Here is a 72,089-nt window from a genome sequence, read left to right on the forward strand (position 1 = left end):
ACATTTAAAAAAGTAAAAATCTACTTACAGTACATCAGTATGGTCGTACCAGCAACCTGAGGGTTCCTGGTTCGATCCCCAGCTTCTACCAACCTAGAGCAAGACACTTCACCCTTGCTCCTGATGGGTCGTGGTTAGCGCCTTGCATGGCAGCGCCCGCCATCAGTATGTGAATGTTTGTGTGAATGTGTGTGTGAATGGGTGAACGTGGAAATAGTGTCAAAGCGCTTTGAGTACCTTGAAGGTAGAAAAGCGCTATATAAGTATAACCCATAACTAGAGATGTCCGATAATGGCTTTTTCTGCCGATATCCGATATTGTCCAACTCTTAATTACCGATTCCGATATCAACCGATACCGATATATACAGTCATGGAATTAACACATTATTATGCCTAATTTTGTTGTGATACCCCGCTGGATGCATTAAACAATGTAACAAGGTTTTCCAAAATAAATCAACTCAAGTTATGGAAAAAAAAATGCCAACATGGCACTGCCATATTTATTATTGAAGTCACAAAAGTGCATTTTTTTTTTAACATGCCTCAAAACAGCAGCTTGGAATTTGGGACATGCTCTCCCTGAGAGAGCATGAGGAGGTTGAGGTGGGCGGGGTTAGGGGTAGCGGTGGGTGTATATTGTATCGTCCCAGAAGAGTTAGTGCTGCAAGGGGTTCTGGGTATTTGTTCTGTTGTGTTTATGTTGTGTTACGGTGCGGATGTTCTCCTGAAATGTGTTTGTCATTCTTGTTTGGTGTGGGTTCACAGTGTGGCGCATGTTTGTAACAGTGTTAAAGTTGTTTATACGGCCACCCTCAGTGTGACCTGTATGGCTGTTGACCAAGTATGCCTTGCATTCACTTGTGTGTGTGAAAAGCCGTAGATATTATATGAATGGGCCGGCACCCAATATTGTTGACTGGGTGGAAATCGGGAGAAATTCGGGAGAATGGTTGCCCCGGGAGATTTTCAGGAGGGGCACTGAAATTCGGGAGTCTCCCGGGAAAATCGGGAGGGTTGGCAAGTATGACTGGGAGACGCAACTGCTCTGTACTTCTCCCTACGTCCGTGTACCACTCCGTACAGTGGCGTTTTAAAAAGTCATAAATTTTACTTTTTGAAACCGATAATTTCCAATATTACATTGTGGGGGGGGCGTGGCCTGCGGACCTGCAGCGAAGCGGGGTGTGCCAGGACCGGCTTCGAGATCAGCGGCAGGTGCGTGTACGACACGTCTGAGAGTGTTTGTCTGATCACCTGTCGCTCTGTTAAAAGGCAGCAGTCGGGAAGCAGAGGGGGTGGTTGATGGTGGAGAATGAGAACGAGCGTGAGCGAGAGCGAGAGAAAAATTTGACATGGCTGAAATGGACAAAAAGGACAATTTATCGAAAAATAAAACACTGTTCAAAACCCTGAACGCAGCTGTCATGTCCGTGGTTGGTGGTCCAAAGAACCCGGAGGAGCAAGACCTCCACATACATTTTAAAGCATTTATCGGCCGATAACATCGGCAGTCCGATATTATCGGACATCTCTAGTGACGTGTGTGTGTGTGTGTGTGTGTGTGCTCTTGGAAGAGGGAGATAGTCTTCTCCGCGGTAAAATAAGTCCGCTTTGGCATCTTTTCCAAAGAAAAGTCCATTCTCATCACAATTAAAAACTTGCTTCCCCAATCTCTTCAATACGAGCGAGCACAAAACGGCTGCCAGCGAGACACAAAATGAATGAATGAACAAAGCGTTTGCACACAGAGGCGTGATCTTAAAAGATTGTAAAGTTGGCAAATAGAGGGGTTTGTAAATCGAGGTTCCACTGTAAGTGCAATGGCGGAAGACATACACAGTCATCCATCATTATTTAATTAATGTAGCGTTTATTCACGGCATGAGCACACACTGTATATTCACCAGCCGCGCGTCGGCGTCCACTTGCCCAGAAGAATGCCCTGACTGTGTACGTGATAGACAGGATGCATCGCCGCCGTAGCACACGCCTGCAACACACGGACACCGAGGGTGAGACAAGAGGACCGCATCAAGAAACACACACGGCGCCACTTACATGGTACGGGACCAGCGTGAGCAGAGAGCCCAGAGGGTGCTTGCTGTAATCCAGCTTCCCCACGATGGACTCCACTCTTCCGTGCTCCTGGGTCATAGACAGAAGCCTGCATGGAAAACGTCTCACGTCAGCTTTGCTCCTATTTTCAATGCAGACTCAAATAGACACTATGTTGGAGTGCAGTACTTGAGGTCGGGATGCCCTTCAATCACGGCATATCCGGTCGGAAGTTTGCCAGGACCATCCAAACTGATGAACAACAACAGAGAAATAGTTATTTCCACTTTAAAAGCATCAAGACGCAGGCCTCTGTCATGTCTGTGATCATGTTTTGTTTAAGTTATGTCCTGTTTGGTTTTTGGACTCTTTTTAGTTCCTGGTTGGTCACCATAGCAAACCATTAGTTCCACCTGTTTCACGTTTGCACTCACGCACCTGTTGCTAATCATGTTCACGACTATTTAAGCCGATAGTTGCCAGGAAGTCAGCCTGGCGACATTAACTCTGATACCTCTGTTACGTCTACTACCCACGCTACCTCATGTTGATCATAGTTCATGCTGTTCGTTCTGGTCACAGTTAAGTGTTATTTATTTCATGTCCATAGTTTTTGCCTTTGCGCTAGTTTTTGTTTTCATAGCTAAGTTTGATCTCCGCCTTGAGCGCGCCTTTTGTTTGTTCTTTAAAGGGGAACATTATCACAATTTCAGAAGGGTTAAAACCATTAAAAATCAGTTCCCAGTGGCTTATTATATTTTTCGAAGTTTTTTTCAAAATTTTACCCATCACGCAATATCCCTAAAAAAAGCTTCAAGGTGCCTGATTTAAACCATCGTTATATACACCCGTCCATTTTCCTGTGACGTCACACAGTGATGCCAACACAAACAAACATGGCGCATAGAACAGCAAGCTATAGCGACATTAGCTCGGATTCTGACTCGGATTTCAGCGGCTTAAGCGATTCAACAGATTACGCATGTATTGAAACGGATGGTTGTAGTGTGGAGGCAGGTAGCGAAAACGAAATTGAAGAAGAAACTGAAGCTATTGAGCCATATCGGTTTGAACCGTATGCAATCGAAACCGACGAAAACGACACGACAGCCAGCGACACGGGAGAAAGCGAGGACGAATTCGGCGATCGCCTTCTAACCAACGATTGGTATGTGTTTGTTTGGCATTAAAGGAAACTAACAACTATGAACTAGGTTTATAGCATATGAAATACATTTGGCAACAACATGCACTTTGAGAGTGCAGACAGCCCAGTTTTCATCAATTAATATATTCTGTAGACATACCCTCATCTGCGCTCTTTTCCTGAAAGCTGATCTGTCCAGTTTTGGAGTTGATGTCAGCAGGCCAGGGAAGCTAGGGTCGATATTCTTATCTTGATCAGCTTCGGTGGCATAAGGGACGGTGTGAGCCAAGACATCCAGGGGGTTTAGCTCGCTCGTCTGCGGGAACAAACTGCCGCCATTGCTTGCCGTGCTACCGAGGTCCTTTGTCCCTGAATTGCTCACACACTCCTGCAGATTCAATGGGGGTCTGGCGGCAGATTTCTTTGACTTTATCGTTGGAAATGCATCTGCTTTGAGTGTCGCAGGATATCCACACATTCTTGCCATCTCTGTCGTAGCATAGCTTTCGTCGGTAAAATGTGCGGAACAAACGTCCAATTTCTTGCCACTTTCGCATCTTTGGGCCACTGGTGCAACTTGAATCCGTCCCTGTTCGTGTTGTTACACCCTCCGACAACACACCGACGAGGCATGATGTCTCCAAGGTACGGAAAACAGTCGAAAAAACGGAAAATAACAGAGCTGATTTGACTCGGTGTTTGAGAAAATGGCGGATTGCTTCTTGATGTGACGTCACGTTGTGACGTCATCGCTCCGAGAGCGAAAAATAGAAAGGCGTTTAATTCGCCAAAATTCACCCATTTAGAGTTCGGAAATCGGTTAAAAAAAAAAAGGTCTTTTTTCTGCAACATCAAGGTATATATTGACGCTTACATAGGTCTGGTGATAATGTTCCCCTTTAAAATAAATTATGTATTTACCGTCACGCCACGTCCGCTCCATTTCCTTTGCATTCCGGTAAAACAAACCATCCCATAGTCCACGTTATGACAGCCTCAAATTTTAACTTTTTAAGGTGTGGAGAATGCATATATGTTTTAAGAGTTCTTTCTTTATTCATAGTCATGTTTAAATCAGCTAGTGTTTTTCCATTTGTACTCTTTCTATTTTTTCATTTTTATGTCCGCAAGAAAACTGTTTGTGTTACCTTGAAGGCTTGCACTGTAGGAGTTTGAGTACTCCCTTATATCTTATCTGTAGTAGAACAATGAGGCTGTATTCCTTTCTGGACAGGAGGGGGCTTTCAAGGTATGCAAGGAGTTGTCTCTTCCGTTTTGTCAGGACTGGGACTGTGGCGTGGTTTGTTCTCCCGAGGTGCAAAAGATTTGGACAGTACGTGGCGTGAAGGGGAGTACATGATTTATTTAAACACTATAACTACAAAAAGGAACAAACGAAAAGCGCGCACAATGGCGGAGGTACAAAACTAGACTATAAACACAGAACTTGCACATTGGCAGAAACTATGAACAATTAAACAAAACTTGCAAACTATGGCATGAATAAAGAAAACTTACTTGGATGAAAAAAACGGCATGAAAAAGCGCAGCAAGGGTCATAAGGGTGTGTGGAGAGTGTGTCAGGGGTATGAAGAGCATAAATGCGGGATGTCGCCAGAAAGACAAACTGAAAACAATTAACTTAAATACTACAGAGATGATTAACGAAAACAGGTGCGTGACTCAAAACGTGAAACAGGTGCGTGACTTGACAGGTGAAAACTAATGGGTTGCTATGGTGACAAACAAGAGTGCACAATGAGTCCAAACGTGAAACAGGTGAAAATAATGGGTAACCATGGAAACAAGACAAGGGAGTGAAAAGCCAGAAACTAAAGAGTCCAATAACTAAACAAAACAAAACATGACTAATACAAAACATGGTCACACAGACATGACACATTTGAAGGTTAGACCAATTCGAGAAGCCAATATGAATGTATTGGGGTGGGCTGGTCTCCTGAAGCTTTAGTAAAACTTGATAATATTCCTATTCTGTCTTGATGGTCCTTCTTACTCTGCATATACAGTATGTCATCTGAAAGAACTTGGGATTGACCAGTGACTTTAATTCCCTGAGAGGGAATACTATGCAGATGCAACAATTGTCAAGGCAAGTGTTGCCTTAAAGGAGGGCTCATACTTTAGGGCAGTGTTTTTCAACCTTTTCTGAGCCATGGCACATTTTTTTTCATTGAAAAAATCTTGAGGCACACCACCAGCAGAAAATGTTTATTTATATAGCCCTAAATCACAAGTGTCTCAAAGGGCTGCACAAGCCACAACGACATCCTCGGTACAGAGCCCACATAAGGGCAAGGAAAACTCACCCCAGTGGGACGTCGGTGTGAATGACTATGAGAAACCTTGGAGAGGACCGCATATGTGGGAAACCCCCCCCCCTCTAGGGGAGACCGAAAGCAATAGATGTCGAGTGGGTCTGACATAATATTGTGAAAGTCCAGTCCATAGTGGATCTAACACAATAGTGAGAGTCCAGTCCATAGTGGATCTAACACAATAGTGAGAGTCCAGTCCATAGTGGATCTAACATAATAGTGTGAGAGTCCAGTCCATAGTGGATCTAACACAATAGTGAGAGTCCAGTCCATAGTGGATCTAACATAATAGTGAGAGTCCAGTCCATAGTGGATCTAACACAAGAGTGAGAATCCAGTCCATAGTGGATCTAACATAATAGTGTGAGAGTCCAGTCCATAGTGGATCTAACATAATAGTGAGAGTCCAGTCCATAGTGGATCTAACATAATAGTGAGAGTCCAGTGCATAGTGGATCTAACACAATAGTGAGAGTCCAGTCCATAGTGGATCTAACATAATAGTGAGAGTCCAGTCCATAGTGGATCTAACACAATAGTGAGATTCCAGTCCATAGTGGATTTAACATAATAGTGTGAGAGTCCAGTCCATAGTGGATCTAACATAATAGTGAGAGTCCAGTCCATAGTGGATCTAACATAATAGTGAGAGTCCAGTCCATAGTGGATCTAACATAATAGTGAGAGTCCAGTCCATAGTGGATCTAACACAATAGTGAGAGTCCAGTCCATAGTGGGGCCAGCAGGAAACCATCCCGAGCGGAGACGGGTCAAAGTAGGTGTACGGTCATGACCTGTCACATCACGCCGTGACTTATTTTGGGTTTTTTGGTGTTTTCCTGTGGGTAGTGTTTTAGTACTTGTCTTGCGCTCCTATTTTTGTTGTTGATTATCATGTAATTTGTGGACGCCGTCTGCCGCTCCACACAAACTGTAATTAGAGATGTCCGATAATAATCGGACTGCCGATATAATCAGCCGATAAATGCTTTAAAATGTAATATTGGAAATTATCGGTATCGGTTTCAAAAAATAAAATGTATGACTTTTTAAAACGCCGCTGTACGGAGCGGTACACGGACGTAGGGAGAAGTACAGAGCAGTTGCGTCTCCCAGTCATACTTGCCAACCCTCCCGATTTTACCATGAGACTCCCGAATTTCAGTGCCCCTCCCGAAAATCTCCCGGGGCAACCGTTCTCCCGAATTTCTCCCTTTTTCCACCCAGACAACAATATTGGGGGCGTGCCTTAAAGGCACTGCATTTGCGTGCCGGCCCAATCACATAATATCTACGGCTTTTCACACACACAAGTGAATGCAATTCATACTTGGTCAACAGCCATACAGGTCACACTGAGGGTGGCCGTATAAACAACTTTAACACTGTTACAAATATGCGCCACACTGTGAACCCACACCAAACAAGAATGACAAACACATTTCGGGAGAACATCCGCACCGTAACACAACATAAACACAACAGAACAAATACCCAGAACCCCTTGCAGCACTAACTCTTCCGGGACGCTACAATATATAGATATAATTGTTGGCACGGCCACTCTACCAACAGAGCTACACCGCCCCTTTTATATTACATAGTTATATTGTAAAACTTACAAACGTTGCTTAGAGCGATGAATGAAAATACTTCCAGTTGTTGAAAGCACTAAATGGAAGGACACTGCAGCACCTGCAGTGAGCGAATTCGTCCAAAAGATGGCACCATGTGGCCTAGTGATTAGACTGTGCGCACTGAGATCGGTAAGTCGTGAGTTCAAACCCCGGCCGAGTCATACCAAAGACTATAAAAATGGGACCCATTACCTCCCTGCTTGGCACTCAGCATCAAGGGTTGGAATTGGGGGTTAAATCACCAAAAATGATTCCCGGGCGCGGCTACCGCTGCTGCCCACTGCTCCCCTCACCTCCCAGGGGGTGATCAAGGTTGATGGGTCAAATGCAGAGAATAATTTCGCCACACCTAGTGTGTGTGTGACAATCATTGGTACTTCAACTTCAATTTCAACAATAGCACAAACAATAAAAAAAAACTTTTTTAAAAATATTTTTCAATATTTTTATTATGGGTGTCAGCGAAGAAAAATCCATAAATTAGCCGCTCCCTCTTAAAAGCCTCAGGGTTCAAAGTGTAGTCTGGTATTTACAATATTTTATATTTTTTCCCCCTGTAACATTACACACAGTTAGAACAGTAACATTGTGTTTGAATATGGGAAAATTAAACACCCTACTTTAATCAAGTGACTCTTTTTACCACAGTTTAAGAATCACTGGACTATACAAATACAAAACTAAATTACACATTAAGTACATTATTAAAAGGAATTGTCTGTGGAGCGACCCCTGAAAATTAACATAATAAATTGTCATCTGTATTTAATTGTTTAAACTTTTGTGGTGGAATTTCTGACCTTTGTACCATATTTTGTGTCTGTCAAAGTCCGGAAAGAGAGTGAGGTCGAAAAGCGTTAAGGAGGACACGACAGTAACGTTTCTCTTTTTTCTATTCTCTACCATTGGAAGAGCATATGTGGGTTAGAGTTGAACGTATGGTCGGCCTGACCATTGTACAAAATGTTTTGATTGTTTATTATGGCTAAAGGATTCAAGGATGTTGCAGACCAAACAGGTCCAAAACAACCGGACCTTGACACACGAGGGAAACACATAAATAACCAAGTGTCATGACTTGGTCCTGGGTGTTTGCTTTTCCGGAATGCAACGGAAAGTTGGCTCGGGCGAGCCAACTTAAATTTATTTAATATATCAAAATAAAGTACAAACGAAAAGCGCGCAAAGTGGCGGAGAACAAACTATGAAACCAAAAGACTATAGCATTAATAAACAAAACTTACTTGGCATGGACTAAAAGGAGCAGCATGATCGATGGACATGAAATCAAGTGTCAGAAATGTGCCGAGCATAATTGTGGGATGTCACCAGAAAGACAAACTGAAAAAAATGAACTTAAATACTACAGACATGATTAACGAAAACAGGTGCGTGACTCAAAACGTGAAACAGGTGCGTGACGTGACAGGTGAAAACTAATGGTTGCTATGGTGACAAAACAAAAGTGCACAAAAAGTCCAAAAACAAAACCGAACATGACCAAAACAAAAACATGATCACACAGACATGACACCAAGTAGACCAAGTCTATGCATGAGTCGCATGATTCTCGATTCATCTCCGGAGACGTTGTCTGTTTGCATGGCAATTCAATCCAACCTTGTACCATTTGATTATGGGTAAATAAAACTTTTGTACTAAATTCACTTTTGTTGCTGTTTAAGATTCGGACATTCCACCACACTTTTCATTCAAATTTCCATTGAAATAAAGGATTGTTTCTTTCAAAGGCATTTGTATGCTTTAACCGAGCGCTTGATGCACGCTGTACCTTAAACCGGTCCATCCACAGTCAATCAATAGCTGGTTCCTGTGGGGACAATGTCCAATGACTCTGGTCAAAACGCGCACGGCCACGTCGTCCAAACTGCACGAGCCAATCAAAGACTGCTGCACGTCTACAAGCAGAGACAATGTCATGTGTTTTGGTTTAGGGTGCGCAGCAACAGTGCATGCACGCACCGTAGAAGACGTAGTTTCCTGGGTGCACCTCACTCAGCTGCGCCATGTCTCGGACCGGGTGACTACAGGAAGGCGTGGAGCCGATGCTTGATTTGCAGCTTATGCCGACAGCCTTCAATCTGCCAGTAGCGAAACCGGTGTCATACACACATACAGTAAACATGATACTTTCCCCCCAAAAAATGTGAGCTTCGAGTTAGAAAGTTGCATATCTATGAACGGAATTTACCTTTCCATGAACTGAAGAGTGAGGTCGGTGGTTTCCTTGGCGACAGCCTGGATTTCCTTCACTCCCGTGCAGTTGTAGGTGTTCCCACAGTGAGCGTACACCCCTGTAAGGTCTACGCCGGGCGTCCCGGCAATGGCCTGCGCGAGTTTGAGCGCGTCGGGTTCTGAATGGAGGATGCCGGCTGCAAAAAAAATAAAAATAATAAAAGCATACAAATGGAGAACAGACTGTCTGCCCTGCAGGAGGAATTTGAGGACCAGTCATTGACAATTTAGAGTGAATCAAATCAAATCAAATCAACTTTATTTATAGAAAAGCAAATTGTATTTTCACTCGCGTACAAAACATTCTAACTTGGATTGTGTGGAGGGCGGCGTGGTCGGCGCGCCTGTTGCGGAATGGGGTGTGTAAGAATCGGTAATTAAGAGTTGGACATTATCGGAATATCGGATATCGGCAAAAAAGCCATTATCCGACATCTCTATTAAATATACATAGACAATAAAGCTGATTTTGATAATAGCGCATCACAGTTCTGGAGCTCTCTGGCGACGGGTTGGAGACCCCTGATTTAAAGCCCCCCCCCCCACTCACCTCTCCCGTTGCCACAGTCCAACTTTAACCACACACGCCACAGTCGACCGTCTGTCAAAGGTCGCTTTTTGAGCTGCTCCAGAGCTTCGGGGTGGTCCAGCAAAACCTGGAAGAGCTCCAGCCTCTCGGACAAGATGGCACACCGCTCCACCTAGACAACATGCGAAGGGATACTGTAAATATACTGTAAGTCATGTTCTGGAATGCAGGGCTGTAATAAAGTGGAACCCCGCTTATGTTGACAACCCATTTAACTTATTAAGGTCTGAACCACTGTGTTATTACTAAAAAGTGCCCGTTAGATCTGAGAGCCTATAACAGGGGTTTGCAAGCTTTTTGACTCAGGGCCACATTGGCTATGAAGAATTTTGCCGCGGGCCAGGCTATCTATTTGTGGGTTGTGTGTGTGTATGTATATATATATATATATATATATATATATATATATATATATATATATATATATATATATATATATATATATATATATATATATAAATAATTGTATGTGTATATATATAGATATATATATATATATCTATATATATACACAAATATATATTTGTGTATGTATGTATATATATATCAGTGACGTGCAGTCACTAGAGGCAGTTGAGGCGGGGCCTCACCTGCCATCATGGAAAGAAAAAAAATGTAAAAAGAAAAAAAAAAATTAAATTGTTATATGTATTCAGTGATTATACTATAAAGTTATTTTCCATTTAACTTCACCAGTTTTAGATTATTTTTATTCAAAATCGCTGAATTTTCACATTTGCCGTTCAAATACTGAGAAGAGACGGTGCGGTGAACAGCAGCCAGTTGAGGCACGTCACTCAGTGCCGCAACATGGATTGCGCAATGACTCGGCTAACTGCTGGCCTGCTGTGCAGTGAGACTGTATTGCTATAAGAATTATATTATACATTTCCATAGTTTAGTTAGCTGAGGTATATAATGTACAGTGTATTTTGTCAACAACTGTATGTGTGTAAAGTATTTCTTGTGCTGAGCGATCATAAAACGGCTGCAAAAGACGCACTGGCTGAGGCTCGCCTCCTGCACCCCCGCCGTAGAATTGTTATATCAACTAAAGCCCACACTTAAACTTTCCACGTGCAAGATTGAATCTATTTAAAAAAATTATTTCATAAGAAGCCAAAAAGTGCAAAAACAATAATGTTGGTGTTGGAGGAGTTGTGAATGACTGCAGGGACACAACATTAGATACACCTGCAAACTGCAGGTGTACCTAATTCACAACTCCTCCAACACGAACATTATTGTTTTTGCACTTTTTGGCTTCTTATTAAATAACTTTTGTAACCTATTTTCATGGGCTTTCCTCTTTGTGATGTTAAGTTCCTGTTATGCGCTGTTATACAATATATGCCTTGAGCTCTTATTTTGAAGGCGCTAAGAGCGGAAGTGATGTCACGTTGCGGAGGTTTTTGAAAGAAGATAAATAAAGTGGTCCTCGTGTAAACTGGAGCCTCCGTGTTTGTTATTTTGTAGTTTCATACAGTATAGGCGACATTTATAAACCCTCGGTTACACTTTTTTAAATAGATTCAATCTTGCACGTGGAAAGTTTAAGTGAGGGCTTTAGTTGCGGCGCATGGACTTAATTTCTAAGTAAAGGTAACACCATAATAACGTTTTTTTTATTAAATGTGCTTTTTTGTGTGCTACAGTTTGTATGTGTAAAGTTAAAGTTAAGTTAAAGTACCAATGATTGTCACACACACACTAGGTGTAATGAAATTTGTCCTCTGCATTTGACCCATCCCCTTGATCACCCCCTGGGAGGTGAGGAGAGCAGTGGGCAGCAGCGGCGCCGCGCCTGGGAATCATTTTTGGTGATTTAACCCCCAATTCCAACCCTTGATGCTGAGTGCCAAGCAGGGAAGAATGCTGGTATGAGCTTTTAAACATAACCCGTTAACTGCTGCCAATCAAATGGTATTTAAGATACTCTTTAGGGTTCATATGTTTGTAAATCTGACTGTGATGAAGTCAGTGCCTCACCAGCCATCAACCTCACCGCACGTCACTGATATATATATATACTAGGGGTGTAACGATACACAAAATTTTCAGTTCGGTACGTACCTCGGTTTAGAGATCACGGTTCGGTTCATTTTCGGGACAGTAAGTAAACAACAAAATATAAATTTTTGGGTTATTTATTTACCAAATTTGCTAAATCTTCTACCAAAAATATTTTTCTTAGTGGAATATTTGATGTGAAGTAATGGGAACCTTGGATAGGTCAATAATTCATAATAACATTGATTTTGATTCAATATTATGTTTTGAGCAATGACAGTTTGAAAGAAAAAAAAAAACAGCTTTGTTTTATTAGTCAACATTGCAACTTTTTCTAAATTACATTTAACCTTTAAGCTTTTTTATTTCACTTTTTTATGTTTTTGTTTATTTTAATAGTATTTTTAGAATGTGCCGTGGGCCTTTTAAAACATTAGCTGTGGGCCGCAAATGGCCTCCGGGGCACACTTTTGACACCCCTGCTATAGATAGTAAAAAATTAAACCTGATAAATCTATGGATAAAAAGCAGAGCCTGGCGACGCATGCGCGTTTATCATAACTCTCTCTCTCTCTCTGTCTCTGCCCCTCCCTCACCAATGCTGCTACGTGCACAATTTGTTTTGTTTTTAACCCCTTCTTAACCCTGAACGTACATTGAAAATACACGCAACCCTAACTCAAAATGCCGGACATTCGAGGCATTTAAGAAACTCCGCCGTGACAGCGCCGCAAAAGAGGACATGTCCGGTGAAAAGAGGATAGACAAGAGGAACAACACAACATGCCGTGTGTTGTGCCTCGGTGTGCATTGTTTACACAACGTGCGTTACGCTACTTAATATGTCCGTGTGGAAACTCGTTCGGTACACCTCCGAACCGAACCGGAACCCCCGTACCGAAACGGTTCAATACAAATACACGTACCGTTACACCCCTAATATTTTGTAATTGTGTGTACAATGTGGTGGATAGAGTGGACAGGGGGAACCTTATCGAAAGGAAGGGAATACGCGTAGAGGATGTCATCAAATCCATGGTCGGCATAGAAACCGGCCTCTGCCAGAGTGGAAACCACAATGCACCGCCGTGACCCTCCTGTCATTATGTCAGCACACTCACTGTGAACGAAGGGAAACACACAAAGAAGTCAGCATCATGGCCGAAAATACCAAATGTGTGTGTGTGTGTGTGTGTGTTCATACAGGGTTTTGTGGGTCTTCATGTGTGGGCGAAGCTGAACTCCCAGCTTCTCACACCGTTCCCTCATAGATTGGGCATTTTTCTTTACTTTCTCCACATCGATCATCAGAGCAGGGGTACACAAGGCTGAAAGAGGCTCCTCGTCCATGCTGGCAGTACTGGAGGACACACACACAGACAAATATACACAACACAATTATTATGCATGAATGACTTGAAATCTCATACCCAAGTGGTGGCCTAGTTTTTTTTGCAACACAAAAATTTGATATTTGCTTTAAAGGGGAACATTATCACCAGACCTATGTAAGCGTCAATATATACCTTGATGTTGCAGAAAAAAGACCATATTTTTTTAACCGATTTCCGAACTCTAAATGGGTGAATTTCGGCGAATTAAACGCCTTTCTAATATTCGCTCTTGGAGCGACGTGACGTCACATCGGGAAGCAATCCGCCATTTTCTCAAACATCGAGTCAAATCAGCTCTGTTTTTTTCCGTTTTTTCGACTGTTTTCCGTACCTTGGAGACATCATGCCTCGTCGGTGTGTTGTCGGAGGGTGTAACAACACGAACGGGGACGGATTCAAGTTGCACCAGTGGCCCAAAGATGCGAAAGTGGCAAGAAATTGGACGTTTGTTCCGCACACTTTACCGACGAAAGCTATGCTACGACAGAGATGGCAAGAATGTGTGGATATCCTGCGACACTCAAAGCAGATGCATTTCCAACGATAAAGTCAAAGAAATCTGCCGCCAGACCCCCACTGAATCTGCCGGAGTGTGTGAGCAATTCAGAGACAAAGGACCTCGGTAGCACAGCAAGCAATGGCGGCAGTTTGTTCCCGCAGACGAGCGAGCTAAACCCCCTGGATGTCTTGGTTCACATCGGCCCTAGCTTCCCTGGCCTGCTGACATCAACTCCAAAACTGGACAGATCAGCTTTCAGGAAAAGAGCGCGGATAAGGGTATGTCTACAGAATATATTAATTGATGAAAATTGGGCTGTCTGCACTCTCAAAGTGCATGTTGTTGCCAAATGTATTTCATATGCTGTAAACCTAGTTCATAGTTGTTAGTTTCCTTTAATGCCAAACAAACACATATCAATCGTTGGTTAGAAGGCGATCGCCGAATTCGTCCTCGCTTTCTCCCGTGTCGCTGGCTGTCGTGTCGTTTTCGTCGGTTTCGCTTGCATACGGTTCAAACCGATATGGCTCAATAGCTTCAGTTTCTTCTTCAATTTCGTTTTCGCTATCTGCCTCCACACTACAACCATCCGTTTCAATACATCCGTAATCTGTTGAATCGCTTAAACCGCTGAAATCCGAGTTTGAATCCGAGCTAATGTCGCTATAGCTTGCTGTTCTTTCCGCCATGTTTGTTTGTGTTGGCTTCACTATGTGACGTCACAGGAAAATGGCCGGGTGTATATAACGATGGTTAAAATCAGGCACTTTGAAGCTTTTTTTTAGGGATATTGCGTGATGGGTAAAATTTTGAAAAAAACTTCGAAAAATATAATAAGCCACTGGGAACTGATTTTTAATGGTTTTAACCATTCTGAAATTGTGATAATGTTCCCCTTAAAGTACATTTGTAAAAAAAAAAATGTTTTAAAAATAACTAACATTAAAAAAAAACAATAATAGATCACATAAACAATTGATTTGTCCGTTTTTAAATCAGCCCTGCTCTCTACACATGGTGTTTGTTTTGCACTGTTTGAGATGCGGCGCTGGAGTATAAAGCCCTCGGATGGTGGTTGTCAACAGGTGAGTGTCCTATAATCACCAAACAGAGGCAGGTGGAACAATCTCACACACACACACACACACACACACACACACACACACACACACACACACACACACACACACACACACACACACACACACACACACACACACACACACACACACACACACACACACACACATTATTGTGTTTGTTACCTTCTAGAGACCTCTGAAAAATGCCTCCCTCTTTAGGACCACCCTTTCTAGACATATAAAGATTTGTACTTACAACATTACTAATACATACATACTTTGCAAATATAAAAATGCTTGTTGTGAAAAGAATAGTTGGAATATCACAAGAAAAAGGTCACAATTTCACAAGAAAAATTTAGAATTTTGGCAGTATTATAATAAAAAACGTCATTTTACTCAACGCAAGTCAAAATTTTACGAGAAAAACTGAATATGTGTGAAATATTATGATAAAAGTTGGAATTTTACTCAAACAGTCGCAATTTTACAAGAAAAAGCTTAACATTTTGGCAATTTTATGAAAAGAGTCTTAATGTTACTGTACAAAAGTCACAATTTTATAAGAAAACTTTAAAATGTTGGCAATATTATAATAATAATCTGAATTTTACTCAGCAAAAACTAGGACAAAAGTCATAACTTTACTCAAAAAATCTCACTATTTTACAAGAACGACAAAAAAATGGCAATATTGTGATATAAGTCAGAATTTTATATGACAAATGTTGCCATTTTGCATTACAAAGTAATAATGTTACGGGAAAATATTGCAACATTACAGAAATAGAAAGAATGAGAAATTGTTCCCAATTTTTTGAGAAAAAAGTTGAGGCATTGATAATTGTTTTTTTATTTTTTTAATGTTTTCTTTGTAATTGTTTTTTTAAATCTTCATTTCTCATAGTCATTCTCATCGACGTCCCACTGGGTTGGGAGTTTTCCCTTGCACTTATGTGGGCGCTGAACCGTGGATGTCATTGTGGCTTGTGCAGCCCTTTGAGACACTTGTGATTTAGGGTTATATAAATAAACATTGATTGATTGATTATTTACTTCAAGTTATTACAGTATCTCTCGATATACATATTTAATTTTATTTGTGTTATTAATTTTGGCCAAAGGGGGCACATTTTACTTTCTTACACGCACTTGTTATTTCATATGTTGACCAGAGGGGGAGCACTTCAAATTTTTACACACACTTGTTATTTCATATGTTGACCAGAGGGGGAGCACTTTTAAAACCGACACACAGTCAATTTGAAAAATCCCTCATTTTTGGGACCACCCTAATTTTGACAGATTTCACCACCAGGGCGTGCAAATGAGATCTCTATTTTTTGTTTTTTTGTAATAAAGTTAAAGTTAAAGTACCAATGATTGTCACACACACACTAGGTGTGGCGAGATTATTCTCTGCATTTGACCCATCACCCTTGATCACCCCCTGGGAGGTGAGGGGAGCAGTGGGCAGCAGCGGTGGCCGCGCCCGGGAATCATTTTGGTGATTTAACCCCCAATTCCAACCCTTGATGCTGAGTGCCAAGCAGGGAGGTAATGGGTCCCATTTTTTTTATAGTCTTTGGTATGACTCGGCCGGGGTTTGAACTCACAACCTACCGATCTCAGGGCGGACACTCTAACCACTAGGCCACTGAGTAGGTTATGTGCTTAAGGCCGATGACAAACGAGTCACGGACCACAGATGGCCCCTGTGCTGCACGTTGGGCAACTCAGCTTTAGAAGCTAACTGTTAATGGCCACATATGGGACGTGGGTTGTCTTACGTCTGCACAGGAAGTCGTAAAATCAGCTGTTCACCCGACGGGTTTTTTCAGGGATGAATAGGGAAGTCCTTCTTTAGCTGCCATCTTGTTTTATCATATATTGCTGCCTTTGCACCTGTCAATTTTTACTTTTGTAAGCACATTAAATCAACGAAAATATCCTGACTTTAGAGCAATGTTCACGGACTCTAGTATTTGGTTCTCTATTAGATGCAATGGTTTTCCGTATTGGGACCATAATTTATGTCCAACTTGTTCACCGGTCCTCATATGGACAGTACTTTTCTTTGTGGATGTCTCAAGAAGGGTAGAAATACAAGAACACACACACACACACACACACACAAATATACAACTGCAACACAATTATTATGCATGAATGACTCCGCCCGATTGTAGCTGAGATAGGCTCCAGCGCCCCCCGCGACCCCAATGGGAATAAGCGGTAGAAATGGATGGATGGATGGACTTGAAATCTCATACCCAAGTGGTGGCCTAGTTTTTTTTGCAACACAAAAATTAGATATTTGCTTTAAGTACATTTGTAAAAAAAAAAATATTTAAAAAATAACTAACATTAAAAAAAAACAATAGTAGATCACATAAACAATTGATTCGTGCGTTTTTAAATCAGCCCTGCTCTCTACACATGGTGTTTGTTTTGTATCACGTGGTTGTTCAATAAAGTTTTGTAAAAAGAATGTATGCTAATGCTAACTGCTACCCACCATTGTGAAATGGACTTTGACCACCTTCTGACTCTCAACCTAAAGTCGAACTGTTTGTTCGTTTTTATTATTTTCAAACGAGAATGAAAAGCATGTTATTTTTCAAAGTGACGTTACTCAGCAAGTTTTGTTACCCACAATTCATTGCAATGTACTGGTAAAGTTGACAAAGACCTTAATGGATGCAAACTCGCGCGAGTAATACTTATAAGAAAAGACAATATTAAAAAAACAACATTCAACATGAAACTCACGTACGACAAACCTGAGTTCGATCCGAATGAGAAGTCTTCAGAGGACCGAGGACTTAATGCAGCAAAACGAGTGCGCCTGCGCAGGGATGTACGTTGCCAAATGGGAAATGACACATTATCGTAACAGAACCCCTAAAATGTTTATAATTTAGGAAATCAAAGTACATTCCCGATTTAATGTTGATCTGTTACAGTAAAATCATTATCACAGACCGTGTATAGTGTAGCTTATACTGATGTTTACCTTAAAAAAACTAAGAGTACATTAAACAAAACTGTCACTAGTAGAACAGCGCCTCCATGTGGCGGTAAGGCGGCACAGGCACGTCTGGCAACGCTGAAATAGAGGGAACGTCAACAAATCTCACAACCGAAAATAGGTAGTGGCGGTAAAATAATGTAAGAGGACAGTGACTATAAGACTATGCAATCTAAATGTAAACAAACAAACAAACAAAAATGCACAATAAATATGTGTGTATGCGTGTGTGTTCTTGTATTTTTACCCTTCTTGAGACATCAACAAGGAAAAGTACTGTCCAGGTGAACAAGTTAGGACCCAAATACGGAAAACCATTGTATCTAATAGAGAATGTCTCATTTGCACTCCCTGGTGGTGAAATCTATCAAAATGAGGGTGGTCCCAAAAAGGAGGGTTTTTCCCAAATTGACTGTGTGTCGGTTTTAAAAGTGCTGGTCAACATATGAAATAACAAGTGTGTGTAAAAAATTTCAAGTGCTCCCCCTCTGGCCAACATATGTAATGACAGTGTGTGTAAGAAATTGAAATGCACCCCCTTTGGCCAAAATGAAAAAAACAAATAAAATAAATGTTTTTCTCACAATGTGTGGACTTTTTTCTTATAAGATTGGCAACAATTTCTCATATTCTTTCTGTTTCTCTAATATTGCAATATTTTCTCTTAAAATTATTACTTTTTTGTGTAACATTATTACTTTTTAATGCAAAATGGTGACATTTGTCATATAAAATTCTGACTTTTATCACAATATTGCCAATTTTTTTTGTTGTTCTTGTAAAATACTGACATTTTTGGAGTAAAATGATGACTTTTGTCATAATTTTACCAAGTAAAATATTATCATAATATTGCCAACATTTTAAAGTTTTGTTATACAATTGTGATTTTTGTTAAATTACGACTCTTTTCATAAAATTGCCCAAATTTTAAGCTTTTCTTGTAAAATTGCGACTGTTATTGAGTAAAATTAAAACATTTTATCGTAATATTGCATAAATGTTCAGTTTTTCTTGTAAAATTTTGACTTGCGTTGAGTAAAATGACGACTTTTATTATACGACTGCCAAAATTCTAAGTTTTTATATATATAATAAATTATTGAACATTACTGCCCCCTAGTGTCTGAGCCGTCAAATCTCTTTCTGCAAACATAACATTTTTCTTGTGAAATTGTGACCTTTTTTACTGTGAAATTCCAACTCATTTTTCACAACAACATATATAATATATTTGCATAATATGCATATATTTTAAATGTTGTAAATACAAATATTTTTATATCTAGAAAGGGTGGTCCTAAAGAAGGAGGCATTTTTCGGAGGTCTCAAGAAGGTAACAAATACAATAACCTGTGTGTGTGTGTGTGTGTGTGTGTGTGTGTGTGTGTGTGTGTGTGTGTGTGTGTGTGTGTGTGTGTGTGTGTGTGTGTGATTGTTCCACCTGCCTCTGTTTGGTGATTATAGGACACTCACCTGTTGACAACCACCATCCGAGGACTTTATACTCCAGCGCCGCATCTCAGACGGTGCTGGTGCATTACCGAGTGCGCACACACTTCTGTTAGTTACTTCACGCTGCTTCTCTTGCTAACAGTCGTCCTTTCTGCTCACACACCGCCTGCCTTCTCTGCATCCTGGGATCACGCCGACAATGCCAAGCCGCAACGGGAGAATATTGTCTTTACAGAAATGAATCAGTTAATTTTTTTCTAGATTGTATTTTTATCAATTTGTAGTTTTATTCAAGTATTTATTGTACTTTTTAAATACAATTTTCCTAAATTAATTGCCCTTGTCAATTAATTTCTGTTACACCGCCCCTAGGAAGAAGAAATCATTTCAGGCCCCCGACTCTCCGCCGCGACAAAAAAAAAAGTGTAATTTGTCTAAAAAATTGTTATAAGTACACCTCTGCATAAAATCGTACTCTTATTAACATAAAAAATGAATATGAAAGAAATATACATCAACTCACAGCAAATAATACATTTATTAAAAATATTTTTTAATTTAAAAAAATATATATTCTGTAAGAGGAAATATTTGAAGATGCCTAAAATAAAATAAAATATTTTATCCTTATTAAAACAATAAAAAAAAACAGTTTTGACCGACTTCCATTAAATAAAGTCAATAAATAACAATGCATTCAAATTGATCAGCAACATAAACCAAGGGGCACAATACAGTATATAAAGCACTTTAACCTACAAAACTAAAAATTATAATAATTTGTGTGGATTTTTGTATTTTTTATTTTTTTATCAAAATGAGGAAGTCAGAAGTCAAAGCTTTTCAAAGCATAATACCGCATTATACTGTATTCCTTATATTTACAATACAATATAGTATATATTGTATTGTGTATATATATGGCCTAACATTAATCATGATCATAAATTGATAAAAGTTCATTTTGAAGTTACTTTTCATAAATATATAAAAGTATTTATCATATTCTCTTCTCGTTCTCGCTCCGACTCTCCTTCAGCTCCAGCTCCAACTCCCACTCCAACAACTCTCTCCTCCCGGCTGCTGCCTTTTAACAGAGCGACAGGTGATTAGATAACCAGGCCCAGGTGGGCCATCTACGAAACCCCTCGCTGATTTCGCTGGCACACCCCGCTTTGCTGCAGGCCGGCAGGCCACGCCCCCTCCACATACTGTATATATTTTTTAGAACATATTATATAAAGCCTTTTAATGTTCCACTTTCGGCTCCTTACCTAACTTTGTTCATTGATTTAATGACAATAGATGTCACACAGAGACAAGTTGGAGTTACCACATTTGGATTTATTGGAATTTTGTGTTTACAGATGTTTTTTTTGTGTGTGTGTAAGTGTGTGTAAGTGTGTGCGCGTGATCACAGTGAATTAATATGAGTGTGTTCGAATCTCGTGGCATTTATTCAGTTTCCATCCCCCTGACAAACTATAGTCGTACAGAATAATATGGTACAAAAACCTCACAACTTAGCAAAACGGCTTTGTCCTTCTCTCTTGTTTAGCACCTTTAATGTAAATATTGACGGCGAGAAAAAAAGGATTCTCTTCTGAAAAAACAAAATAAATGTATATCATACAAATCGTTGACGAGTGTCTTTTGGCGGGTCATCTGACCGTAGAGTTAGAATGAATAGAACAATCTAGTGATTGGCCCGAGTAAAAAATGTCATAGTGAAACTGTCTGAACCTGTCAATTTAGCTGCATCAGTGCTTTGCATCCGGTTATGATTATGCTCTTAGAAGAAGACGGCGGTTGCATTCGTGTTCACGTGCACCTTCTTCCGTTCTACAAACTCTAATTCAACGGCGCGGTTCCTCACTAGCATATCCAGCGGACGAAGCGCTCGAAGAAAGAGGGCTTGCTCAACACAGCGTAGTCGCCGCCACGGAAGATGGACGACGTGTCGCCGAGCGCCACCTTGGTCAGCACCTCCTCGTCGGTGTCGGTCCCCAGGGCGATCACCGTGGTGACGCCCTCGGCGCGCTTCATGGAGGACACGCCCTCGTCCAGCTGCTCGGCGGAGGTGATGCCGTCGGTGATGAAGACGAAGGCCAGCTCGGCGTTGCGGCGAGCAAAGCGGGTTCCCTGCAACAAAACAACGTTGAGATGATCGGATTAATGACAATATTGTTTTGTGCATTTATTCATTTGTTGTCTGCATGGACAAGTGCACGTCGACATAAGACATATGTTGCCAGAACTATAGTTCTTCTTTGTTTACGCTCTTGTTGCTAGAAGCGCACCAATTTCTGTTTGTTGACCAGTGTCTCGACCTGCTGCTGCCACTAATCGCAACCCTTTATACAGTCAGGGTCAAAAGTGTACATACACTTGTACCTCCCTGCTTGGCACTCAGCATCAAGGGTTGGAATTGGGGGTTAAATCACCAAAATGATTCCCGGGCGCGGCCACCGCTGCTGCCCACTGCTCCCCTCACCTCCCAGGGGGTGATCAAGGGTGATGGGTCAAATGCAGAGAATAATCTCGCCACACCTAGTGTGTGTGTGACAATCATTGGTACTTTAACTTTAACTTTAACTTTAAATAACACAATGTCATGCTGTCTTGAGTTTCCAATCATTTCTATAACTGTTTTTTTTTGTGATAGAGTGATTGGAGCACATACTTCAATCACGACTTTTTGACATTTAGAAAAAAATCCTGACGTTTTGACAGAAACAAATCCAGATTTTTTGACAGAAAAAAAATCCAGATTTTTTGACAGAAAAAAAATCCAGATTTTTTTGACAGAAAAAAATCCAGTTTTTTTGACAGAAAAAAATCCAGATTTTTTGACAGAAAAAAATCTAGATTTTTTGACAGAAAAAAATCACGACTTTTTGACCATAAAATCCCGAATTTTTGACAGAAAAAAAATCTCAAATTTTTGACAGAAAAAACACCGTATTTTTTGAGAAAGAAATCCAGATTTTTTGACAGAAAAAAATCTAAAATTTTTGACAGAAAAAACACGATTTTTTGACAGAAAAAAATACCGAAAAACATCTTAAGCGCAAAAATTATGACTAAAGTGGTGAAGCTGTATTTTCATTTGCACTTTTTTTTAACAGAAAAAAATCCCGACTTTTTGACAGAAAAAATCCTGCATTTTTGACAGAAAAAAATCCAGATTTTTTGAGAAAAAAATCCAGATTTTTTGACTGAAAAAATCCTGATTTTTTGACAGAAAAAATCCCGAAAAATATCTTAAGCGCAAAAATTATGATTATAGTGGTGAAGCTGTATTTTCATTTGCACGTTTTTTGACAGAAAAAATCCCTAATTTTTGACAGAAAAAATCCCGCATTTTTGACAGAAAAAAAATCTGTGATTTTTGAGAAAAAAATCCCGATTTTTTTGACAGAAAAAAATCCCGATTTCTTTGACAGAAAAAAAATCCCGATTTTTTTTGACAGAAAAAAATCCCGAATTTTTGACCAAAGAAACCCCACGGATTTTTTGAGAAAAAAATCCAGATTTTTTGACAGAAAAAAATCCAGATTTCTTGACAGAAAAAAATCCAGATTTTTTGACAGAAAAAAATCCTGAAAAATATCTTAAGCGCAAAAATTATGACTAAAGTGGTGAAGCTGTATTTTCATTTGCACATTTTTTGACAGAAAAAATCCCGACTTTTTGACAGAAAAATCCCGCATTTTTGACATTAAAAAATCCGTGTTTTTTGAGAAAGAAATCCAGATTTTTTGACGGAACAAATCCTGAAAAATATCTTAAGCGCAAAAATTATGACTAAGTGGTGAAGCTGTATTTTCATTTGCAGGTTTCTTGACAGAAAAATCCCGACTTTTTGACGGAAAAAATCCCAAATTTTTGACAGACAAAAACTCAGTTTTTTTGAGAATAAAATCCTGATTTTTTGGGAAAAAAATCCTGATTTTTTTTAGAGAAATATCCTGATTTTTTGAGAAAAAAATCCTGATTTTTTTGACAGAAAAATCCCGAAAAATATCTTAAGCGCAAAAATTATGACTAAAGTGGTGAAGCTGTATTTTCATTTGCACGTTTTTTGACAAAAAAATCACAAATGTTTGACAGGAAAAACCCGGATTTTTTGAGAAAAAAATCCAGATTTTTTGACAGAAAAAAATCCAGATTTTTGGACAGAAAAAAATCCTGACCTTTTTACAGAAAAAAATCCAGATTTTTTGACAGGAAAAATCCCGAATTTATGACAGAAAAAAAATCCTGTTTTTTTGAGAAAAAAAATCCAGATTTCTTTGACAGAAAAAATCCTGATTTTTTTGACAGAAAAAATCCCGAAAAATATCTTAAGCACAAACATTATGACTATAGTGGTGAAGTTGTATTTTCATTTGCACGTTTTTTGACAGAAAAAAATCCCTAATTTTTGACAGAAAAAATCTGTTTTTTGAGAAAAAAATCCCCAAAAATATCTTAAGCGCCAAAATGATAACTTAAGTGGTGAAGCTGTATTTTCATTTGCACATTTTTTGACAGAAAAAATCCTGACTTTTTGACAGGAAAAAATCCCGACTTTTTTACAAAAAAAATCTTGACTTTTTTACAGAAAAAATCCCAAATTTTTGACCAAAGAAACCCCACGAATTTTTTTGAGAAAAAAAATCCTGATTTTTTTGACAGAAAAAAATCCAGATTTCTTGACAGAAAAAAATCCAGATTTTTTGACAGAAAAAAATCCTGAAAAATATCTTAAGCACAAAAATTATGACTAAAGTGGTGAAGCTGTATTTTCATTTGCACGTTTTTTGACAGAAAAAAATCCCGACTTTTTGAAAAAAAAGTTGGGTGTTCCAACAGGACAATGACCCCAAACACACGTCAAAAGTGGTAAAGGAATGGCTAAATCAGGCTAGAATGAAGGTTTTAGAACGGCCTTCCCAAAGTCCTGACTTAAATGTGTGGACAATGCTGAAGAAACAAGTCCATGTCAGAAAACCAACACATTTAGCTGAACTGCACCAATTTTGTCAAGAGGAGTGGTCAAAAATTCTAGCAGAAGCTTGTGGATGGCTACCAAAAGCGCCTTATTGCAGTGAAACTTGCCAAGGGACGTGTAACCAAATATAACATTGCCGTATGTATACTTTTGACCCAGCACATTTTCAGTAGATCCATAATAAATTCATAAAAGAAGCAAACTTCATGAATGTTTTTTGTGACCAACAAGTATGTGCTCCAATCACTCTATCACAAAAAAATAAGAGTTGTAGAAATGATTGGAAACTCAAGACAGCCATGACATCATGTTCTTTACAAGTGTATGTACACTTTATAAATAAAGTTTGATTAGATTAGCCCCGAGTAAGGCATCACTAACTTGAGTGTGCGTGGTCTTACCTGAGCACCTGATCGATAAACCACATTGTTGACCGCGTGGATGATGGCGTTGCCCAGAGCCGAGGAAGAGTCCATGTAGGTCACTCCCGCCAGCGAGTCGGCGATCACCGTCAGGTTGTGCGTGAGCGGGAACTCCACTCGCTGTTCTGTGGGGCTGCCGTACTGCACCAGCGCAATGCGGGCGTTGCGCTCGTCCGACTGGCCGTTGGCGAGGGTGAGGCGCCGCGCCACGTTGTCGATGAACTCCTTGGCCCGGCGGTGGTTCTCCAGACCCATCCTCTCGGAGCCGTCCAGGAGGAACACCACGTCTACGGGACGTTGCACACAGCTGGCCACAGCGGGCTCTGGAACACACACACACACACACACACACACACACACACACACATGCTTGAACATTAGTATTGCGTGAAGTTGAGAACAAACTTTATGCTCGAGAAGCAGAGTTGTGCTCTTTCCGAATGTAAACAAATACCATGGGTGGATCTACACCTGTAATGATACCAAGTATAGGAGCGTGTCTAGTCGATACTACTATGATTACGTCAATATTTTTTATCGTCAGAAAATATATATTTTTAATTTTTGGTAACACTTTAGAATGGGGAACATATTCACCATTCATTGGTTGCTTATTAAAATGCAAATTAGTAACATATTGGCTCTTAATTAGTCATTATTAAGTACTTATTAATGTTTTATTCTGCATGGCCTTATTATACAACCAATTATAAATCCTAACCCTAACCCTCTAACCCTAGAACTAACTCTCTAACCCTAACCCTATATGGGGAACATATTCACCATTAATTAGTTGCTAATTAAAATGCAAATTTGTAACATATTGGCTCTTAATTAGTCATTATTAAGTACTTATAAATGCCTTATTCTGCATGGCCTTATTATACAACCAATTATAAACCCTAACCCTAACCCTCTAACCCTAACCCTATATGGGGAACATATTCACCATTAATTAGTTGCTTATTAAAATGCAAATTAGTAACATATTGGCTCTTAATTAGTCATTATTAAGTACTTATTAATGCCTTACTCTGCATGGCCTTATTATACAACCAATTATAAACCCTAACTCTAACCCTCTAACCCTAACCCTGTATGGGGAACATATTCACCATTCACCATTAATTAGTTGCTTATTAAAATGCAAATTTGTAACATATTGGCTCTTAATTAGTCATTATTAAGTACTTATTAATGCCTTATTCTGCATGGCCTTATTATACAACCAATTATAAACCCTAACCCTAACCCTAACCCTTTAACCCTAACCCTCTAACACTAACCCCAACCCTAACCCTAACCCCAACACTAACCCTGACCCTCTAACACTAACCCCAACCCTAACCCTAACCCCGACTCCAACCCTAACCCTAACCCTTGTCCAGGGTGCACCCCGCCTTCCACCCGAATGCAGCTGACATAGGCTCCAGCACCCCCGCGGCCCCGAAAGGGACAAGCGGTAGAAAATGGATGGATGGATGGCTCTTAATTAGTCATTATTAAGTACTTATTAATGCCTTACTCTGCATGGCCTCATTATACAACCAATTATAATTCCTAACCCTAACCCTAACCCTATACGGGGAACATATTCACTATTAATTAGTTGCTTATTAAAATGCAAATTAGTAACATATTGGCTCCTAATTAGTCATTATTAAGTATTTATTAATGCCTTATTCTGCATGGCCTTATTATAAAACCAATTGTAAACCCTAACCTTAACCCTATCCATAACCCTCTAACCCTAGCCCTAACTCTAACCCTCCTTATGTTTTTATGTTATGAATTTGCACTAAACTAGTTTGCTTGCAATTTCGTTGTACAATGTACAATAACAATAAAGATGTATTCTATTCTATTCTATTATAACACTAACCCCAACCCTAACCCTAACCCCGACCCTAAACCTAACCCTAACCCTTGTCCAGGGTGTACCCCGCCTTCCACCCGAATGCAGCTGACATAGGCTCCAGCACCCCCGCGGCCCCGAAAGGGACAAGCGGTAGAAAAAAAAGGATGGATGGCTCTTAATTAGTCATTATTAAGTACTTATTAATGCCTTATTCTGCATGGCCTCATTATACAACTAATTATAAACCCTAACCCTAGTCCTAATCCTCTAACCCTAACCCCTAACCCTATATGGGGAACATATTCACCATTAATTAGTTGCTTATTAAAATGCAAATTGGTAACATATTGGCTTTTAATTAGTCATTATTAAGTACTTATTAATGCCTTATTCTGCATGGCCTTATTATACAACCAATTATAAACCCTAACCCTAACCCTAACCCTAACCCTCTAACCCTAACCCTAACCCTCTAACACTAACCCCAACCCCAACCCCAACCCTAACCCTTGTCCAGGGTGTACCCCGCCTTCCGCCCGAATGCAGCTGAGATAGGCTCCAGCACCCCCCGCGACCCAGAAAGGGACAAGCGGTAGAAAATGGATGGATGGATGGCTCTTAATTAGTCATTATTAAGTACTTATTAATGCCTTATTCTGCATGGCTTTATTATACAACCAATTATAATCCCATATCCCTAACCCTAGCCCTAATCCTCTAACCGTAGCCCTAACCCTCTAACCCTAAACCCAACCCTAAACCTAACCCTCTAACCCTAACCCTCTATGGGGAACATATTCACCATTAATTAGTTGCTTATTAACATGCAAATTAGTAACATATTGGCTCTTAATTAGTCATTATTAAGTACTTATTAATTCCTTATTCTGCATGGCCTTATTATACAACCAATTATAAACCCTAACCCTAACCCTAACCCTAACCAAATAACTCTCAATTAAGTGTTTGTTACCTAGAATATGTTCCCCATACTAAAGAGTTACGAAAAAAAAAAAAAAAAAATTCACATTATGTTTATAAACTCAGGGAATACATGAGGACTTAAATTATGACCAATGTATGATCCTGTAACTACTTGGTATCGGATCAATACCTAAGTTTGTGGTATCATCCAAAACTAATGTAAAGTATCCAAACAACAGAAGAATAAGTGATTATTACATTTGAACAGAAGCGTAGATAGATCATGTTGAAACAGAAAATAAGCAGATATTAGTGGATTATTAATCCATTTTTACAGCTTGTTCTTTAAAATTTCGACAAAATAATAGAATGATAAATGACACAATATGTTACTACTAGGAGTCTTTGTTTGTTTACTTACTACTAAAAGACAAGTTGTCTAGTATGTTCACTATTTTATTCTAGTACTAAATTGCAATAATAAACATATGTTTAATGTACCCTAAGATTTTTTGTTAAAATAAAGCCAATTATGCAATTTGTTTTAGGTCCCCCTTATTTAGAAAAGTAACAAAAATACAAAAAATTGGTATGGAGACAACCCTATACTGTACGATGCTTTGTTATTAATTTTTTTCCTTACAGTTTGGTTTTCCTTGCATTACTAACTGTACAGTAAAAAAATGATGTAATCGCACAACGCCTGGACTAGGGTTGATTTTTTTTCTTCACCTAGAAAATAAGTGCGTGTAAAACGTCAATTGTTGTATGATAGAGTGCTTCATACGAAATGGTACTAAGAAAGTATTCCTAGCCGCTTCCTGCTCTGTCACTGACACACACACACACACACACACACACACACACACACACACACACACACACACACACACACACACACACACACACACACACACACACACACACGCACACACACACATGCTTAAACATTAGTACTGCGTGAGGTTGAGAACAAATTCTATGCTAGAGAAGCAGAGTTGTGCTCTTTCTATTGCAATTTATTTTTTTCCAAAATGCAATGAACACATCCGGTTGACAAACATTCACATTTGCAACTCTCTTAGTTGCTTTGTTGGGTCTGCTCCATTCTCTGTATATGTTCTTTTGTTTTTTGTTTTACTTTTGTAGCTGTGTGTAGAAGTGGCTGGTTGCATCAGCTCTGCTCTTTTAATGTCTTTAATGTCCTTTGTGTTTTTTTATGTTTCCCTCTTACACACATGCTTATGTGTGCTATGGCTATGAGGTTTTCCCCCTTGGCCTCAGTCTGGACCCCCTCTCCAGGGGCCCAGGATTAGACTGAATTTTTTTTCTCAAACCTTCCTCCCCTTCCCAGCATTTACCTGTTTCTCACCTTTTTTGTAAGGGGCGCCGTAAATTGGCAGACCCGTCAGTGATCCTGTTCTGTCTCCCTGTAATGTTTGTCTGATCTTGAATGGGATTTTGCTGAAAATCTTAATTTCCCTTCTGGGATTATTAAAGTATTTCTGAATCTGATTCTGATTCTGACTGATTGCCAGAGTTGTTGGGCGGCCGAGGGTGGAGTCGGCTCTCTTGGTTGCTTTGTTGGGTCTGCTCCATTCTCTGTATATGTTTTTTTGTTTTTTGTTTTACTTTTGTAGCTGTGTGTAAAACTGTCTGGTTGCATCAGCTCTGCTCTTTTAATGTCTTTTCATGTCCTTTCTGTTCTTTGACATTTCCCTCTTACACACATGCTTATGTGTGCTATGGCTATGAGTTTTTTTTCCCTTGGCCTCAGTCTGGACCCCCTCTCCAGGGGCCCAGGCTTGGACTGAATTTTTTTTTTCCTCAAACCTTCCTCCCCTTCCCAGCGTTAACCTGTTTCTCACCTTTTTTGTAAGGGGCGACGGAAGTTGGCAGACCGGTCAGCGATCCTGTTCTGTCTCCCTGTAATGTTTGTCTGATCTTGAATGAGATTGTGCTGAAAATCTTAATTTCCCCTCGGGGATTGTTCAAGTATTTTTGATTCTGATTCTGATTCTGACTGATTGCGAGAGTTGGTGGGCAGCCGAGGGTGGAGTCGGCTCTCTTGGTTGCTTTGTTGGGTCTGCTCCATTCTCTGTATATGTTTTTTTTGTGTTTTTTTGTTTTTGTTTTACTGCGTAGAAGTGGCTGGTTGCATCAGCTCTGCTCTTTTTAATGTCTTTAATGTCCTTTGTGTTCTTTGATGTTTCCCTCTTACACACATGTTTATGTGTGCTATGGCTATGAGTGTTTCCCCCCCCCGTTTCTCACCTTTTTTGTAAGGGGCGCCAGAAGTTGGCAGACCCGTCAGCGATCCTGTTCTGTCTCCCTGTAATGTTTGTCTGATCTTGAATGGGATTGTGCTGATTCTGATTCTGTTTCTACATGCATTCAAAACATGCACAAATATGAACCATAAGTGGTTTTAACAAGTCATTACATCACTTTCCATACTAAATTCATTTAGACACGACATACTGGAACTTGACCACCTGTGAGTGATGATCGGCGTGAATCATTCAAATTAAAGGCCGTAACCATGGACACAGTATGTGCAAAACGCAAATAATATGAAGTCATCCAAGTAATTCCGCGAGCCGGTGATTCACAATGGAAATGAGGCTTCGTCACAAAGCCACCTTCCACGGGAGCAGCATGAACGGCTCTATAGAATTGTTTTCCAACATTCCGGGTCAAAATGTCCGTCAGTCCTTTGTTGGGTCGGAAATAAACAAATAATAAAAGTTTTGATGCTATGACATTTCACAGTTTTGGGACATAAACACCCACTAATGCTTTGTATTATATCAGATCTACCGTAAATTCCGGACTTATTAGCCGCTACTTTTTGCCTACGCTTTGAACAATGCGGCTAATAAAACGGTGCAGCTAATTTATGGATTTTTCTTCGCTGACGGCCGTAATGCAAATAGGACACTCAATTCAAATTTGGTCAAAATGAAGTATAAAAATGGTTTCGCATGATTAATGAAGTGTGAAAAAGCCTCCAAATAAAATTACATTTAGTGCCCCAGTTTAGCCTGGGGAGGCCCTACAAATACATCATAGTTTTATAAGGTATGTGTACAAAAACCAAAAAACAATGGTTCTTTTCCTCTTTTCCACGAAGTCCATAGTTTCCCAAAACAATTGGAAATGTGGACTCGTCAGACCACAGAACACTTTTCCGCTTTGCATCAGTCCATCTTAGATGAGTTCAGGCCCAGCAAAGCCGGCGGCGTTTCCGGGTGTTGTTGATAAATGGCGTTCGCTTTGCACAGTAGAGTTTTAAGTCGCGCTTACAGATGTAGCGACGAACTGTCTTTACTGACAGTCGTTTTCTGAAGTGTTCCTGAGCCCATGTGGCGATATCCTTTACACAATGATGTCGCTTTTTGATGCAGTACCCGACTGAGGGGTCGAAGGTCCGTAAAATCATTGCTTACGTGCAGTGATTTCTCCAGATTCTCTGAACTGCTACGACATTTCAGTCTCTGGACATAAACACCGACTTAAAGTCATGCATTATATTATGTCAAATCTACCGTAAATTCTGGACTTATAAGCCACAACTTTTTGCCTATGCTTTGAACCATGCGGCTTATAAAACAGTGCTGCTAATTTATGGATTTTTCTTCGCTGACCGCCATAATGTGAACAGTTAAAACATTTTTTTTTTTTATAGTTTGTGCTATGGCACCATTTTTTGGACGTTTTCAGACTGAGCTTTCAACCGGGAGTACAAGTGCCGTTCCGTCTATTTGTCCATACCGTTTCTACTCGTACAGAGTCTTCATTCAACCCGTGAAGCAGCGTTGACTTCTGTTTTGTTTGATCAGCTAATTTCTGGATTTTTCTTCGCTGACCGCTATAATGCAAATAGTTAAAAAAAAAAAACAAGCAATGGCATTGCTTGACATTATTGTTTGTGCTATGGCGCCATCTTTTGGACATTTTCACTCACTGCAGGTGCTGCAGTGCCCTTCTGTTCAGACTGAGCTTTCGACCGGAAGTACAAGTGCCGTTCCGTCTACTGTTTGTCCGTAGCGTTTCTGCTCATATAGAGTCTTCTTTCATCCCACGAAGCAACGTTTGTAAGTTTTACAATATAACTAAAACTATTCTTACTTACGAAACCGTCCCATGTGTGATTTCTGTAGGAGCGAGCTTTCAACCGGAAGTACAAGTGCCGTTCCGTCTACTAATTGTCCGTAGCGTTTCTACTCGTATAGTCTTCATTCATCACACGAAGAAACCTTTGTAACTTTTACAATAGAACTAAAACTATTCTTACTTACGAAACCGTCCCATGTGTGATTTCTGTAGGAGTGAGCTTTCAACCGGAAATACAAGTACCGTTCCGTCTACTAATTGTTCGTAGCGTGTCTACCCGTATAGTCTTCATTCATCCCAGGAAGCAACGTTTTTAAGTTTTACAATATAACTAAAACTATTCTTACTTACTAAACCGTCCCATGTGTGATTTCTGTAGAAGCAAGCTTTCAACCGGAAGTACAAGTACCGTTCCATCTATGTCCGTAGCGTTTCTACTCGTATAGTCTTCATTCATCACACGAAGAAACGTTTGTAAGTTTTACAATAGAACTAAAACTATTCTTACTTACGAAACCGTCCCATGTGTGATTTCTGTAGGAGCGAGCTTTCAACCGGAAGTACAAGTGCCGTCCCGTCTACTAATTGTCCGTAGCGTTTCTACTTGTATAGTCTTCATTCATCACACGAAGAAATGTTTGTAAGTTTTACAATATAACTAAAACTATTCTTACTTACTAAACCGTCCCATGTGTGATTTCTGTAGGAGCGAGCTTTCAACCGGAAGTACAAGTGACGTTCCCTCTACTAATTGTCCGTAGCGTTTCTACTCGTATAGAGTCTTCATTCATCCCAGGAAGCAACGTTTGTAAGTTTTACAGTATAACTAAAACTATTTTTACTTACGAAACCGTACCATGTGTGATTTCTGTAGGAGTGAGCTTTCAACCGAAAGTACAAGTGCCGTTCCATCTACTAATTGTCCGTAGCGTGTCTACTCGTATAGAGCCTTCATTCATCACACGAAGCAACGTTTGTAAGTTTTACAATATAACTAAAACTATTCTTACTTACGAAACCGTCCCATGTGTGATTTCTGTAGGAGCGAGCTTTCAATCGGAAGTACAAGTGCCGTTCCGTCTACTAATTGTCCATAGCGTGTCTACTCGTATAGAGCCTTCATTCATCCCACGAAGCAACATTTGTAAGTTTTACAATATAACTAAAACTATTCTTACTTGTGTGATGTCTGTAGGAGCGTTTTCATGCATATTTGTACGCGCTATTGCAATGTAATGAAGCTAGCGTCGTTAGCATTGGCTAATGTGCTACCGTTTTCGAGTGTCCGTTAGTATTATCAACTTACGACGGCGTTCTTTTTGTTTTGTTTCAGTTTCGCAAATTCCCTTAGTAAATTCACCGAAACGTCACAGTGGAGTTATTGAGTCTGTTTAGCTGATTGGAGAGCTGGCTTCTGCAGCTGGTGGGTCCATGACGATGACTTCTGTTTTGTTTGATCGGCCGTTTTACTGCCTTACAATTAAAGTATGTAAATAAACATTTACAAAATGTTTCTGTATAAATGACTCATTTCACAACGTATATATCTTTGGCTAATATATAGAAAATATTTTTTTCTTCTAAAATTTGGAAGTCTAAAGTCCGGAAAATACGGTATATTGCAGCATTAGGATTAAAATGTGCAGCTTGGACAAACATCTTCTTAAAGTAAGCGTACTGGCATTCATAATGAGGTAGCGGGGTTAGCATGTTAGCATTAGCAGAGGCCCAAAGCTTTGTCCGGGTCTCCCATTATGTCCCCGTAGACATATTTGAAGGACTTGATGAACAGCTGGGTCCACTCCTGTCTGTCTGCTCCGTGGGCCAGCTTGGCTCGCCGGGCTGTGTACGCCATGGTCGCCACGCCGACCCCATACTGTTGCTCGCCCAGTCGGCTCAGGAGGCCCGCCACACCCTCCAAAGAGGTAGGGACCAATGAGGGGGCGCCTTCCCCGGCCAGAGGCCTCCAGGGCGAAGGGGCTTGCCTTGAGGTGAAGCCCCCTCCTGCAACAAGGGGGCGGAACAACATTGTGGGCGGGGGTCCCACAAACTCCACGCATCAACAAAAGATTCCGAAGGATTGATGCTGATGTTGATGACTATCAAGTTGACCAACCTTTCGCAGAACAATGTACAAAGCCCAGTTCTAGTTTAGACAAACTACTACATAGTGGCCGGGAGAAGGCCATGGCACCGGTAAATACAGTATAGTAATCTACAATCTAGACGGGAACAAACTCAAGACTACTATATTGGGTGAAATGAGCATAAAAAAAGACTTTATGGGTGTTATTTCATGTTCACAGGGCTCTAATAATAGTCCGGTACGGACTACAAAGGCGGACGGGCGCAAATTTTCCGGACTTATGCAGATCCCAAATACAGATCAGCAGGTACCAGAAGGTAAGAAAAGTTGCTTCTGCATAATATTGCGAAACAAAACACCAGATAATATGTCTTACCTTATACACACACCATAATAATACTCAAGCGGTGCGGCTTCATAGCTTACCAAAGTCGTACAAAAACATTTTGATAGATTTTGTGTGAAATGTTCGATATTTTCAATGGAACACATAAAATGTTGGTGTTGTTTACTCGAGTCATATTGCAGTCTACACGTATCTCTTATGTGTGACTGCCATCTACTGGTCAGACTTATCATTTCACCATGTGCCAAATAAAATAGCTTCGAGGTCAGCAAGCACAACCAAAATTATTCCGTTTATTAGGCGCACCGGGTTATAAGGCGCACTGTCGGGTTTTGAGAAAATGAAAGGATTTTAAGTGCGCCTTACAGTCCGAAAAATATGGTATTTACATCAAATACCATATTCATAAATGCAACTAGCTTATGAGTATGAACTCACACAAACACAAACAACACTTGTTCCTCCATCGTATCAAAGGTTGAAAGTCTTACCTGTCTTACATGGGAGGTCAGGGCATATAACCACAGGGTCTGAACGAAAGACAGAAACAATGAACCTCTGAGGATGTGCTATTAAAACTTGTTGTTTCTTCCATAGCGTCTACTCTTAATACCTGGGCAGAGCACAGTTTCAATCTTGTCAATGAACTCCTCGGCCACCAGGTCGGCGAAGCGCCTCATGCCCAGAACTCTGCCGTCCCTTTGGCAGGCTATGCTCTTCAGAATCTCATTCTCCTCAATCTGGTCGAACATGTCTCCGATACCGATGGCGCTCACATCCACACTGGGATCACTGCACGCAGAGACGATCAGATACGGTATAGCAATGCCGATTTGACATCCCCGAACCCGTTCCCTGTGCCGGTTACCTGCAGAGGTAGGTGAGCAACGAGTCGTCGTCTCTGGGGTCGAAGCGTCCGTCAGTGATGACCACCACGGTGACGTTGGCTTTGGCTCTACGGCTGTCCCTGATCAGGTTGTCGTAGGCGTACTTCAAAGCAGAGGGAGTCCATGTTCCCCCAGCGATCCACTCCATGCGCTTCACAGATTCCTGAATATGACAGACATTGATTAAACATGTTGGATTTTTGTGGTAGAGTCTGCAATTAGAATAGCCGACAGCATTCCATATCATGGACAACATGAAGAAGAGTAGATACATTCATACAGTGGTACCTTAACCTAAGCACGTATTGCATACCACAACCAAGCTCTTGACTCGGAATACTTGTATCCCAGAGCCGTGTATATCCAGGAGTACGGACAACTCGGTTTCAGAGTTGGTCCCAAACACGGCGCCCTATTGTCACGTGAGGGGCTTTTGACAAATCAGAAACAGTATGGCCAGAAAATCTCTTAAATGATTGGCCAAAAGCCCTTCGCGTGAGTACAGGGTGCCATGTTTGGGACCAAATCTGAAATTGAGTTGTCCACGACTCTGTTTTGTCCTTAAAAGGGAACTGCACTTTTTTGGGGGAATTTTGCCCATAATTTACAATCATTATGAAAGACATGACGACAAATGTATTTAAAAAAAGAAATGCATTCTAACTTGTAAATAAAAGTAAATGAAAGTCTGCTGACTGCGGATCCAATAAGAGCTCCTCTATTTCTCCCATAAAACCCGATAAATAACCATTCAAAAACCGCCAACAATACTCCATTTACATTTCGTGACTTGAATATTAATCAAGAATTAGTGATACTGTTATTATAAGCGCTAAAGCAGACAAACAATTTATAGCGGCGCCGTAATCACTACCGTGTGTCCCTATGTTTACGTCATCGAGTGGTCTGCTGCTTCCTCGCTTCCCTGCTCCCTGGAAGTTTATTCTAGATAATAAATCATGCATCTCACCTGGACATAAGAAGTCTGAGTAGGTATTCCGCTGAGTTGGTACACTCATTTAGGACCCGAAACTAACGGGGACGACACGAAAAGACGCTTGCTCTCCCTCCACCGCCCAAACCCTTTTCTTCGCGAGTATTATGAGACATCCCAGCAGTCGGTATCCTAACGATAGCAGACCTTGTACAGTTTGTTGGCGTTCATGAAGTCTGCAGTGAGTAATAATCAGTGATGAATCCCAATCTAAAGCATGACCAAAATCCAAGGAACACATCAAATCGCAAAGTACTCATACTTTAAGTTGAGCTAGTACTGTATGGTTTTTTTTCTGTGTGTGTGAGACCTTGAATGAGGAAAGTGAATCAATCTTGGGGTCATCGAGTCGGATGGCCTGGAACGTTCCGCTGTGACTGTACTGAACCACTCCCACTCTTGTGCCTGAAATCAAATCAAACGTTTTCGGACAAAACTCTTGCTTGCCCAGACAGGTGTGACTCTACCTGTTTCCGACTGGGGGTCCTTGGCGAGAGATCCCAGTCGGTTGATGGTGTTGATGACAAAGTTCTTCTCCAGGGTGAAGTTGGTCAGGCCCACAGACTCTGAGCTGTCGATGACAAACACGATGTCCAAAGCGCCGCACCGCTTCTCACAATCTGCAGACAGAAACGAAGACCATGAGGACGTGACACTCGATCAGATGTTCCTCATGAGACCACGGATGGCTCACCACAGCAGCCACATGTTTCCCTGATGTAGCTCATGACATCACATTCCTGCAGGAAGAAATGGTCGTTACATAAATCACGCCTTTCATCTGATATTGTGACGAGCCATTAAGTTCATGGATAAACATTCTTACTGTGAGGCCAGGATCTCCTTCATGACCCGGATCCCCCTGAAAAAGACATGATAACTTATTGCATGCTCAGTCACGTGTTGCTTGAGCTAACCAGACACTTCTCTCAGTCTCCATTTCTTCTCTCAGTTACCGTTTCTGTCTACTTACATCGCGCCCAGCGTCTCCTCTGGGTCCTCGGGTTCCAGGCTCTCCATTAGGTCCTGGTTCACCCTTTTATTAAAAGGGGAAAAGTTAATAATGTGTAAATCCTTTAAGTTCACACAATGAGCTAGGAAGTTAAACTCACTGGCTCTCCTGAGGGTCCTTTAGTTCCAGGGTCACCCTTCGGACCACAGTCCCCTCTGCCGCCACGAGGTCCACGGTTTCCTTTCTCTCCTCTTTCACCCTATAGAAATATGTTATTAGGCGTTTCCACGTTTATGTTTAAATGCGTGCCAGTTTTTAGTACCGATGATCCTCTTGGTCCAGGATAGCTGAAACCAGGTCTTCCATGGTCTCCCTGAATAGATGTGGAGGAAACAGTCAAAACACAGCAATTGACGACATCATGAGTTAAAGATGGATAGAGATCCACCTTAGGTCCAACTGTTCCTGGATCTCCTCTTGGTCCAGCATCACCAGCATCACCTCTTGTACCCTACGATAAAAACACAGTATATCTCCAAAGGTGAGGTATATGTGATGTACCCAAAAAAGACCTTTGACTCACATTGCGTCCAGGCTCTCCTGGGGATCCTGGTGGTCCTCTTGGGCCTGGAAGACCATTGTCGCCCTGTTCGGATAATAGAAAGTTGCAAAATGTATGAAAGAAATTAAAGGAAGCTGAGAGATAATCCAGGTCCTCTCACCTTTGATCCTTTGTTTCCTGATTCGCCTGGAAGCCCCCTCAGACCTTCTGAACCCATTTCACCCTAAAGATAGAGCACAATTAATATCCAGTTTAACAATGTACTCTATTAACAATACATCACACACGGGCCCTTTGATGTCACTGGTTCAAATCAGTTTATGGGGTTTACAGCTGGACCCAGGTTCAATTTCAATGGACTCATTCATCTTATTGGTTGCAAGTATGCATACAAAAAGGAGGTTTGGGTAATGGACTGTTGAGTGGAACATTGCCAATAAACACATGAAGAAAAGTTGGCCTTGATGTGCACACCTGAATAAACAGACTGCCCCAAAGTGTAAAGTAAACAATAGTTGATTAAAATGGACACAAATGATACATGTGTGAAAGCAGCCTTAACGTCTTGTCGTTAATGTCAAACCTTTTCTCCGTTAGGCCCATCTGGTCCTTGAGCACCTTTGGTTCCATAATCTCCTCGTCTTCCCTAGAAGACAAGAACCGGTACAAACCTTTAACCGACGCAAAGACGGAGAAATAAACCAAACTAGTGGATTGGATGGTCTTACTGGCTCTCCTCTAGTCCCAGGAAGTCCAGGAGTACCCTAAAAAATATACATTGGTTTATAAGAGCAAATTAATTAGATATGTTTTGGTAGTGTTTGGTAGTCTTACAGCAGTTCCTTTCTGTCCAGGTTGGCCAGGTGCTCCAGAACTTCCCCTTTCTCCCTGTGGACGATGTGTACAAGGTTTTACCCAAAAAACGTCATATGTAATTTCCTGTACTAGCTATTTGGTTCATTACCTTTGGTCCACCTTCACCAGGAGGGCCAGAGGGACCAGATCTTCCAGGACGTCCCGGATCTCCCTAGAGACAAACAAATAATCACAATAAGTAGTCGGAACGGTGATTCAATTCCCGCCGTTGTATTACCTTATCTCCAGCAGTTCCAGGAAAACCATATTCACCAACGTCTCCAGGGTGACCATCCGAACCCTGCAGGTGTCAAAACACACATTTTAGGAGGCCATACCACCTTCGGTCTGCAAGGTGTCATTGATAATGCGGTCGTACTCTGTCGCCTGAGTCTCCTTTGCAGCCAGGAGAACCGATCCGTCCGATTTTACCCTGTAAGGAAAGGCGATAGGACAATCAGAAAATGGACTAAACAAAGATGCAGTTACTATTAACTGTTGTAGATCGCTTACTTTCTGTCCGTCTGTCCCATTGCGCCCTGCGATACCGGCTACACCCTGATGACAAAGGAAAGAGGCAAGTGGGAAAACGAATCAGAACAATCCACAATGAACAACGGGAGGGAGACTAAACGTGTTAAAAGGATATGATCTAAAAGAAAGTAAGACATACCTTTTTCCCTTGAGTGCCCAGCTCTCCCTGTAAAGAAACAAGCCATTCATGGTCATTGGGGTACGATAATCCTTCGTTTACCAATTTGCTACAGACATTTATCCAGTATTTATTGGATCACCTTCATAGTAATTGATTATGATAACATGTCAGGACTGACCTTGTCGCCTTTAAGACCCGACTCTCCCTACACAGGTTAAAAAAGGGAGACAATCAGAGATACAGTTTTCATATCACAAAGAAATATTGGGATGTATAAGATTGGTGTCTTACTTTAATACCAGGCTGACCAATGGGTCCTTCAATACCTGGGTCACCTGGGCGACCTCCCAGTCCTTTCGGACCTGGGTCACCATTGTCTCCTTTGGCACCCTGCGTTGAAAAAGAAGGCCAATGAATGGGTGCATGTGCATGAAAGTGACGTAAGTTGAGGAGCATGAAAAGTAAAAGTAGGTAAATCTCACTTTCTGTCCTCTGTGGCCTTGTGGACCGAGTGGACCGGCTGTTTCAAGGCAGGACACTTTGTAGCACTTTGGTATTGGACGTGAAGGGAGCAGTTAGTGAAGCGTTCTGGAAATCCATATCTTTGGTTTTGTTTGACTTACCTCTACGTATGATAGATGTTTCTGTCAAAAGACAAAAGACAGTGTAATTAGAGAAGGTCACAGGCGGGAATCGTGACTGTGGGTTTGTGTTAGTTACAATGGTCTTAATGATGCGGTCGATGGTGTCCGTCTGGATCACAGCTCTGCCCGAGCTCAAGTCCACAGCCATAAAGTCCCTCCTGTAGACTGTCGCTGGAGTGTTAGCAATCTCCCGGAGTCCCGTCTCATCGATGTTCTTGGAAGCCGCCACCACAAAAATGCGGATACCCTCGTCCCGAGCCCTTTCCGCCGCCACTTTGATGCCCCCGCATGGGTTGCCGGTCACGTGGCCGTCGGTGATGACCACGGCAAACCTCAGAGCGTTGGGGTAGAAGGGCGAGCGTCGCATTTCCTGGGTCATGTTGGTGAGGGCGCAGTCAGTGTAGGTGCCCTTCCCGAGGTAACGGATTCCCCTGACACCCTAGAAAGAGTTAAATGACTGCTTGTAAAGGAGACCATCAGGTTCTTATAAATCCAGGGTCAGCAATTGACCATAAAATGTTACACAGCAACCGATATTTCTATGGACAACTCTTTGTGTGACTTCTTGGTGAAGGACTAATATTTTCTTGAAAGAGGCATTTGAAAATGTTTAAGGGACAAGCGGTAGAAAATGGCAGAGGTGTGGACTCGAGTCACATGACTTGGACTCGAGTCAGACTCGAGTCATGAATTTGATGACTTTAGACTCAACTTGACAAAATGTAAAAAGACTTGCAACTCGACTTAGACTTTAACATCAATGACTTGTGACTTCACTTGGACTTGAGCCTTTTGAATTGACATGACTTGACATGACTTGCTACTTTCCCCAAAACCCAAAGATGAAAAAGTTATTCGGGAGCGCTCCGTATTTTTCATTGTGTACTTGTCTATCAGCGTTGCGTGTGTCAGCTGGTGTGGTCTCAGTACAACAGCCAATCAAATTAGATCTACTTTGTTTTCATCACACAGCATTCATCCAATCAAATTGCAGGACAACCAACGAAGAAGACATGTCCAAACCACACGCCAGTGAACATAAAATGATACCTAAAATAATTTTGTTTGGGTATAAAAATTACGAGGTGGTCAACACAAAACGGTTTGCAACACATGCGGTTCGAATATTACTGATGGAGAGGCAACAACTTCCAACTTCGTCCGGCATTTGAAGTTGCACAAAGAACGGTAAGTTTTGAATGTAAGATAACGTTTATTGGCTAAGTAACGTGACTTTTATTTGCTGTGTAGTTAAATCAGTGAGGCTGTTAACTCACTGCTAACGTTATAACGTTATTGCAAACACGGGAATCTGTTGCAGTTCACTACCTTATTCATACTTTTTGTTCAGTGATTTATTTTAAGCAGGGTTACGTTAGTCAATATATCACACGTAACGTTAGACGGCGGTCAGCAGGACCGCATATTTTAGCCACCTAAAAAAAGACAAAAATAGTAAAATAAAGGTCAGTTAAAATGTATACTATATTATGAATATGTGTACCGTTTTAGCTAGCTTTCTGACATACTGTTGGTTGTTTACCTCAGTGGTCCCCAACCACCGGGCCGCGGCCCGGTACTGGTCCGTGGATGGATTGGTATCGGGCCGCACAAGAAATATATATATTTTTTTCTTCTTTTTTTAATTAAATCAACATAAAAAACACAAGATACACTTACAAGTAGTGCACCAACCCAAAGCAACTCTCTCCCCCCTTTTGTTCTGGGCATCGAACATGAAGACTCTTCCTTCACTGTTCCGAGTGGCCATGAGAGTCTTGGCAGTGCCTGCCTCCAGTGCTCCAGTGGAGCGAGTTTTCAGCCATGGTGGCATCATACTACGCCCCCATCGTGCACAAATGACTGACAGACTCTTGGCTAATTTGGTCTTTTGCAAATGCAATGCAGCATAGGGCCCTGACATATAAAAAGTACAACTTTTTTGTTATGTTCACGTATATGTCATGTTTTTTTCAATGTTAACACTTTTGTACAAATAAGTACATTTGCACTTTATTTTTCAATGTGTTTGTTCTGTAAAGGAATGAGTTAATGTTTAAAATGACTGGTTAATAGTGCTATTATAAAGTGCAATGTCAGCACAATTTTCTTTCCTGCAATTTAAAATGCACTTGTTTTAATAAATAAATACAGCGTTTGAAAAGCATACACAATCTGTGTTAATATATTAGTCTGTGGTTAAAAGGACTTGAAAGGACTCAAAACTCAAAATGCAGGACTTAGGACTTGACTTGAGACTTTCCAGTCTTGACTTTGGACTTGACTCGGGGCTTGCCTGTCTTGACTCGGGACTTGACTCGGACTTGAGGGCAAAGACTTGAGACTTACTTGTGACTTGCAAAACAATGACTTGGTCCCACCTCTGGAAAATGGATGGATGGATGATTTAAAGCAGTTAAAACCTTGACCATATCAGTACAGTCACGGAACAGACTGCGCAAGGAACTAAAAGTTTGTACCAATGACGAGCCTGTTTAAGACGTGGTAGAAGAAAATGTTGTCTACAGGGTATATAGAGTATATAGAGAATCTCAGCTTCTGTTATTAATTATCCTGGATTCATTCATTTATAGTATTATTGATTACTACAAACCAGTGTCTGATATAATTTATTGTGAATTAATTCATTTACAGTATTATTGATTGCTACAAAACAGTGTCTGATATCATTTATTGTGAATTAATTAATTTACAGTATTATTGTTTGATTAAAAAAACAATGTCTGATATCATTGATCCTGAATTCATTAATTTACAGTATTATTGATTAATTCAAACCAGTGTCTGATATCATTTATTGTGAATTCATTATTTTACAGTATTATTGTTTAATAAAAAAACAATGTCTGATATCATTTATCCTGAATTCATTAATTTACAGTATTATTGTTTAATTCAAACCAGTGTTTGATATCATTTTTGTGAATTCATTCATTTTCAGTATTATTGTTTGATAAAAACCATTGTCTGATATAATGTATCCTGAATTCATTAAATTACAATATTATTGATGAATTCAAACCAGTGTCTGATATCAATTATTGTGAATAAATTCATGTACAGTATTATTGATTGCTACAAAACAGTGGCTGGTATAATTTATGGTGAATTCATTAATTTACAGTGTTATTGTTTGGTAAAAAAAAAACAATGTCTGATATCATTTATCCTGATTTCAATAATTTACAGTATTATTGTTTAATTCAAACCAGTGTCTGATATAATTTTTTGTGAATTCATTCATTTTCAGTATTATTGTTTAATTAAAAAACATTGTCTGATATCATTTATCCTGAATTAATTAATTTACAGTATTATTGATTAATTCAAACCAGTGTCTGATATCAATTATTGTGAATCAATTCATGTACAGTAGTATTAATTGCTACAAAACAGTGTCTGATATACTTTATTGTGAATTCATTAATTTACAGTATTATTGTTTAATAAAAAACAATGTCTGATATCATTTATCCTGATTTCAATAATTTACAGTATTATTGTTTAATTCAAACCAGTGTCTGATATAATTTTTTGTGAATTCATTCATTTTCAGTATTATTGTTTAATAAAAAAAATCATTGTCTGATATCATTCATCCTGAATTCGTTAATTTACAATATTATTGATTAATTCAAACCAGTGTCTGATATCAATTATTGTGAATCAATTTATGTACAGTATTATTGATTGCTACAAAACAGTGTCTGATATACTTTATTGTGAGTTCATTAATTTACAGTATTATTGTTTAGTACAAATACAATGTCTGATATCATTTATTCTGGATTCAATAATTTACAGTATTATTGTTTAATTCAAACCAGTGTCTGATATCATTTATTGTGAATTAATTAATTTACAGTATTATTGTTTAATTATAAAACAGTGTCTGATATCATACATACTGAATTCATTAATTTACAGTATTATTGATTAATTCAAACCAGTGTCTGATATCAATTCTTGTGAATTAATTCATTTGCAGTATTATTGTTTAAGAAAAAACAATGTCTGATATAATTTATTTCGAATTAATTAATTTACAGTATTATTGTTTAATAAAAAAACTATGTCTGATATAATTTATCCCAAATTCATTAATTTACAGTATTATTGTTTAATTCAAACCAGTGTCTGATATCATTTATTGTAAATTCATTGATATGTAGTAATATTGTTTAGTCAAAACTACAGTGTCTGATATCGTTTATCCTGAATTCATTTGTTCACAGTATTATTTATTACCACAAACCAGTGTCTGATATTATTTATTGTGAATTCATTCATTTTCAGTATTATTGTTTAATAAAAGACAATGTCTAATAACATTTATCCCGAATTCATTCATTTTCAGAATTATTGTTTGATAAAAAACAATGCCTGATATCATACATCTCTAAAGGCGTGTGACTTACACTGATGAAATCGCTCTTGGAGCCCATGCGGCTGAACACCTGCTGTGTCTGGGAGAAGTGCAGTCCGCCGATATTCCAGTTGATTCGCACGGCGCCTTGAAGGTCGGCGTCCTCTAACCGTTCGGCAAAGCGCTCACTGAAGGTCTGCAAAGACAGTAAAGCGCAACATCATTTATCGTAACGTCAATTTCTGGATAATTGTGTGAATGCTCCAAAACATTCACACATTTGGTTTTCTACACCAAAATTCATCTATTTATCCAGCTTATTCTTCTTCTCCAGATTTTGGCGCTCAACCTTCCACAGTTTTTACCCGATTCAAACCGTTCCAACTTCAAACTGGTCAGCCTATTCGGAAATCGTGGGCTTTCCCTTGAAAAATTCAAAAAATTCCCAGATTTCCCAGAATTCCAGGTCTTCCTGGACATTTTTCCCTGTTCAAAATGAATTGGCCATTTTTCATACTTCCACCATTTCCTCAATTTTCAACTGTTTGAAACTATTCTACCTTCAACACATTCCACCATTCTGGAAATTCTAACTATAATTTTTCTAAGTTAAAAAAAATTCCAGGATTTTCCAGACATCCTGGTTTTCCAAAGCCTTATTTCCACTCTTTTTTCTGGCAATTACTCCTTCCACATTTTTCAACTCATTTCAACCGTTCCACCATCAAAACATTCCTCTTAATCAGGACAATAAACGAAGTTGTTTTTTGAACTGGAAAAATTCCCGGTTTTCCTGAAATTCCAGGAATTCCGTAATGTCATTTCTCAATTCAACATGTTACTCTCCAACATTTCTCGACCGATTCGAAAAATGTCAACACCAACTCATTCAAACCATTCAAGTTTTTTACCATTTTCAAAAAATTCCCCGCTCTTCCCGAAATTTCCAATTTTTCTGAAATTCCCATTGAAATCAATGGGACGTTCTTCAAAGTTCCTCAATTCCCACATTTTTCATCTGATTCAAACGGTTCCAACTTCAAAATATTCAGCCTGTCCAGGAATTGTGTGCTCTACTTCAACAATTCTAAAAACAATTTTCCCAGATTTCCCATAATTAGTTTTTTTTTTTTTTTTTTTTTGCATTTTTCCCATTCAAAATGAATTGGCCATTTTTCAAACTTCCACCATTTCCGCATTTTTCAACTGATTAAAACCATTCCACCTTCAACACATTTCACCGTTCTGGAAATTCAAACTTCCCTATTTTCCAAGTTTAAAAAAATTCCAGGATTTTCCAGAATTCCTGCTTTTCCAAAGCCTTATTTCCACCCTTTTTTCTAGCGACTACTCCTTCCACATTTTTCAACCCATTTCAACAGTTCCACCGTCAAAACATTCCTCTTAATCAGGACAAAAAAAAAGAAGTTTTTTTTTTTTGAACCGGAAAAATTCCCGGTTTTCCCGAAATTCCAGGGTTCCGTAATACCATTTCTCAATTTAACATGTTACTACTTCAACATTTCTCGACCGATTTGAAAAATTTTAACACCAACTCATTCAGATCATTCAAGTTTTTTACAATTTTAGAAAAAATTCCCCGCTTTTCCCAACATTTCCAATTTTTCTGAAATTCCCATTGAAATCAATCAGATGTTCTTCAAAGTTCCACAATTCCCACATTTTTCGTCTGATTCAAACGGTTCCAACTTCTAAATATTCAGCCTGTCCAGGAATTGTGTGCTCTACTTCAACAATTCTAAAAAAAATTCCTGGATTTCCCATAATTTCTTCTTCTTCTTCTTTTTTTTTTTTTTTTTTTTGCATTTTCCCCATTCAAAATGAATTGGCCATTTTTAAAATTTCCACAAATCATTCTACCCATAACATATTCAACTCATCCTGGACATTTTTTCACATTCAACACATTTCCAGGAATTCCCGTTTTCGGTAACCTATTTCCACCCTTAAGTTCGACTACTCCTTTCACATTTTTCAACCCATTTCAACCGTTCCACCGTCAAAACACTCCTCATATTCAGGACAAAAATCAAGACGGTTAAGAAACTAGAAAAAATCCTGGTTTCCCTGAAATTCCAGGAATTTCTCAATTAAAAACTGTTGTTAATTCAACATTTCTTGACCGATTTAAACAAATCCAACACCTACCAATTCAGCTCATTCAGGACATTCATGCTCCAAATCATTTTTTAAAAAAAATCCCGCTTTTCCCAAATTTCCAGGAAGTTGCCATTGAAATGAATGGAAGATTTTTCTAAGTTGCACAATTCCCACATTTTTCAACCTATTCAAACCATTCCAACATCAACACATTCCACTCATCCTGGACATTCAAGCTACCATTTTTCCACATTCAACAAATTTCCACATTTTTGGTAAATTATTTCCACCCTTAAGTTCGACTACTCCTTTCACATTTTTCAACCCATTTCAACCATTCCATCGTCAAAACACTCCTCATATTCAGGAAAAAAAATCAAGGAACTAGAAAAATTCTCGGTTTTCCCGAAGTTCCAGGAATTTCTCAATCAAAAACTGTTACTAATTCAACATTTCTTGCCCGATTTAAACAATTCCAACACCAACCAATTCAGCTCATTCAGGACATTCATGCTCCTACTCATTTAAAAAAAAAAAAATGCCGCTTTTCCCAAATTTCCAGGAAGTTCCCATTGAAATGAATGGGACATTTCTCCAAGTTGCACAATGCCCACATTCTTCAACCCATTCAAACCATTCTACCTGTAACATATTCAACTCATCCTGGACATTCAAACTACCATGTTTCCACATTGAACACATTTCCAGGAATTCCCGGTAACCCATTTCCACCCTTAAGTTTGACTACTTCTTTCACATTTTTCAACCCATTTCAACCGTTCCACGGTCAAAACACTCCTCAAATTCAGGACAAAAACCAAAGTCAGTCAAAGAACGAGAAAAATTCTCGATTTTACCTAAATTCCAGTAATTTCTCAATTAAAAGCTGTTACTAATTCAACATTTCTTGACCGATTTAAACAATTCCAACACCAACCAATTCAGCTCATTCAGGACATTCATGCTCCTAATCATTTAAAAAAAAAATCCCGCTTTTCCCAAAATTCCCAAATTTCCAGGAAGTTCCCATTGAAATTAATGGGACATTTTTCCAAGTTGCACAATGCCCACATTCTTCAACCCATTCAAACCATTCCACCTTCAACATATTCAACTCATTCTGGACATTCAAACTACCATGTTTCCACATTGAACACATTTCCAGGAATTCCTGGTAAGCCATTTTTACCCTTAAGTTCGACTACTTCTTTCACATTTTTCAACCCATTTCAACCGTTCTACCGTCAAAACACTCCTCATATTCAGGACAAAAAACAAGTTGGTCAAGGAACTAGAAAAATTTGCAGTTTTTCCCGAAATTCCAGGAATTCCTCAATTACAAACTGTTACTAATTCAACATTTCTTGACCGATTTAAACAATTCCAACACCAACCAATTCAGCTCATTCAGGACATTCATGCTCCTAATCTTTTTTTTTTTTAAATACCGTTTTTCCAAAATTCCCAAATTTCCAGGAAGTTCCCATTGAAATGAATGGGACATTTTTCCAAGTTGCACAATTCCCACATTCTTAAAACCATTCTACCTTTAACACATTCAACTCATCCTGGACATTCAAACTACCATTTTTCCACATTCAACACATTTCCAGGAATTCCCGTTTTCGGTAACCTATTTCCACCCGTAAGTTCGACTACTCCTTTCACATTTTTCAACCCATTTCAACCGTTCCACCGTCAAAACACTCCTCATATTCAGGACAAAAACCAAGTTGGTCAAGGAACTAGAAAAATTCTCTGTTTTTCCCGAAATTCCAGGAATTTCTCAATTAAAAACTGTTACTAATTGAACATTTCTTGACCGATTTAAACAATTCCAACACCAACCAATTCAGCTCATTCAGGACATTCATGCTCCTAATCATTTTTTTTTAAATCCCGCTTTTCCCAAAATTCCCAAATTTCCAGGAAGTTCCCATTGAAATAAATGGGACATTTTTCCAAGTTGCACAATGCCCACATTCTTCAACCCATTCAAACCATTTCACCTTTAACATATTCAACTCATCCTGGACATTCAAACTACAATTTTCAACAAATTTCCAGGAATTCCCGTTTTCGGTAACCTATTTCCACCCTTAAGTTCGACTACTCCTTTCACATTTTACGACCCATTTCAACCGTTACACCATCAAAACATTCCTCATATTCAGGACAAAAACCAAGTCGGTCAAGGAACTAGAACAATTCTCGGTTTTCCCGAAATTCTAGGAATTTCTCAATTAAAAACTGTTACTAATTCAACATTTCTTGACCGATTTAAACAATTCCAACACCAACCAATTCAGCTCATTCAGGACATTCATGCTCCTAATCATTTTTAAAAAAAATCCCGCTTTTCCCAAAATTCCAGGAAGTTCCCATTGAAATTAATGGGACATTTTTCCAAGTTGCACAATGCCCACATTCTTCAACCCATTCAAACCATTCCACCTTCAACATATTCAACTCATTCTGGACATTCAAACTACCATGTTTCCACATTGAACACATTTCCAGGAATTCCTGGTAAGCCATTTTTACCCTTAAGTTCGACTACTTCTTTCACATTTTTCAACCCATTTCAACCGTTCTACCGTCAAAACACTCCTCATATTCAGGACAAAAAACAAGTTGGTCAAGGAACTAGAAAAATTTGCAGTTTTTCCCGAAATTCCAGGAATTCCTCAATTAAAAACTGTTACTAATTCAACATTTCTTGACCGATTTAAACAATTCCAACACCAACCAATTCAGCTCATTCAGGACATTCATGCTCCTAATCTTTTTTTTTTTTTAAATACCGTTTTTCCAAAATTCCCAAATTTCCAGGAAGTTCCCATTGAAATGAATGGGACATTTTTCCAAGTTGCACAATTCCCACATTCTTAAAACCATTCTACCTTTAACACATTCAACTCATCCTGGACATTCAAACTACCATTTTTCCACATTCAACACATTTCCAGGAATTCCTGTTTTCGGAAACCTATTTCCACCCGTAAGTTTGACTACTCCTTTCACATTTTTCAACCCATTTCAACCGTTCCACCGTCAAAACACTCCTCATATTCAGGACAAAAATCAAGTTGGTCAAGGAACTAGAAAAATTCTCTGTTTTTCCCGAAATTCCAGGAATTTCTCAATTAAAAACTGTTACTAATTCAACATTTCTTGACCGATTTAAACAAATCCAACACCAACCAATTCAGCTCATTCAGGACATTCATGCTCCTAATAATTTCCCCCCCAAAAATCCTGCTTTTCCCAAATTTCCAGGAAGTTCCCATTGAAATGAATGGGACATCTTCCCAAGTTGCACAATTCCCACATTTTTCAACCTATTCAAACCATTCCAACATCAACACATTCCACTCATCCTGGACATTCAAACTAACACTTTCCCAAGTTCCAAACCAAATTCTGGTTTCCCTGGAAATTCCAACTCTTCAACTTCAGCATTGGAGCATTTACACGCAATTCCTTCAGGAATTGCCTCATCTAGTTGAGGAAACCTTTTTGTCCCATGGTAATAATAATAATGTAAAAATGTTTTTGGGATAGACGAGTGCTACGATAAATGCAAGGATTGCTGTTCATAGAATGACCTTGATGCTCTCCACGAGGGATCCGGGTGGTGTCTCCTGCAGGGCGATGGTCTCAGACGTGTCGATGGTGAAGTACACGTCAATGGGACACTCTCTCTTCTCTGGAGGGTTAAAGAAAAGTGTGTTGCGTTGTTGACTACACAACTAGGATGTTTGATTCAACCATGATTAAGTGTACAAACCCCAAAACCAGTAAAGTTGGCATGTTGTGTAAATTGTAAATAAAAACAAAAAAACAATGATTTGCAAATCCTTTTCAACTTATATTCAATTGAATAGACTGTATTTCACCATCTACGGTCCGTAATATCATCAAAAGGTTCAGAGAATCTGGAGAAATCACTGCACTTAACATTGAATGCCCGTGACCTTGGCTCCTTCAGGCGGTACTGCATCAAAAAGTGACATCCGTGTGTAAAGGATATCACCCCATGGGCTCAGGAACACTTCAGAAAACCACTGTCAGTAACTAAGGTGGGTCACTACATCATAAAGTGCAAGTTAAAACTCCAGTATGCAAGGCGAAAGCAATTTATCAACGAAACGCCGCCGGCTTCGCTGGGCCCGAGCTCATCTAGGATGGACTGATGCGAAGTGTAAAAGTGTTCTGTGGTCAGACGAGTCCATTGTCGTTATAACTTTCCACCACAAGGGGGAAATATTGGGTCGAGCCAGGATCAGTACCCGACCTTAAAGCCTTGTATCAGTTTCTACCGCAACGAATTTCGGGATTTCACCATCTATGGTCCGTAATATCATCAAAAGGTTCAGAGAATCTGGAGAAATCACTGCATGTAAACCAACATTGAATGCCCGTGACCTTCGATCCCTCAGGCGGTATTGCATCAAAAAGCGACATCAGTGTGTAAAGGATATCACCACATGGGCTCAAGAACACTTCAGAAAACCGCTCTCAGTAACTACAGTGCGTCTCTACATCTGTAAGTGTAAGTTAAAACTCTACTGTGCAAGGCGAAAGCCATTTATCAACAACACCCAGAAACGCCGCCGGCTTCGCTGGGCCTGAGCTCATCTAGGATGGACTGATGCGAAGTGTAAAAGTGTTCTGTGGTCAGACGAGTCCATTGTCGTTATAACTTTCCACCACAAGGGGGAAATATTGGGTCGAGCCAGGATCAGTACCCAACCTTAAAGCCTTGTATCAGTTTCTACCGCAAGGGATTTCGGGATTTCACCATCTACCGCCCGTAATATTATCAAAAGGTTCAGAGAATCTGGAGAAATCACTGCACTTAACATTGAATGCCCGTGACCTTGGATCCTTCAGGCGGTACTGCATCAAAAAGTGACATCAGTGTGTAAAGGATATCACCACATGGGCTCAGGAACACTTCAGAAAACCTCTCTCAGTAACTACAGTGCGTCGCTACATCTGTAAGTGTAAGTTAAAACTCTACTGTGCAAGGCGAAAGCCATTTATCAACAACACCCAGAAATGCCGCCGGCTTCGTTGGGCCCGAGCTCATCTAGGATGGACTGATGTGAAGTGTATAAGTGTTCTGTGGTCAGACGAGTCCATTGTCGTTATAACTTTCCACCACAAGGGGGAAATATTGGGTCGAGACAGGATCAGTACCCGACCTTAAAGCCTTGTATCAGTTTCTACCGCAAGGGATTTCGGGATTTCACCATCTACCGCCCGTAATATCATCAAAAGGTTCGGAGAATCTGGAGAAATCATTGCACGTAAGCGGCAAGGCCGAAACCCAACACTGAATGCCTGTGACCTTCGATCCTTCAGGCGGTACTGCATCAAAAAGCGACATCAGTGTGTAAAGGATATCACCACATGGGCTCAGGAACACTTCAGAAAACCTCTCTCAGTAACTACAGTGCGTCGCTACATCTGTAAGTGTAAGTTAAAACTCTACTGTGCAAGGCGAAAGCCATTTATCAACAACACCCAGAAACGCCGCCGGCTTCGCTGGGCCCGAGCTCATCTAGGATGGACTGATGCGAAGTGTAAAAGTGTTCTGTGGTCAGACGAGTCCATTGTCTTTATAAATTTCCACCACAAGGGGGAAATATTGGGTCCAGCCAGGATCAGTACCCGACCTTAAAGCCTTGTATCAGTTTCTACCGCAAGGGATTTTGGGATTTCACCATCTACGGCCCGTAATATCATCAAAAGGTTCGGAGAATCTGGAGAAATCACTGCACGTAAACCAACATTGAATGCCAGTGACCTTCGATCCCTCAGGCGGTACTGCATCAAAAAGCGACATCAGTATGTAAAGGATATCACCACATGGGCTCAGGAACACTTCAGAAAGCCACTGTCAGTAACTACAGTTGGTCGCTACATCTGTAAGTGCAAGTTCAAACAGTACTATGCAAGGCGAAAGCCATTTATCAACAACACCCAGAAACGCCGCCGGCTTCGCTGGCCAGAGCTTATCTAGGATGGACTGATGCAAAGTGTAAAAGTGTTCTGTGGTCTGACGAGTCCACATTTCCAAATTGTTTTTGTAAACTCTGGACGTCGTGCCCTCCGGACCAAAGAGGAAAAGAACCATCCGGATTGTTCTAGGCGCAAAGTTGAAAAGCCAGCATCTGTGATGGTTTGGGGGTGTATTACTGCCCAAGACATGGGTAATTTACACATCTGTGAAGGCACCATTAATGCTGAAAGGTACATACAAGTTTTGGAGCAACATATGTTGCCATCCAAGCAACGTTGTCATGGACGCCCCTGCTTATTTCAGCAAGACGATTCCAAGCTTGCAGTCTATTCAATTGAATATAAGTTGAAAAGGATTTTAAAATCATTGTATTTTGTTTTTATTTACGAATTACACAACGTGCCGACTTTGGGTGTTGGGTTTTGTACTTACTGCTGCACTCAGGGGCCTGGGCGTTGCTCAGGGCCCCGAGGAGAAAACACAGTGCGACGATCTTCAAGCCCTCCATCTTCTTCTTCTACTTCTTCTTCTTCTTCTTCTTCTTCTTCTTCGCCGCTCTGACACACACAAAGGGCCACAAAATGTAGTTCAGTCAACAAGCACGACATCTCATTTTGTGTCTGGCACTGTCAAAGTCTGCACGTGAAGATGGTTAAAAAAAAATTCAAATTGGGGGCCAAATTTAGAGGAAAAAAAATGTGTCCGGGGGCCGGTATGTCTATTTTCTAGGAAGACTAATACAAAACCTCACAATAATGTCTGATTGAATGCTAAAAATATGACAGACCGCCTTAAAAAAATGGAATGGAATTTTTTATTTTTTAGTCAGCATGTGGTTAAAAAATGTCAAATTGGGGGCCAAATTTACAGAAAAAAATGTGTCTATTTTTTAGGAAGACTAATACAAAACCTCACAATAATGTCTGATTGAATGTTAAAAACATGACAGACCGCCTTAAAAAAACGGAATGGAATTTTTTATTTTTTAGTCAGCATGTGGTTAAAAAATGTCAAATTGGGGGCAAAATTTAGAGAAAAAAAAGGTGTCTGGGGGCCGGTATGTCTATTTTTTAGGAAGACTAATACAAAACCTCACAATAATGTTTGATTGAATGCTAAAAACATGACAGACCGCCTTAAAAAACGGAATGGAATTTTACATTTTTTAGTCAGCATGTGGTTACAAAATGTCAAATTGGGGGCCAAATTTAGAGAAAAAAAAGGTGTCTGGGGGCCGGTATGTCCATTTTTTAGGAAGACTACAAAACCTAACAATAATGTCTGATTGAATGCTAAAAACATGACAGACCGCCTTAAAAAAAACGGAATGGCCTTTTTTATTTTTTAGTCAGCATGTGGTTAAAAAATGTCAAATTGGGGGCCAAATTTACAGAAAAAATGTGTCTATTTTTTAGGAAGACTAATACAAAACCTCACAATAATGTCTGATTGAATGTTAAAAACATGACAAACCGCCTTAAAAAACGGAATGGAATTTTTTTTATTTTTTAGTCAGCATGTGGTTAAAAAATGTCAAATTGGGGGCCAAATTTAGAGAAAAAAAATGTGTCCGGGGGCCGGTATGTCTATTTTTTACGAAGACTAATACAAAACCTCACAATAATGTCTGATTGAATGCTAAAAACATGACAGACCGCCTTAAAAGAAAAACGGAATGGAATTTTAAATTTTTTAGTCAGCATGTGGTTAAAAAATGTCCAATTGGGGGCCAAATTTAGAGGAAAAAATGTTGTGTCTGGGGGCCGGTATGTCTATTTTTTAGGAAGACTCCAAAACCTCACAATAATGTCTGATTGAATGCTAAAAACATGACAGACCCCCTTTAAAAAACGGAATGGAATTTTTTAATTTTTTAATCAGCATGTGGTTAAAAAATGTCAAATTGGGGGCCGAATTTAGAGGAAAAAAATGTGTCCGGGGGCCGGTATGTCTATTTTTTAGGAAGACTAATACAAAACCTCACAATAATGTCTGATTGAATGCTAAAAACATGACAGACCGCCTTAAAAAAAACGGAATGGAATTTTTTATTTTTTAGTCAGCATGTGGTTAAAAAATGTCAAATTGGGGGCCAAATTTAGAGAAAAAAAAGGTTTTTCTGGGGGCCGGTATGTCTATTTTTTACGAAGACTAATACAAAACCTCACAATAATGTCTGATTACATGCTGGAAACTTGACAGACCGCCTTAAAAAACGGAATGGAATTTTAAATTTTTTAGTCAGCATGTGGTTAAAAAATGTCAAATTGGGGGCCAAATTTAGAGGAAAAAAATGTGTCCGGGGGCCGGTATGTCTATTTTTTAGGAAGACTAATACAAAACCTCACAATAATGTCTGATTGAATGCTAGAAACATGACAGACCGCCTTAAAAAAACGGAATGGAATTTTACATTTTTTTTACTGAATGAGAATGTACATGAAAATAAAGATTTAAAATATTAACTACGACGGATAAAACACTGAATATTGACAACATATGAATCTATTGTGTTTTAAAAAAAACAACAACTAATTATTCATAGAAATTCTCAGTATAGTGTAGAACTGGAAACCACACCCTGAAAATGATCACGGTTCTATTCTATGGTGCTTTGAAACCTAATTATTATTATTATTATTATTGTTATTATTATTTTGTGAACTTCTCGGTTTACAAACTTTTATATATGCCTCTGTGTGCGAACCACGTTTCCGTGTGCGAACCACGTTTCATTCATTCATTTCCAGCCATTTTTTTGCTTGATCGCACTGAAGAGATTAAATAAGCCCGCCCCGTACCGTAGCAAGTTTTTAATTGTGATGAGAGGACTAACCCGCGTTCAGCGGCGCCTCTTCCAAGAGCACATACCCTTCCATTCCCCCTCTGTCTGCTCCTTTATCTCCTACCGTGAGCTACTTCTTTTGCCGATGTTAATGGATAAGTCCAGGATTTAATAAATAAAAAAAATATATATATTATCATAGCAATATTTTTGTTAAAGGTAAGGGATTTTGTGATTTCTGATCGTTTGTGAGGACGCCAGGCTTGTACGCTATACTGGTACAAACAAAGTACGGCGGTACTAATGAGTTAAAACAGTACTATAACGCCATTAAAAAATATTGAGTTTTTTCCATCTGCATGCTGTGTTGTTTGTCAATACGTGCACACAAAGCGCATACAAGCAGAAATTGTGATGAGAGACTAACCCGTGTTCAGCGGCGCCACTTCCAAGAGCACATACATACTGCTCCTTTCTTTCCTACCGTGAGCTACTTCTTTTGCCGACGTTAAAGGAATGTTTTATTATCGTAGCCATATGGTCGTTAAAGTTAGGGGATTTTGTGATTTCTGATCGTTTGTGAGGGCGCCGAGCTTGTACGCTATACCGGTACAAACAAAGTACGACGGTACTAATGAGTTAAAATGGTACTATACAGCCATTAAAAAATATTGAGTTTTTTCCATCCGCATGCTGTGTTGTTTGTCAACACGCGCACACAAAGCGCGTACAAGCAGAAACAGAGCGGAGACGAAAAATGGCAAAAAAAACTACGTAAATTCTACTGGTTAATAAAGAGGGTGCGTGGAGCGCAATATGGAGGTATTTATGCTTCAAAACACTGATAAAAGTGAGGATTTAATCACAGAAGCTTTCCGCCTGGTACTAATGCTTGACTTGCCTCCATTGAATATAGATTAACATACATTTTGGACGGTAAAAAGTGCATGGGAGCAAAACTCCCTAAATGCGCCAAAAATTCACGAAATGCTCTTCAAATTCAAAGGAAAATATACTCTTCCTTCCAAAGAACGTTGACATTATCAATTTGATGAATAAAATTATCTATTTATTGTCAAATTCTGTTATATTAAAAAAAGTACACATGCACTTTTCTGCAGGGACCTTCTGCAATCTCCATGTGATAATGAGGCCACTGGTTCTTTACTTACATTCTAACTGTTAGCATGCTAATATTAGCATTTTGGTTCGACTTGCATATATCAGCTGATTAGTCAGCTGTTGCCCTCCATTAATCTGTGAGCAATAAATGACGGCACTACAGAGCCAATCATTGAGATTGTGGGCGGTCTAAAAAGAAACCGTTTTTTTCCGCCTGGTACTACTGCCTGACTTGCCTCTATTGAATATAGCTTAACATACATTTTGGACGGGACCAAAACTCCCTAAATGCCCCCAAATTTCACAAAATGCTCTTCAAATTCAAAGGAAAAAAATACTCTGCCTTCCAAAGAATGTTGACATTATCAATTTGATGAATAAAATTATGTATTTATTGTCAAATTCTGTTATATTAAAAAAAGTACACATGCACTTTTCTGCAGGGACCTTCTGCAATCCACATGTGATAATGAGGTCACTGGTTCTTTACTTACATTCTAGCTGTTAGCATGCTAATATTAGCATTTTGGTTCGACTTGCACATATCGGCGGCTGATTTGTCAGCGGTTGCCCTCCATTAATCTTTGAGCAATAGATGACAGCACTCCAGAGCCAATCGTTGAGATTGTGGGCGGTCTAAAAGAAAACAGGTTTGTCCGCCTGGTACTACTGCTTGACTTGCCTCCATTGAATATAGCTCAACATACATTTTGAACGGGATCAAAACTCCCTAAATGCCACCAAATTTCACAAAATGCTCTTAAAATTCAAAGGAAAAAAATACTCTTCCTTCCAAAGAACGTTGACATTATCAATTTGATGAATAAAATTAACTATTTATTGTCAAATTCTGTTATATTAAAAAAAGTACACATGCATTTTCTGCAGGGACCTTCTGCAATCCCCATGTGATAATGAAGACACTGGTTCTTTACTTACATTCTAACTGTTAGCATGCTAATATTAGCATTTTGGTTCGACTTGCACATATCGGCTGATTAGTCAGCTGTTGCCCTCCATTAATCTTTGAGCAATAAATGACGGCACTACAGAACCAATCGTTGAGATTGTGGGCGGTCTAAAAAGAAACAGGTTTGTCCGCCTGGTACTACTGCTTGACTTGCCTCCATTGAATATAGCTTAACACACATTTTGGACGGGACCAAAAGTCCCTAAATGCCCCCAAATTTCACAAAATGCTCTTCAAATTCAAAGGAAAAAAATACTCTTCCTTCCAAAGAACGTTGACATTATCAATTTGATGAATAAAATTATGTATTTATTGTCAAATTCTGTTATATTAAAAAAAGTACACATGCACTTTTCTGCAGGGACCTTCTGCAATCTCCATGTGATAATGAGGCCACTGGTTCTTTACTTACATTCTAACTGTTAGCATGCTAATATTAGCATTTTGGTTTGACTTGCACATATCGGCGGCTTTTTAGTCAGCTGTTGCCTTCCATTAATCTTTGAGCAATAGATGACGGCACCACAGAGCCAATTCTTGAGATTGTGGGCGGTCTAAACAAAACCAGTTTTTTCCGCCTGGCACTACTGCTTGACTTGCCTCCGTTGAATATAGCTTAACATACATTTTGGACGGGACCAAAAGTCCCTAAATGCCCCCAAATTTGACAAAATGCTCTTAAAATTCAAAGGGAAAAAATACTGTTCCTTCCAAAGAACGTTGACATTATGAATTTGATGAATAAAAGTATCTATTTATTGTCAAATGTATTAAAAAAAAGCACACATGCATATTCTGCAGGGATCTTCTGCAATCCCCATGCAATAATGCGCCGAACTGTGGCTCCCTCTAGAGGACAAACTAGGGAAAACATAGAGAAGTCGCGCCTGCAAATGGTTCACTACTCTTATTACTTAATGCCCTGGCCAGAAAAGTGACCGCACAGGTAAAAAAAAACAAAAAAACATGCAAACTTTGGAGAAAAGAGATAATAAAGGCCATGAAAAGAACTTAGTTTAAATTTAGTAGGAAGAGTCACAACTTTAGAAAAGACAGAAAAAGCAAGAGTGGTAAAGATCCATATTTCAGATGATAAGAGAGACAAATGGAATGCGCATTTCTGTGCGTAAAAGTGCCACTCACCCAAATTCTCTCCAACTTCAGAAGTGTTTGTGCGCAGCTGGTCTCGCGTGGATTATGTCCTCATTTCAACAGACGCGGAGAAGGAAAAAAAGGGGGGGAAGAAACAGGGAATAAAGCCCCTGGATACGCGCTTACTTTGCCGCAGAAGAGCCCTCCGTTCGCTCTCCTGTCCCGGTCCTGCCCCACCAGCTCGGCGCACTGATCCCTCCTCCTGTGCGCGCACCCACCGGGCGTCCCCCGGCCGTCCGCTTGGGGGCGCCGTGGGTCTGCAGGAACATCTGACGCCACGACGGGCCCTTTGCAAGTGTGGCTACTGTGGTGGGGAAGTGAGCCAAAGCTGCAGCGAGGAGTGTTAACCCCTTAACACACACACACACACACACACACACACACACACACACACACACACACACACACACACACACACACACACACACACACTTTGTCACACACACACACACACACACACACACACACACACACACACACACACACACACACACCTCAAGAATGCATTTAACGCTGCAGTAAGTCAAAGTCTGGGGGACGTTAAAAGAAGACGGGTGGCCAAAGTGAAGTGAGACCCGGATGCTGTTTTGCAGAATATTATTGCACAAAACCAGTGAAGTTTGCACGTTGTGTAAAACGTAAATAAAAACAGAATACAAGGATTTGCAAATCCTTTTCAACCTAAACATTCCAAAGTCAACTTATTATAAGAAAATGGAAGAGTTTGGGAACAACAGCAACTCAGCCACGAGGTGGTAGGCCACGTAAACTGACAGAGAGAGGGGGTCAGTGGAGGAATCATGGAATGGGGTTGTTTTTCAGGAGTTGGGCTTGGCCCCTTTAGTTCCGGTGAAAGGAACTTTGCAAATCCTTTTCAACCTATATTCAATCGAATAGACCGCAAGATACTTAATGTTCGGACTGGAAAACGTGGTTATTGTCCCGATTGGGTCGCATCCCCCGGGATGCAGACGGACCACTCTGGACAGGACGTGCAGGTAGGAACATGACTTATTTTGTCGAAATCAAACAAAATACCCAAAACGGAAAATAAGCCAGAGGAAACGCTAAAGCTAACACTTGGCATAGACTAGAGATAAGGAATACTCACGTAACTGTGGCAAGAAGCAAACAGCCACCTGTGCAACAAATCCTGTCGGGAAATTTCCTCGCTACTAAATATTCCAAAGTCAACTTATTATAAGAAAATGGAAGATTTTGGGAACAACAGCAACTCAGCCACAAAGTGGTAGGCCACGTAAACTGACAGAGAGAGGGGGTCAGTGGAGGAATCATGGTGTGGGGTTGTTTTTCAGGAGTTGGGCTTGGCCCTTTAGTTCCGGTGAAAGGAACTTTGCAAATCCTTTTCAACCTATATTCAATCGAATAGACCGCAAGATACTTAACGTTCGGACTGGAAAACGTGGTTATTGTCACGATCGGGTCGCATCTTACTGCGGGGGTTCGTTCCCTTGGGATGCAGACGGACCACTCCGGACAGGACGTGCAGGTAGGAACATGACTTATTTTGTCAAAATCAAACAAAGTACCAAAAACGGAAAACAAGCCAGAGGAAACGCTAAAGCTAACACTTGGCATAGACTAGAGATAAGGAATACTCACGTAACTGTGGCAAGAAGCAAACAGCCACCTGTGCAACAAATCCTGTCGGGAAATGTCCTCGCTCCTAAATATTCCAAAGTCAACATATTATAAGAAAATGGAAGATTTTGGGAACAACAGCAACTCAGCCACAAAGTGGTATGCAACGTAAAGTGACAGAGAGAGGGGGTCAGTGGAGGAATCATGGTGTGGGGTTGTTTTTCAGGAGTTGGGCATGGCCCTTTAGTTCCGGTGAAAGGAACTTTGCAAATCCTTTTCGACCTATATTCAATCGAATAGACCGCAAGATACTTAACGTTCGGACTGGAAAACGTGGTTATTGTCACGATTGGGTCGCATCTTACTGCGGGGTTCGTTCCCCCGAGATGCAGGACAGGACGTGCAGGTAGGAACATGATTTATTTGTCCAAATCAAACAAGTACCAAAAAACGGAAAACAAGCCAAAGCCGGCGGCGTGTCTGGGTGTTGTTGATAAATGTCTTTCGCTTTGCATAGTAGAGTGTTAACTTGCACTTACAGATGTCACCATGAACTGCAGTTACTGACAGTGGCTTTCTGAAGTGTTCCTAAATCCCATGTGGCGATATCCTTTACACACTGATGTCGCTTTTTGATGCAGTACCGCCTGAGGGATCGAAGTTCCGTGATATCATCGCTTACGTGCAGTGATTTCTCCAGATTCTCTGAACCTATTGATGATATTACGGAGCGTAGATGGTGAAATCCCTAAATTCCTCGCATTAGTTTAGAAATGTTGTTCTTAAACTGTTCAACAATTTGCTCACGCATTTGTTCACAAAATTATGACCCTCGCCCCGTCCTCGTTTTGTGAACGACTGAGCATTTCACGGAAGCTGCTTTCACACCCTATCACGGTACCCACCTGTTCCCAATTAGCCTGTCCACCTGTGGGATTCTCCAAATAAGTGTTTGATGAGCATCCTTCATCAAACACGTGCCAGCTTTTATTTTGAAAAAAGTCGCAGGCATCAAATTCCAAACGAGCTAATATTTGCAAAAAATAACAACAATTTCCAGTTCGAACGTTAAATATCTTGCCTTTGCTGTCTATTCAATTGAATATAGGTTGAAAAGGATTTGCAAATCATTGTATTCTGCCGGCGGCGTTTCTGGGTGTTGTTGATAGATGGCTTTCGCTTTGCATAGTAGAGTTTTAACTTGCACTTACAGATGTAGCGGCAAACTATAGTTACTGACAGTGGCTTTCTGAAGTGTTCCTGAGCCCATGTGGCGATATCCTTTACACACTGATGTGGCTTTTTGATGCAGTACCGCCTGAGGGATCGGAGGTCACGGCCATTGAATGTTGGTTTTTGGCCTTGCCGCTTATGTGCAGTGATTTCTCCAGATTCTCCGAACCTTTTTGATGGACCGTAGATGGTGAAATCTCGAAATTCCTTGCAGTAGAAACTGATACAAGGCTTTAAGGTCGGGTATTGATCATGGCTCGACCCAATATTTCCCCCTTTTGGTGGAAAGTTATAACGATCATAACTTCTTCCTGAATATTTCCCACACTTTCTACATTGTCTTGTCAACACTGCCCCCCGCCCATTGTCGAACCATCTTCCTGTTAGAACGGCGAATGAAAGAAAACAGGATGAAAGGCAGACTCCCACATTCACTGGTATAAATTCACAGGCCCCCTCGTTAGTGTCCGGGGGGGTCTGGTTGCAATTAGCTGGCGAAGTCAGAGACGTTTATTCGCAGGGTAAACGCAGACAGACCGTCCTTGAATCATCTCGCCATGTTCACATGTGTAGCGGCGTGCTCATTTGCCCGTTATTACACGCTCAGGTGTTCGCAGGCACGCCGGGAGGTCTACGGTTTTGCACACCTCAATTCCGGGCCACTTTAATAACGCGTACATTGTGTTTTATGCGTGTGCTCCTACAGCGATCCATCTACGGTCCGTAATATCATCAAAAGGTTCAGAGAATCTGGAGAAATAATAATAATAATAATAATATATTTTATTTGTAAAAAGTACTTTACATTGGGTAAACAACCTCAAAGTGCTACAGTGTATTAAAAAATAAAAATAAAATAAAATAAAAAGATAATAAAAAACAAATAAAAATAAAAACTAGAACAGCAATATAGCTAAAACTAGTATGCATATATCTGAAAAAAAAGAAAAAAAAAAGAAAAAAGAAGGGTTTTTAAGCCTTTTTTAAAAGCATCCACAGTCTGTGGTGCCCTCAGGTGGTCAGGGAGAGCGTTCCACAGACTGGGTGCGGCGGAGCAGAAAGCCTGGTCTCGCATTGTTCATAGCTTTGTCCTTGGAGGTAGGAGGAGGTTAGCCTGTCCGGAGCGGAGGTGTCGTGTGGTGGATTTGGGGGTGAGTAGTTCTTTGATGTAGAGGGGGGCATTTCCATGGAGGCACTGGTGGGTTAGTAGGGAGACTTTGAATTCAATCCTGAGTGGAACAGGAAGCCAGTGAAGGGATTTGAGAGTTGGTCACCGCACTTAAGCGATAATATTACGGACCTTTGATCCCTCAGGCGGTACTGCATCAAAAAGCGACATCAGTATGTAAAGGATATCACCACGCGGGCTCAGGGACACCTCAGAAAACCACTGTCAGTAACTACAGTTGGTCGCTACATCTGTAAATGCAAGTTAAAACTCTACTATGCAAAGTGACAGCAATTTATCAACAACACCCGGAAATGCCGCTGGCTTCGCTGGGCCCGAGATCATCTAAGATGGACTGATGCAAAGTGGAAAGGTGTTCGGTGGTCTGACGAGTCCACATTTATAAGCGATGATATTACGGACCTTCGATCCCTCAGGCGGTACTGCATCAAAAAGCGACATCGGTGTGTAAAGGATATCACTACACGGGCTCAGGAACACTTCAGAAAACCACTGTCAGTAACTACAGTTGGTCGCTACATCTGTAAATGCAAGTTAAAACTCTACTATGCAAAGTGAAAGCAATTTATCAACAACACCCGGAAACGCCGCCGGCTTTGCTGGGCCCGAGCTCACTTAAGATAGACTGAAGCAAAGTGTAAAGGTGTTCGGTGGTCTGACGAGTCCACATTTATAAGCGATGATATTACGGACCTTCGATCCCTCAGGCGGTACTGCATCAAAAAGCGACATCGGTGTGTAAAGGATATCACCACGCGGGCTCAGGGACACTTCAGAAAACCACTGTCAGTAACTACAGTTGGTCGCTACATCTGTAAATGCAAGTTAAAACTCTACTATGCAAAGTGAAAGCAATTTATCAACAACACCCGGAAATGCCGCCGGCTTCGCTGGGCCCGAGATCATCTAAGATGGACTGATGCAAAGTGGAAAGGTGTTCGGTGGTCTGACGAGTCCACATTTATAAGCGATGATATTACGGACCTTCGATCCCTCGGGTGGTACTGCATCAAAAAGCGACATCGGTGTGTAAAGGATATCACCACATGGGCTCAGGAACACTTCAGAAAACCACTGTCAGTAACTACAGTTGGTCGCTACATCTGTAAGTGCAAGTTAAAACTCTAGTATGCAAAGCGAAAGCCATTTATCAACAACACCCGGAAATGCCGCCGGCTTCGCTGGGCCCGAGATCATCTAAGATGGACTGATGCAAAGTGGAAAGGTGTTCGGTGGTCTGACGAGTCCACATTTATAAGCGATGATATTACGGACCTTCGATCCCTCAGGCGGTACTGCATCAAAAAGCGACATCGGTGTGTAAAGGATATCACCACATGGGCTCAGCAACACTTCAGAAAACCACTGTCATTAACTACAGTTGGTCGCTACATCTGTAAGTGCAAGTTAAAACACTACTGTGCAAAGTGAAAGCCATTTATCAACAACACCCGGAAACACTGCCGGCTTCACTGGGCTCGAGCTCACTTAAGATAGACTGATGCAAAGTGGAAAGGTGTCCGGGTCTGACGAGTCCACATTTATAAGCGATGATATTACGGACCTTCGATCCCTCAGGCGGTACTGCATCAAAAAGCGACATCGGTGTGTAAAGGATATCACCACACGGGCTCAGGAACACTTCAGAAAACCACTGTCAGTAACTACAGTTGGTCGCTACATCTGTAAATGCAAGTTAAAACTCTACTATGCAATGTGAAAGCAATTTATCAACAACACCCAAAGATGATTCCCCAAATGCCGCCGGCTTCACTGGGCCCGAGATCATCTAAGATGGACTGATGCAAAGTGGAAAGGTGTTCGGTGGTCTGACGAGTCCACATTTATAAGCGATGATATCACGGACCTTCGATCCCTCAGGTGGTACTGTATCAAAAAGAGACATCGGTGTGTAAAGGATATCACCACACGGGCTCAGGAACACTTCAGAAAACCACTGTCAGTAACTACAGTTGGTCGCTACATCTGTAAGTGCAAGTTAAAACTCTACTATGCAAAGTGAAAGCCATTTATCAACAACACCCGGAAACGCCGCCGGCTTCGCTAGGCCCGAGCTCACCTAAGATGGACTGATGCAAAGTGGAAAAGTGTTTGGTGGTCTGACGAGTCCACATTTTTGGAAACTGTGGACGTCGTGTCCTCCAGACCAAAGAGGAAAAGAACCATCCGTATTGTTCTAGGCGCAAAGTTGAAAAGCCAGCATCTGTGATGGTATGGGGGTGTATTAGTGCCCAAGACATGGGTAACTTACACATCTGTGAAGGCGCCATTAATGCTGAAAGGTACATACAGGTTTTGGAGCAACATATGTTGCCATCCAAGCAACGTTATCATGGACGCCCCTGCTTATTTCAGCAAGACAATGCACAGCATGGCTTCATAGTAAAAGTTATGCTGCCTTATTACTGTTACTGTCAAACAGGTCTTATGGGTTCTTGTATTACAAGGTAAATAAAGCGCTCCCATAAATTGATTCAGACCTAATTTTGGTGTGGAAATACGTGACTTCCTCCAGAACTGGAGAAAGGGAAGAATACTAAGATAACATCGCTATTTTGCACTTTGTTATGTCTCACAAATATATAAGGCAGGCTCTTCTGGTGGAAGTGCGCTAAAAAGAAGGAAAACAACGTCACTATGGAGATGGAAATGAACAATATTGCTTTCATCCGCTGAACTGTGGCAACCATCATGAAGGATGAGTATTTATGTTAGGATCTGCTGCTATTAAATTGTCAGTCTTAACGAAGCAGAGTAGTGATCTCATTATTTGGATTAAAAGGTTGCCACGAGTTATTTGGCTGGAAGACCAGGACCAATGCTGGATCTCAGTCAGCTTGGTGATGAATTAGGAGAGGATTGAAGATTTTTGGAAATGTTGTCGTAAAAATGGTCAATCTAATAATAATAATAATAATAATAACAATTGCTATTATTATATAAAAACCGCTAACTACCACCAACATTTAACCATATACTGTAATATATACATATACAGTATGTATGTATATATATATATATATATATATATATTACAGGAAATAATAATAATAGTAATAATATTATTATTAATACTAATGATAATAATGACAACAATATACTGTAATATGTATATATATATATATATATATATATATATGTATATATATATATATATATATATATATATATATATATATATATATATATATATATATATATATATATATATACTTACGTACATACATATATACTGTAATAATTACTTACAAGAAATATTAATAATAGTAATAATATTATTATTATTAATAATAATAGTAATAACAACAACAATAATGAAAATACTATTGCTAATCATTTTAACAATTATTATATAAAAACCGCTAATTAGCACCAGCATTTAACCATATACTGTAATATGTATGTATATATATATATATATGTATATATATATATATATATATATATATATATGTATGTGTGTGTATATATATATATATATATATATATATATATATATATATATATATATATATATATATATATATATATGTATGTGTATATATATATATGTATGTGTATATATATATATATATATATATACATACATACAAATGTATATAATGTAAATAATAATAATAATAATAACAACTATAATGAAATACTATTGTAATAATTTTAACAAATATACAAAAACCGCTAATTAGCACCATAATTTAACCATATACTGTAATATATATGTATATATATATACATATATATATATACATATATATATATATATATATATATATATATATATATATATATATATATATATATATATATATACTGTATATATATATATATATATATACTGTATATATATATATATATATATATATATATATATATATATATATATATACACTGTAATAATTACTTACAGGAAATAATAATAAAAGTAAAAATGTTATTAATATTATTATTAATAATATTGATAATACTACTACTACTAATAATAACAATAATAATAAAAAATACTATTGACAATAATTGTAATAATTATTGCATAAAAAATGCAAATTAGCACCACAAAATCCAGACTTCACTGGTAATAATAATAATATTAACAATGATAATAATAATAACAATAATGATTAAAAAAAAGATAACAACAACAATAATAATTATTATGATTATATACAAATCACAAATGAGCACAAGCATTAAATCACATAATTCGCCCCTTACCGGCTTCAATAATAATAATAATAATCATCATCATAATAATATGTTTTATTATTATCATTACTATTATTCAGGGAAAACCCGAAAGTAGATACAATTCTTATTTTTCTTGAAATTAAAATGATCAAGTTGTTCCTTTTTTATGTTTAATTAATTTGTTGTCTACGGTGTTTTTAGTGCACATTTAGGTGTACTTACCGACTTACACTAAAATTCGACTTAGATCGCGTTGTTGGAATGAAACTGTTTCAAAAACTGAGGACCACCTTATCATTTGACCTTTGCTAAACAAAGGCAAGATATGTTTATATCTGTATTTATTTATTTATTTTTGCTAATTGCTGTTTGTTTTTAAGCCAGCCTACCAAAACCAATTTCCCATGAAACTCGGCCAAGGGTTTGCACATGTGGCCAGCAACAATCCATTCGGGCGACATCGGCCGTTATTTTGAAGACAGTGACCATGTGATGTCCTTTCATTGAAGTCATTAAAAACCAGTTGAAAACAAATGAAACCATTACCACATTTCTCAGGGTCTCCACGGACCAACCGTGCCCCCCCAATACGGACTATGGAACAATGGAAGACACGGTCCTCCATCTGCTGGAGCCATTTGACCGTTTGAGATCTGAGTCACCATGGACTTATTTCTCCAACACTTCATAAACGGTCAATTTTTTCCACCTGCACTCTCCTTAATGATTGTGTAGATCTTACTGTAGTTTGTGGTGAGTGGTTTCTAATATTTTGCAAAACAAAGCCCTCAATCATTTTATTAATACCACATTTGTATTAGTATGTTATTGATACGATACCAACAAAGTGAAACTTCCCTTAAAGAATCGATGTCTTCTGAAAAGAAGTCAGTGTTGTCTAAAAGACTGTGGAAATTGTGTCCAATATCTAGTGAAGGAACAGTGGTCGCAGGGCATCGGCTGATTGGGCCGCTCATTGCCCCGCTGTCCCGTCCAATTCGGAAGACGCTGGCAGGCGTTCAAGGAGCCCAAAGGCTGCCCGTGGAAATGGAAGCTACGGGTCGAGCTTTGGGATTACGGACTGTTTTGCGATTTTCGACCGAATCGTGAGTTGGATCACATCATGGAGAGGCTGATGGAAATGCAAACATGGACGGTTGGAACAGACGAGACGTAGAAATGACTGCTCGCTTGGAAAACAACAGTCCTAATCTACGATTCGACACCCTGGCATGGCCTTGACGCTGCTCACAACAGAACAAGGCTGTTCTGTAAACAGCCGTCAACACCTGGGAGTTGAACTTTGCTCGTAACGCCTGCAGAGCGACTCCAGGCCTATAGGCACAACAACACTACACCCTGGACAATGGGCATATGCACACCCCCCCACCCCCTCACCCCACGCCTTCACCACCGCTTGAATCCCATAGGGGTGATGGAAGGCTGGGCAGCGCTTAGATAGCAGCAGCCTGCCTCCGTAGCCCCCACTCCCTCCCCTCTGTTGCAAGTCCTGTGGATTCTATGTATCAATCAATCAATCAATCAATGTTTACTTATATAGCCCTAAATCACGAGTGTCTCAAAGGGCTGCACAAGCCACAACGACCTCGGCTCAGATCCCACATCAGGGCAAGAAAAAACTCAACCCAATGGGATGACAATGAGAAACCTTGGACATGTAACATGTTTATGTGTCCTATGGCTATTGAGTTTTTTTCCCCCTGGCCTCAGTCTGGACCCGGGAGTCCAGCCTTAGACTGAATATTTTTTTACTCAAACCCCGCTTGAATCCGATAGGGGTGATGGACGGCTGGGCAGCGCCTAGATAGCAGCAGCCTGCCTCCGTAGCCCCCACTCCCTTCCCCCTCTGTTGCAAGTCCTGTGGATTCTATGTAACATGTTTATGTGTCCTATGGCTATTGAGTTTTTTTCCCCCTGGCCTCAGTCTGAACCCGGGAGTCCAGCCTTAGACTGAATATTTTTTTACTCAAACCCCGCTTGAATCCGATAGGGGTGATGGACGGCTGGGCAGCGCCTAGATAGCAGCAGCCTGCCTTCGTAGCCCCCACTCCCTCCCCTCTGTTGCAAGTCCTGTGGATTCTATGTAACATGTTTGTGTGTCCTATGGCTATTGAGTTTTTTTTCCTGGCCTCAGTCTGGACCTGGGAGTTCAGCCTTAGACTGAATATTTTTTTACTCTAACCCCGCTTGAATCCGATAGGGGTGATGTATGGCTGGGCAGCGCTTAGATAGCAGCAGCCTTCCTCCATATCCCCCACTCCCTCCCCTCTGTTGCAAGTCCTGTGGATTCTATGTAACATGTTTGTGTGTCCTATGGCTATTGCGTTGTTTTTTTCCTGGCCTCAGTCTGGACCCGGGAGTGCAGCCTTAGACTAAATATTTTTTTTACTCAAACCCCGCTTCAATCCCATAGGGGTGATGTATATCTGGGCAGCGCTTAGATAACAGCAACCTTCCTCTGTAGCCCACACTCCCTCCCCTCTGTTGCAAGTCCTGTGGATTCTATGTAGCATGTTTATGTGTCCTATGGATATTGAGTTTTTTTTCCTGGCCTCAGTAGGGACCCCCTCCCCGGGAGTCCAGCCTTAGACTAAATATTTTGTGCTGAAAACCTAATTTCGATTCTTTGTATGTCTTGTACATGTGAAGACTGTTGAGCACCATTTCCATTACATAATCCTCTTGTACACGGAATTTACTAAAGCGACACTGGTTGTTACCGGAATCCTCTTCCACTCCTTCTCGATGACATCATGGAGCTGGTCTACGCTCCGCACTCTCTTTGCCTTCCTCTACTTTCCGCTCGCGGTTGTCCCCGGGGGTGCTCAACCGGGTTCAGGTCTGGAGTCATACTGGGACACTCCATTCATCTTTAGCTTTGTCAGCAAGTCACTAAGGGAACCCCCTTTGGATGAGTTGGGGTTTTCAGAAGAACTTTTTTCAGCAGAATCGACCCAAAAGGGTGTGGGGTGTACCTACTTGTATCCAAGAAAGTCCAAGGTACTCATACTGTCTCAGACTCACACAAAAAGGACTAAGTTAAAGTACCAATGATTGTCACACACACTAGGTGTGGTGAAATTATTTTCTGCATTTGACCCATCACCCTTGATCACCACTCCCTGGCCTCTGTTGCAAGTCCTGTGGATTCTATGCAACATGTTTATGTCGGTACAATGTAAAAATTGTGCAAAAAAACCCCCAAAGAGGTAATAGGGAAAAATATTGACAATAATTCAAATCACAATAAGCGCAAAACATTCTATATATAAAACACAGTTAAAATGCTTAAAAATAGTGCAAAACCCCCACAAAGAGGTAAAACATAAACATATTAAAAATGATTAAAATCACATTAAATACAAAACATTCTGTATATAAAACACAGTTAAAATGCATAAAAATTGTGCAACCCCCCCCAAAGAGGTAAATGATAAGAAATATAAAAAATAAGGAATATAAAAAAATAATTAAAATCACAATAAATACAAGACATTCAATATATAAAACACATTTAAAATGCATAAAAATTGTGCAAAAAACCCCAAAGTGGTACAAGAAAAAAATACAAAAAATAATTAAAATCACATTAAATACAAAACATTCTGTCTATAAAACAGTTAAAATGCATACAAATTGTGCAAAAATCCCCAAAAGAGGTAAAAGATAAACATATTGAAAAAAATTAAAATCACATTAAATACAATAATTCTGTATATAAAACACAATTAAAATACATAAAAATTGTGCAGAAAAACCCCAGAGGTAAACAATAAGAAATATAAAAAATAATTAAAATCACAATAAATACAAGACATTCTATATATAAAACACATTTAAAATGCATAAAAATTGTGCAAAAAACCCCAAAGAGGTACAAGATAAAAACATTAAAAAAAATTAAAATTACATTAAATACAAAACATTCTGTATATAAAAAACACAGTTAAAAGGAATAAACATTGTGCAAAAATCCCCCAAAGAGATAAAAGATAAACATATTGAAAATAATTAAAATCATATTAAATACAATAATTCTGTATACAAAACATAATTAAAATGCACAAAAAATGTGCAAAAAAACCCCAAAGAGGTATAAGATAGGAAATATTAAAAATAATTAAAAATCACAATAAATACAGGACATTCTATATACAAAACACAGTTAAAATGCATACAATTTTGCAAAAAACCCCAAAGAGGTAAAAGATAAACATATTGACAATAATTAAAATCACATTAAATACAATAATTCTTTTTATAAAACACAATTAAAATGCATAAAAATTGTGCAAAACCCCCCAAAGAGGTAAACGATAAGAAATATAAAAAATGATTAAAATCACAATAAATAAGACATTCTGTATACAAAACACAGTTAAAATGCATAAAAATTTTGCAAAAAAACCCCAAGAGGTACACCATAAAAATATAAAAAATAATTAAAATCACATTAAATACAAAACATTCTGTATATAAAACAGTTCAAATGCATAAAAATTGTGCAAAAACCCTCCAAAGAGGTACAAGATAAACATATTGGAAATAATTCAAATCACATTAAATACAATAATTCTGTATATAAAACACAATTAAAATGTATAAACATTGTGCAAAAAACCCCCAAAGAGGTAAAAGATAGGAAATATTAATAATAAATAAAATCACTATAAATACAAAACATTCTATATATAAAACACAGTTAAAATGCATAAAAATTGTGCAAAAACCCCCCAAAGAGGTAATAGGTCAAAATGGTCAGAGTGCAGAAGCGTTACTACGGAATATTCGGTGTGAAATATTCAAAACGTCCGACTGAATTTCGTGGCATTTTGTGATGTTTTTGACGGTATTTTCACATACTTTGGGGATTGTAAAAACAATTGGATAAGGTTTGATGCGTAAAATGAGTAAATAAGCGTATAAAGGTAACTTGTTTTTCCACTCGACTGCTACTTTAATGCATTATGAGGCATTAAAGGAGCTAACAAGAGAGAGGGGGTGGTGGGGTGAGGAAGAAACGAGGAGGAGGAGGATGAGGATGAGGAGGCCAGCTGTTCGCCACTCAATCTCTCCTCTGTCTCAGCCGTGGAAAAGTTTTCCCTTAAAAAGCGAAAGAAGAGGAGCGGACGTGCATGTGATGGAGGAATAAAGCGTTGGAGGGGGTGTTCTGGTCTCTCTTAAAAGTGTGAGTCATGAACGAGGAATGGCCCTCCCTCCCCAATAAGAGTAAAGCAGCTCCTCGCCTTCACTCCCTCTCACAAATGCTCTCTCAGTCCTTCATTCCCCCCCCCCCCCCCCCTTCTTAATTTCTTTCACATGGACCAAAAAAGGCTTCTCAGTCTAAAGGGGATTTCTGCATAATCTGTCCCAGAATCGTCAACATTTTTTTCCCTTCCATATTCCGTTCATGCACGCGCTCTGCAGAACATCTCGCAGCGCTGACAGAACATCTCGGGGATGTTTTCCAGTC

At 39.7% G+C, this 72,089-nt stretch overlaps 2 protein-coding genes across 4 annotated transcripts in view; both read right to left on the bottom strand.

Moving 5' to 3' along the window:
* Positions 1 to 17,889, bottom strand: part of LOC133581155 (D-serine dehydratase) — an 18,963-nt gene extending 1,074 nt beyond the window's left edge. Inside the window, exons 1-10 of one of the 3 annotated variants that reach the window (XM_061935297.1) lie at positions 17,798 to 17,889; positions 13,244 to 13,399; positions 13,030 to 13,159; positions 9,991 to 10,141; positions 9,397 to 9,577; positions 9,168 to 9,286; positions 8,977 to 9,103; positions 2,251 to 2,313; positions 2,065 to 2,170; positions 1 to 1,996 (exon numbers count right to left, since the gene is read on the bottom strand). The exon at positions 1 to 1,996 is cut by the window's left edge and continues 1,074 nt beyond it. In XM_061935297.1, the coding sequence (XP_061791281.1) occupies positions 1,907 to 1,996; positions 2,065 to 2,170; positions 2,251 to 2,313; positions 8,977 to 9,103; positions 9,168 to 9,286; positions 9,397 to 9,577; positions 9,991 to 10,141; positions 13,030 to 13,159; positions 13,244 to 13,389 (1,113 nt within the window). In that variant the 5' untranslated portion in view covers positions 13,390 to 13,399; positions 17,798 to 17,889 and the 3' untranslated portion in view covers positions 1 to 1,906. Of the gene's footprint in view, positions 1,997 to 2,064; positions 2,171 to 2,250; positions 2,314 to 8,976; positions 9,104 to 9,167; positions 9,287 to 9,396; positions 9,578 to 9,990; positions 10,142 to 13,029; positions 13,160 to 13,243; positions 13,400 to 17,786 lie in introns of all 3 variants that reach the window. The other 2 variants (XM_061935298.1, XM_061935299.1) reach the window with 2 other exon arrangements.
* A 2,934-nt stretch (positions 17,890 to 20,823) lies between these two features.
* Positions 20,824 to 58,553, bottom strand: col6a2 (collagen, type VI, alpha 2). The gene is made up of 32 exons (XM_061935300.2): positions 58,357 to 58,553; positions 52,769 to 52,893; positions 49,914 to 50,014; positions 44,237 to 44,380; positions 39,874 to 40,236; positions 39,777 to 39,797; positions 39,636 to 39,701; positions 39,445 to 39,543; positions 39,332 to 39,358; positions 39,172 to 39,198; positions 39,012 to 39,056; positions 38,878 to 38,931; positions 38,737 to 38,799; positions 38,608 to 38,670; positions 38,478 to 38,531; positions 38,372 to 38,407; positions 38,227 to 38,289; positions 37,804 to 37,866; positions 37,665 to 37,727; positions 37,530 to 37,592; positions 37,404 to 37,454; positions 37,242 to 37,340; positions 37,103 to 37,165; positions 36,956 to 36,991; positions 36,824 to 36,869; positions 36,597 to 36,749; positions 36,440 to 36,534; positions 35,117 to 35,298; positions 34,862 to 35,040; positions 34,740 to 34,778; positions 24,898 to 25,241; positions 20,824 to 21,642 (listed from the first exon to the last, which is right to left on the bottom strand). The coding sequence occupies exons 2-32, from the start codon at positions 52,842 to 52,844 to the stop codon at positions 21,376 to 21,378; spliced, it is 3,045 nt and encodes a 1,014-aa protein (XP_061791284.1). The 5' UTR covers positions 52,845 to 52,893; positions 58,357 to 58,553; the 3' UTR covers positions 20,824 to 21,375.
* Between the last annotated feature and the right edge of the window lie 13,536 nt (positions 58,554 to 72,089).

The sequence above is a fragment of the Nerophis lumbriciformis genome, linkage group LG03, assembly GCF_033978685.3.
Source record: "Nerophis lumbriciformis linkage group LG03, RoL_Nlum_v2.1, whole genome shotgun sequence".
In the NCBI taxonomy this organism is placed as follows: domain Eukaryota; kingdom Metazoa; phylum Chordata; class Actinopteri; order Syngnathiformes; family Syngnathidae; genus Nerophis; species Nerophis lumbriciformis.

Bases quoted from the DNA above. Each gene is read 5' to 3' on its own strand.
- col6a2 (XM_061935300.2), bottom strand. From the start codon at position 52,844: ATGGAGGGCTTGAAGATCGTCGCACTGTGTTTTCTCCTCGGGGCCCTG. The intron at 38,932-39,011 runs GTAAGCGATCTA...CTTTCCTTACAG, and splicing joins ATGGGACAGACGGACAGAAA to GGTAAAATCGGACGGATCGG. The intron at 21,643-24,897 runs GTAAGACCACGC...GTTTTGTTGCAG, and splicing joins TTTATCGATCAGGTGCTCAG to GGAACCCGCTTTGCTCGCCG.